This window comes from Opisthorchis viverrini (assembly GCF_000715545.1).
Source record: "Opisthorchis viverrini unplaced genomic scaffold opera_v5_12, whole genome shotgun sequence".
NCBI classification, from domain to species: Eukaryota; Metazoa; Platyhelminthes; class Trematoda; order Opisthorchiida; family Opisthorchiidae; genus Opisthorchis; species Opisthorchis viverrini.
This window is the reverse complement of record NW_008751668.1, coordinates 3,577,108-3,649,196: the sequence shown is the minus strand read 5'-3', so window position 1 is coordinate 3,649,196 and position 72,089 is coordinate 3,577,108. Positions and strand designations below refer to the sequence as shown.

Sequence of the window (72,089 nt, the reverse complement as noted above, 5' to 3'; positions counted from 1 at the left end):
GCGGTCATATTGTTATTGCTAGCAAACGCGTAATCGATTTGAGGGTACGGTAAGCTGGGGAAATTCACAATGCTGGTATTGGCAGCGAAGCAGAAAGTCCACCGTAAATAAGTTATAAAATAGTGGCTAGGAAGTGAGCAAATTCATTCAATTGTGTAACCGGAATACTACTGATGGGCTCTATTAAGGGCGAAACTCGAGTCAAGTGCTTCTCCCTTTGGTGCACCGTAAATAAGTTATAAAATAGTGGCTAGGAAGTGAGCAAATTCATTCAATTGTGTAACCGGAATACTACTGATGGGCTCTATTAAGGGCGAAACTCGAGTCAAGTGCTTCTTCCCTTTGGTGTGGACTCACCAGGATGATTGCGCGTGGACAGGAGGACGATTATTCAAACGACAGTCGTGTAAGTACGTATCCTACAAAATCCCGCAACCACCAATGCCCAACAATATATATTCCTTTCCTTTGGAATAGCTTAGTGGAACAATAAAAATCGAATTGTCTTTGACATTCTGATTCTCATGACCCAATTATTTATTTCTTGCCGCTCGGCATCTCTGGAGACAGACGTTGCATGATATAATGTTTCAAATGAACCGATCAAACTTTGTGACTCATTATGAAGAATGTCCGTTGTTCTATCAGGCGCATGGATCTTTTCCATAATTGTAGCTTTGACTTGTCGCAGTTTGAAGCATGCACTGTGTGTTTGCTTCGGTGGCTCCTGGATCCCATTCAAAGAACAGTTGACCCTCTTTAAGTCTAAATGTTGTTCACAATTGAGGAATTTTGTATATCATGTACCATGTCTGAGTTCAGAAGGTGTAGGAAGCTCAAGCAGTTCAACCTCGTTGCTTTATAAGTACTAAGTCGTACCAACTACCGTGGCTGAAGTTACTCATCCGCAAGGACGAAGCAAAATCACCAACACCATTAGGGCCATTTTAGCCTGGCAACTTCTACATCACCGGGGTAAAACTACACTTTTCCACGAGGCTAGCAAAGCCGCCCGCACCTTGTTGCTTATCGCTAAAGCGTAGGAAATACTATCGTTTTGAGGTAGATGATTGTACGAGAGTTGAGGAGGATGAAGGATTCTTAGGCTCTCTTTTGGGGACGAACTCAAGTGTGTTTATTTTTTCATCCAAGATATCACTAAACTAAGGTTCTAGGTTTTTCTTGTTTTATCTGGTTGAACAAAGTGTCCTTTTCATGATTAATGAGTTAAACAGCTGATTCTCACAAAGTAAAATTGTTGTCGAATTAAAACGTTTCACAACTGTTTGTAAGCTATGTATAACGTTTCATTGTTATATCTCATAAACATATTTGCGGCACAAATGCCAATATTTGTCCAAGATTTTCTGCGGCTTTCTCAAATTTACTTTGCAGTCAGGAAAAGAAGAAGAACCAGCCCTCAAGCAAGTGGATTTAGAAATGGTTAGGATTATTGAGGAACGTTATCCAAGCCTGAAATCATGTCTTCTGTCCTGGCCTTACGCACTGATCATGTTGTATTCTTCAGCTGGAAATTTACGGTTCTCATACTACAACAGTGGACTTAGCAGACAAGTCAATGAATCCTTCAGTAATGATCAAGAATTGGTGAATGAGCTACTTGAAACATTTTCAGCAGCAGCTTTGTGTGCCTTCCTTGTTTCACCTCTTAATTGGTTGATTATAGACCTGTCTAGGAGATATTACAAACAAAAGCTATCGCGCGAACTTGAAGACATTCCAGAAATTCCTTCAGATGAAGAGATCTATTGGACGAACATGCGGGCATTGCTTCCAACTCTGATGATTCTACCAACTCTGACTCTCTTGATAACCATTACCCAGCTGATACCTGGCCACCGTTGGCTGTTCTATTTTCAGTTTGTTGCTGATATCTCTTTCCACACCATGTTGGCTAGGGTAACGTCGACGAACGTGATACTCGGATTCCCGGCGGAGCACTTTAGCACCCTGATGGGTCTTGCTCTCATGGGTGGTGGGTTGACGGCTTTATTACAATACGCCTTACTGCAAACACCGATCCAAGTAGGAAACAGTGTCATGTTGCTCATTAGCATCTCGCTCTACGTTCCACCTTTATTTTACCTTATTAAAAGAAGGTGACATCTCATACTGTATTTCTTTGCGTACACATCAGTTTCTTTCAACTAAACGTCGTCTCCTTATGACTTACACATGAATCGAGTTCCAAAATTGTTTCTTTTGTACTCTTTGACTTCAGATCAGTACAGACTTTATAGACTTGATACAGTCTTTCACAGATTCGAGTAAAATTTGAAGTAATATTGTTGTTGTCACCCTTACTGTTCGCAGGCGATTGTACTCAGAATGAATGTTCTACTCATCAACAAGTTGTTCCAAACAATCAGGCTACATACGATCCTGCTAATGATAATAAACCAAAAAGAAGGACAAAAAATCTAAGTTCCTTGGGGATGAAGTCAAAATTGATGAAAAGACCAGCAGCTGAAATCACCGGGCCCTAGCAGTAAGCGACCATAAGTGTGCAGCGTATCCCAATCAGCAAACAGCACGGCAGCCAGTGACGACATATTTACCAGAGGGGTCTTCCTTAAACCCTGTTGATACACAAAACTTGCCGTGTGACGTTCTTCATCTGGGCAACGGTTTGTTTCAGTTCTCAAGGTTCATACTGCACGAATGTGCACCATCTTATATTCCGGACAGAATACTTGGCTTTTGGTTATCTCCCTAATGGTTTGGCACCACACCTTGTCAAAAATGATCTTGACAGTTTCGGTCTTAAAAGAATTTTCAGCTCCTTCTTGGACGTTCACCAGAAAATCTCTCTTTTGTGTCAGCATAATAGTTGAGGGCATGTCTATAACGGCAGAACATTGTTTAATACGTCCGGTGAATCCTTGAAAGTTACATTCTCAAATGCAAAAGTGTTTTGGATGATGAGCATCTACTAAACTGCTAAGAGACACACAACTCGGGTACAGGTGTAACGGTGATACTACTGATCAGGAGGCACGCGAGTAGTACGTGTTGTTCGTAGAATTTCGCTTTGCGTCGACTGGAAAAGGGAATTCTGTTGCGGAATTCGTGGGGCCACTTTGTAACATTTGCTTGGATTTGACCGACGAATGAGTGGAGACAACGAATCCATAGGAAGACTTGTTCGGGAGAAGATCTGTGTCCAGTTTTTGTAACTAAGATACAGATTAGACTTTTGCTTCCCTGTTCAATGTTCTGTAACCGGTCAGTTGGCATTTCCGAAGAAATAACTCCGCAGCGAAGGCCTTCTTCCTTTCACAGGTAGCCCTGGTGAAAACGGCTCCACGAACACAAAACCGGATGAATCAACTCTCCGGAAAGTCCCAATAGGCCACCTGTGCCATATTATCCCTTCCACTCTAGCTGCTAACAGTCGTTGGGACCTAAATGCCATGACTGAAATGGCGAGCAGTGCCATGGAGAACGGACAAACCTCGGTATTATTAAATCCTGCTACTGAATACTGCTTCCATACGATTGATAAATATATGGTATCTCCGTCGCCAACTTTACTATGCGTCCCTCGGTGGGGCGGGCAGGTTTTGGGGGAGCTCGGGTAAAGTTCAAAAGTGCTCGTTCCATTAGCAGTGCAAATGTAGTATCCAGCATACCCAAAATTGCACTAAGTCGAAAACTGCCATAGTCGACTTTGACTCATGGAACCTACGACACAAATAATAACTGTGACTACACGGGGTCGGCCAACCACACACTAGCCGCTTGTTTCGTAAGAGCAAGGAGGAGAGTGAACAACACTGGCGAAGGTTGATATAATGCATCCAGATAAATTAATTACTCGATCCATGCGGGTGCAGGCCGAACTCGGCCAGCTAAACGACCATCCGCGCGTACAGTATGAAATCCTTAACCGTCGAACACAAGGCCTCCTAATTCTGCCGACGAAACGTCATCTCCGTGGATGTTCCTATGCTAATCACTGACGTTATTTTACCCGTGCTTTTCGGCCTTTTGTCAAGTTCCTGCTGACGTCGTTCAACGGCGAGAAGCGCGTGGTTCTGCAGTCGCGAATCTGGCCATCTGCCTTTTAGTACCGTCAGCCTATCCTAATGGCCGATCACACCAACAGCCGTCCGGCAGTCTTCACCATCCGAAGTGATCCTGGTAGTTTATGCCTTGTGCCACAACAATGGTAATACAATCTAGCCTCATAAAAGATAATCCAATATTGGAACCGCCTGAGAGCTTTGCGCGGCCATAATTCAAGTAGGTCAGCTTATGGAGACTGGATTCATCCCCCCGACAACCCGTGAGCTTTGTCCATGCATATGGTTCCCAGGGACGAACACCAAAATGTGGCGCTCGTGGGAGGGCCATAGGGTGGTTGATTGGGTCACGTTCCTGAGCGTTACTTGATCAGGCAGATACACGACCTTACTGGACCCGTGGTACAGTCAGTGACGTATGCAAGTTGGAGATGCTGAATGGTTATCATCAGACATCAGTCGCACCTCAAGATTGTGAGAAGACATTTATCTCCACTTGACTTCTAGCTCATGCGGATCTCGTTTGGTTGCGTCGATACTCCGTAGAGCTGGTGACGCCTGATCGACCCTTCGAAGAATATCTTCCGTCCAGCTATATATCAATGGTCTTTCCTTTGTTATGGCCAAACACTCGATCACACGGAAATTTTAGCCCGGTGCTCTGACATTTCTGAATTGCTCAGCCTCATGGCAATGGAGGAATTACTAGCCATTCCTCACCCCAGGTATGGTTTGACTTTGCGAACGACTACCCCTTGCAAGAACGTCGACTAAGGCGTTAGTCTGCAGGTTCACACTCAAATGACGGGCGAATCCCTCGAGTCTAATGGACATGCTTACCATTTTGCGTACCCTCATGATCGCCTTATTCGTGTACACATAAATATAATTAACCCTCACTAATGTCGAAATCGAAAGTTTAACTGTTGCCTTGCGTTGATGGCTCTACTCGTTACCCGAGGTTTCCACCATCACGATCGTCTTGACGTAAACTCCGACCACTTTACACGGCAGTTGCGTGGAAATATGTATGTGTTCCGATAACCATAACCTATTTGCGGTCAATGTTGTATCTGTGCATCGTTGCTTAGTTTCTACCAGTAGTTTAGAATCTATCGCCCTGCCCTAAATTCTTGAAATGTTGGAGTTCTGTGGGGGTGGCGGGTAGACTAATTCAACTGATTACGCTTGGCGACAAAAAACGTGACCTGGTCGGCAGCTCTTCCGGATTATTCAGTGGCAATAGGGTACCGTTAGCAACGCCTACGTCATTTGGACACTTCCAGAGAATGTCCATGGGGGGGCGCCCAAAATGCGCTTAGTGGGATGTGAACTGTCGGTGGCAGTTCAACTGGCCGAAAAAGCCCCGGGCGATGTTGCTGTCGTCGTGATGGGCGATCCACAGCCACTTCAGCTTTGACTTCCACTCCTTTTGTAACAAGGCCAACAGATGGCTCTCAAATTTAAATCCATTCTCGGTCACGATGAGATATTTTTGCTTAGATGATCGAAAAATCATAAATCTACACAGGATGGCGCCCATGGTTAAACATTGAAAAATGTGTTGTCTAAATATGGACGGGCATAAAACAGTCCACGGGTATCCTAGCCAACGAAGCTTTGATTTGTTGGGGCAGGCAATCTCTGGCCAGATTATGCCCGAAGAAATCCATATGAGATAGACGGTGTGGCGGCTGTCTTTTCAGTATTGTAAGGCTCAACGGCCTCCTTATGATAGATGTCCACTGGGCCGACCTCACTGTAAACCGATACCATTTCTAAACGTTCAGTAAGGTAGGGAGAATATCGGAAAAGGAACCACTAAGAAGTTAGCCCAGTAGTTTTCCGGTGAATGCTGAAAGGTTAAAGACCACATGTTTTGCTAAAGGTGGATGAGAGATATCCGCCTCAAAAACCTGTTTGAATTCTCCCCTAGACCCACGAATACCTAGGGGACTAAAGGTTGTACAAAAATACGTGGGTTTTTTATTTCTGGAAAGCGCCCCACGTCTTCGGTTATATAATGTGCTTCCCGTAGAGGCCTTGTAAAGCGACGGCACCCGTTGCGCGATCCTAATATTTGTTGAAACCTGAAAGAATTTTGTCAGTTTTAGAGAGAGACTACATAGCGTGTGCTAGAAGCTCAATGCATGGCCTAATTAGGATCCTCTCGACAAAGAATGTTTAAATACGCTTGTTCTAAAAGGCGACACTGCTTTTTACGGCGAACAAGTTGATGTAAATCAGGAGCCGGTTAATAAATACCTCAATACTGACGCAAGACCAGAGGCTGCAGATAGTTGTTCGACACACGTTCGAACGTGCCACATTTTGGTTTGTTTTATAATCCTTACACCATATTTTCTCAGCAGATCTCGTAAAAAGGACAACATTACTTGCATGAAGACAAAACTCATGCTTTCTACAGGCACTCAACGAACCAATCAGATTGAACTAACTGAGGCCACAAGGAAAGTGAGACTATAAACTGACCGATTGAATCACGCTAAAGTCACCCCGTGATCAACCAGTCATTTAGGAGCCTTTTATCACTGCTTAAGAACTACAAAAGATGGGTTAGAGTGGAGAATTAACGGCCCAAACAAACGATGATGACGTATTTGTGGCTAGGTGAGAGTTTGCATCCCAAACATCAGGCTCAGGAAACGTTCCAACAACCGTGTCGCGACCCGGGTTAGTGGTTCTCCTCAGCAACGCTACCTCAATTCAGTCACTATTCTGCATTCCGCATGAAAATAACATCTTCCTCGTATGAAGTACGACTTTTTTCGTGAGATAAGGTATCAAAAACTAGCACGCTTAGCGTGGTGGTAAGTGCTCATTATATTTTTTCATACAACTGCACGTCTTTTAGATTTAGCTGCATAAAAAATTGATAAACTTTTCCACACAGTGATCTCATACACACCAATCAGAGATCCTCTGTTATTGAGGCACAAACTAACTTGTCAAACCTTATCGCTTCGAAATGCTTAGCATATTTCCCGGGGGGTCTTCTCTGCTTTTTGCTTTTGACGCTTGTTTAATGGGGGGACCGGCAAGCTGAAGGATTCAAGTCGGTTACAATGCGACATCTTGTCTTCACCAAAGGGTCCTCTTAAGCTATCTCTCGAACTTATTTTTGACAAGCCGTCGCACTATTGGCATAGACCTCCCACTGACCCACTGGGCACGCGACTTCACAAGGGACTTAGTTTCCTTTCCACAGAATCCCAAAAAAATACCAACCGCTGCTCCCTATCGGCTGATGAGTTCGTAACTAATCGGAATCCTTTCATCCGTTCCACACTGATAGAAGATTTCAGTCTTAGGTACTTTTAACGTTCAGCTTTTCTCACCAGTTTTATTCCAGGTGGCCCCAGCACGTAGGCACAGCTTTTTAATATTGCGCTCCTTCTACCTTGAAGACGCAATGGTCACAGTTTCTAGGCCATGCTTGAGATCAATCATTGAATTATGTCCAGTATTATCTTTCCCTTATACTCAAACTTGTGGACTAGCGCCGAAGAACGTGAAACGCTTGTTCATGTAGAGGTTGTTCTCACAGTCCGACCCTCCCTCCCACCGCTCCCGCTGTCAATGTTAGGGCTTGAACCACTATGAATTAGATGGTTTACACTAAATTTAACCCTCTGACACCGCCTGCTACTCAAAGATGCTTTCATACAGAGGCTAGGCAAAACTGTGCCACAAGTCCTCAACATAAATTCCTTAACTCCGGCAAACTTCAAGTGTGCCTCTTTAGCTCGTGATAACCTGCACCACTACTTCTTTCTAGTTTATTGTGCTTGTAACTCGAACAGTCTTCCTGAGCAGCTGCAGAACAATATGCATCATTATACCTCTGTGGAACTGCCGTTGTCTTCCTTAATACCCATCTCCCTTCGATTTTCTTTTTGACCCAGTTTGAGTGCCCATTTGAGTTTGGCAACAATACATTTGGCGTGCAAGTAAAAGATCCCCTGGTCCGATTCAAGCCACTGTAAACTTTTTCTTGCCTAATTGATCCGAATGTGTTGGTACTGGCCTGGTTGTTTTCTCCCCGTTTATTTATACCTTGTTCTAGCGAAGTCCTTACCCTGGATTACTTTAAGAGCTCTGGCTAATGATCAGTGTTCTGTTTAGCCCAGTTAATATCAGCAGAAAACAAATCACCCAGCCGTTTTTCCAATAAAAGGGCAAACACTACACTAATATATATGTATATATTTATTCCATCCGATAATGTGTTCCACAGCCCATTAAACAGCCACATCCAACGTAACTGTACGCCTATGTTAAACAGTGTATCTCACACCAATGCTCAGTCCCTGTTTGGCCATGGCGCACGCGTTCTGAACGTCAGCATTCTATTCCCATCGTTCTACTGGTAGCTGTAACATCACTTATCCTATCTGCGACCAGGCTTCGACAGCGTCTAACTGCTGTTTGCATGTCCCAATTGACTGGGCTGGCTTACTTGCGCTGCTTTTCCCCTGACCGGAAAAAATATAGGGTAGCTGAAGTACCTGAATAATGCACAAGCCGCTTCGTGGTTTCGCCCTTACGAATGTGGTAGTCTGCACGAGAGACGCAGGCCTCTTTTGGTGGTTGAGTACGCCCTGCAATGATGGTCGCCCTGTTACGCTGCACTATAAAGCGTTTGTACACCCACCATTTCTCCAGTAGCACGAGCGCGATGCTTTAGCACCTGATGGATAGTTGATGCTCAGCCTTGCGGTGCTTAAAGTCAGATCCTTGCTGACACATTGGCCTGATAACTGGAAAATCACTGTCTAACTCAAAACGAATTCATATGTGATTTTCGTGCATTCACAATAGTACACAGCGAACCAGGACGTGTTTTTGTATGGGCTTATCTAGCATGATTTTCTCAGTGAAGGGAAAGGCGTTCCCCAGCGCAACTTTTAACCCCCACAGCAGGTTTTAACAGATCCGCCTAATTCTAAGACAGAACTAATACTAGCCAAAATGTTACGCGAACTCCTTGAAGTCAATATAGCGCATTCTCTTTTTTTTGATTATTAGCTTCTTCGGAGGTTAACCTTTTAGCACTATTCACGAAAACTCTTTTAACCCATAACTTATATGTGTGAGCATTTAACCCGCGTTAACCTCTAACCCCCAAGGGACCTTCCTTATTTTACAAATTTTGATATTTTCATCGATAACGCGATGTCCGTTTTGCCAAACTAGAAGAACATAAAGGATGTTCTGCGATATATTTACTGTCTCACGCAAAAACCAATCCACCAAGAACCATGTCTCATTAACAACGCAAACCATAGCTTATATATCTCATTGTACTAATGAATAAAAAGGTAGATTACCTCCCTCCTTGTCGAACAAACAGCTATTCACCCTCCTCGTTGGAATATATAAGTAGAATCTACCTTCTCTGCTCACGTTTGAAATAATGCCTTTGCGCTTTCACCGCACTCGGTCACCAAAGGTTGATTTCAAAGTTTGTCCGCTAGGTGTCTGCATTACGCCATGCGACAGCTTACAAAAGTTCCACAGAAAGCTGGTGACTTTCAGTGGGACTTTTGCTTAAGATTCTCTGCGCCTTAAAGATACTGAATAAGCGCATGCTGTGTAGTTAAGTTCTACAACTCATCACCGAGATCTGTAGCAGTTTTGTTCTTCGTATTACCGCTTGAATGTTAGGAAGCAATTCCCGATCATGGTGCTTGTGTTGCCCAATTCGTGCTTTGTTTATGATCACTCGCACCACATCAGGAATGAAAGTTGAAGAATTTGAAAGAAATAACGTTTCCGGAATTGAAACCGGCAGATATGGTTTCCCTTATCAATTGTGACGTCTCGAAAGCGCATTAGGTGACAGGCAGAGATTTTGGCTCCCCGAGCACACTTATACAGTTAGAAGATCGTCGGAATGAGCAATTTTGTGATCATTGTACTCAAATCCCGATGGTAATGAAAGCAGAGTAATTTTTTATCACGTCACATAAACAGAAAACTTGAACTAACAACTAGAGCGTACGTTCAACGTGGAATAAATGGAAGCTGTTTACACTAGGCAAGTAGTGTAGCTGAAAGTTAGGGTGACCTATGACCGAAAGCCCACGTATTTGGAAACAGCACAGGAATATTATCAGCTACTCTTGCCTTGGAAAGATGAACTGCCATGTTTTCTGCAAACAGAGGCTTAGCACTGAGGGGATATTTGTTCTGAAGTGTCGTCTTGAGCGTACTTTATCTTTAAGAAACTTCACTAAGAAAGGTCAGAGTCATGCAAGTAAAATCTACGCAGGAGTCGTCTCTAATAGTGAACAAAGTGGGGTTGGCACGAGCGTACGTTACCTACCACACCATTATATGTTCAAAGAAGGAGGAGAATGCGAAATTCGAGTTGTGCAACAAAAACGTTAAATACCTTTTTAAACTTGCAGCTGCAAACTGGTCCAGATCGGTTGAATAGTTTATGTAGCGTCCTTCTAAGATTTTGGGAGCACATTTGCGTGTTGATCGCAGGTATTTGGTCGATATTCCATCAAGCTAAACTTACACAATCCGATCGGAATTCACTACGCTTTCCCTTGTAGACCAAAGATGAGCTTTCTAATCGACCAGTTTCCTACCGCATGACTGCTCATCCGTTTGGAGCAACATCGTCGGCCTGTCGCGCTAGTCTATCCCTAAAGCAGACAATTAAAACTTTCGTGACACCCCACGGAGACCGGCCGGTAAAATTAGCCAGGAGACCCCTCCACGTCGGTGATTGCCCGAGCGGTTTGCCCACGAAGTGAGCTGAAAAGGCTCCGGCCTTGCAATCCAAGGAGGCCCTAGCTTATGGTGGATCTAATCTTATAAGTCTTCGGTTAAAATTGAAGATACACCGGCGGTGATATCCAATACTATGCCACATCCTATAGATCGTCAACTTGACTACGTGAGGAGAACGTTGGGCGTATCGTGGGAAAATACTTCTGATCGTTTCTGTTGCAAAGTTGAAATCCGGGACGTTAGCCCTACTCGTCCTGCAATACCGCCCTACGTAGCTTCCCTGTTTTATCCTATTGGTTTGGTCGAGCCAGTTCTACTGCCAGCAGTGTCCGCTTTAGGATCTCTGTCAAAGTGAGGCTTTCTGGGACGATATTATCCCTGGCAACGAAACGCTGGAATAGAAGAACTGGTTATCGAATTTACAAAATTTAGAAAGAATCCGCAAACCACTATGTATCCGAACCAAATCATTTACCTCAGACTGCAAGCTTAGACAGACGCATTTTTGGTGCTTTAGAGACCAGGTATGGCGCTGTGATGTATGTTCGATTGATCGATTCACTAAGAATACCTCACTGTCCATTATTGATAGGAGAGTCCTGAGTTACCCCCATCAAGTGCACCAGCATACCGGGATTAAAGGTCAACTCTGCGGTATTATCTGTTAAGCTGACTACTTTTGTAAGAGAAGTGCTGTTTATTGATATAGTTCCCTCCTTTTTGGGGGCAGATTCTATGATTGTGCTACAAATCATATGCAACCTGACTACATGCTGAGACCTTCGTGGCTATCCGACTAGCGTCCATTCTTGATTACTCGAAACCTGAAAATTGGATGAAATTTGAAAGTGAGCACAATCCTGCAGGCAGCTTTCATGATGTATAATCAGACACATCCAAGCCGTACATGTGATTATCTAGCCCTGAGTTTTTGATAGAATACTGAAACAAGTGGCTTTGTCAACAGGCTGGCTATCCCATCATTGTTATGCGTGCTAAGCCAAAAGAACCTGAGGTGGGACATGCGATTTCCAGTTGTGTATCCTGAATCGATCGTTTGGAACATCTTCCCAGTTGGAGCCTGCCAACGAGACTAGTAGCATGGCTGCGACGTTTCTATCAATGGATGAAACTCAGATACACGCTTACCGGAGTTAAGTTATAGATTTACAAGAACAGATTTCGTGAAGGCGGAATGCCCGTTCTTATGCTGGTAGAAACAGATCGTTTCGAAAATGAAATGAAACTATAGAAATCCACAGCATCTTCTAACGCTTGAAGGGTCCAAAGATTGCCGGATCAACTACGACGACTCCTCTAAATTATCCAACAAGACATTTACGTGTAGCAGGACGCCTACAATGGGCTCCAGTGCCTAGTAATTCTGCCAAGCCATCCTTTTGCATAAAATATCCTCACGCGGCATACTTATATACCAAACAGCCATGCTGGAACTTTGTATATCTTTAGTTCTCTGCGTGAGAAATATTAAGTCATCAAAGGCCAAGCACTCGTCGATGGTGTCCTACATTCTTGTTTTCACTGCAAGCGCCAGCACTCTCAACCCGAGGCACAAGTAATAGCTCAAATTCCCGAGGATAGAACGTTAGATTATGTAGCATTCTTCGCGGCGGTTAGTGCTCTTTTGGACCTTTAGGAGCAAAGCAAGGTCTTAAAAGTGAGGAACTTCACAGATATATCTTTCCTTGCTTCACAATATGTGCTGCGCATGTTGAGGTGGTTCGTTCTCTCGAAACGGACTCTTGTGCGTTTTTCCAGGCTTGCTACCAGGCGAAGATGTCTAGTTCGTATCTTTATTGATATTGTTGGCGGTTTTTGCGATGTTGGAGCCGATCTCAAACAGAACCCTCAAAAGTTGAACCGGAAGAGTGTCCAAAACTCTACTACAACGCGGATGTGATTGTGTCTTTACTCCAGGAAAGGTAGTATACAAAGGAAGCATCTTAGAAAGAATGATACGTTCTATCAGGAGGATACTGAGATTGCTACCTGGTTATCAGATGGTAACTGATGAAGTCCCTACAACAGTGCTAACCGAAGCAGAAAGTTAATAACGATCGACCCTTGGCGAAGTTATCAGATGATCCGCTGCGTCTTTGGGCACGCATTCCTCGCGATATCCCAGTACTCCACGATAACCTGTCGGTCGAAAACTCATCTGGATCGAACATGAAGCCAGCTCAAAGATAGCGCTAGGCGCAACAATTTGCAGGTGCATTTCGGGTCTTATAGTAAAAGAACAACTGCTTACGCTGCACCAGAGTCATAAGTGGGCGGGAAATGCCCGTGATCTTAAGGTGGCTGACTTAGATTTCTCAGCCGTACATCCGTATCCAAGGGTTCCGGGCTTAAGAGTGTTGTAACAAAGCTTACGACAGGAAGGGATGGACAGGTGTTCGACGTCTGGTTTAAACGGCAAATGGATTCTTGAGAACAGATGTTCCTTAATTGTGTTTTCCGGAACAAACGATTGAAGATGATCAAATTCCACCCGTGATCCCGGAGGAGTGTCGATTACGTGACGTAATTATTTATTTTCCATATTCCTTATCTTTCTGGTGACTTCTCAAGTGTCAAAATAGATCTTTTCTATTTTATACTAAGTAAGCTCTATATCAACCGCTTTTTATATTTGATTTATTCACATTCATTCCTGGGTTTGTTGTTGAACATTTTGTCCTACTTTGAACCGAAAGTTTTTTCCGTTTGATTTGTCCGATATCATGCTGGCCTTTTTGTGCCATCCTGTATTGCTAGCTGCCCAAGGTTTATTCCAGGCATAAGCTGTCCTTTAGTTTTGCTCATTATTTACTGTTAATTTCTTATAGCACCGCGGTCTACTGTCTGCCCACGTCTAATTCAATATATTGTTTGCTGCCGTATTGCGACTGCTGAACAGACGCAGGTAAAGTTCGTAGGATTTGGGTTTTGCCACAGTTATTACTGACCGTCTGTTACTTAATTAGACTACACTTTAAATGTCAGATAGGACACAGATCGTGCGTCTAGGCCAGTTAACCAGTTCCTTGCGCTGAGATTACTGCCTTAGCACAAGATCGTACAGCTATGTATTCTTAATTGAGCCACGATTTTTTTTAACATAATTTCCCTCCGCCCCTTTTTGAGGATTGGGATATCGGAAGGGGGTCTCTATTCAACTAGTATTCTACCTTTGTTTTACACCTTTAGAACTATGGTAGCCGAGTTGTTCACTAGTACTCCCCAACATCCCTGATGTGTGTGTGCAGATAAAGACCATCAGTGTCAGATGCCTTATCACGTTCGGCGATTAATATCTCACACTGTATTTCTGCTGGTAATGGAGGGCTAGCTCTGATAGTTCATTCAGGCCTACTGGGTTCTTCCAAGAGTTGTACTGATTGAGACCAGGTGATTTGTTCTTTGAAGTGCCCATCCCGTCACACAAGATGGGGATATTGTGAGGGAATTGTAGTTCCGCCATTTTGCATATCGTTCTGCTGTTTCTCCTGTTGGGACAGTCGGTCAAATTGGCTGAGATGGGGCGTCACCGCTGTTTGCAACAAAACCCCCCTTCTTTTCTTCCGCCTTCGAAAACCAGCAGCGTTCCTTGTCGTCATTCAAACTGCCAATTGTCCGGTGTTCCTAGGATCTGCGCGAGCCGTCACTGTCGGTGGTTGTTGGAATGGCCGTCCTGGTAGTAATACATTCTACTGACCCTGACGGTACCAGCTTTTCATTCAATCTAGTCAAGTAGCTTCTACAAACAATTCTGAAAGATGATGTCATATCTCCTTGAAAGGGTTTCTAATCGGCCAACAAGCATGCTCCATGATACACTTGCGAATCATAGCTGCGCGTTTGCAGTAGCGCAAATATCACACTCAAAACAAATCAAGCAATAAGGTAATGAAATTCACAACGCTCTATGACGAGCATTTAAAGCTGGCGCACGTAGGTTCTCCTGAGTTTCACTTGTTTGTAAAACTTGCTAAGCGTGCTCTGAGGGCTGGGCGTCCATACCCTTACCTTTACTATCTTCCCGAAATTATGGTACTGTTTAGGGCATTCATCAAATGCCAAAGAATCTGTTTCTTGTTGATCATATCGGACGTCCCGTTTCAATCAGTCTTTATGTGTCCCCTGTCACTTATCACACCGTAGCTCTTTAAAATGCAGTCGTTCCTACTGAATTTTAACAGGGATAGAGGCTTCCACAGCTACCTGCCCAGTTAATCATGTAGTTGTCCTTGCTAACCAAACCGACAGCTATCACCTTGCTCGTTGCCACACCGGCTAACTTCCCAACCTACTAGGAAGTCTTGCAAAATAAATCCTTGCCCTGGCCTTACGCATGCAAGCTGACTAATGCTTGGCGCTTGAAGCAGGAAGCACCTGTTTTCCACCAATTCAGGCCTCTTGCATCACTATTCGGGTGAGCTGCTAAATCATTGAACAGAAGCTTACTGGTGTTGTCTTTCATGTAACTATTATACATATATATATGTATACATATACATATATGTGTACATACATACATGTTATATAAACATATTATACATATTATATTGGCAAGCTAGCAGGTCCCTATCCTTGCAAGCTTAATCACTTACCGTAACCAGCATACCTGCGAAAACTTTGGGTTATCTTACATTAATGGACAACATGCTATCTGGTGTCTCTCCGCACGCACTAGCACTTGCGGAGCTCATCCGGTTGCCCTATTCTTGAGCTTAGATGTTTGGGGACCTCTATAGATGTCCTCTACCGAAATCCCAATGCTCACAGTTTCGGACGTCCTTGGTCAGATTATTTCAGAAATGATTTCCCTCAAGGCCATCGAGAAACCGAATTATGTCAGTGCAATGGTGGCGCGACACTGCCATACTAATTCTAGCGTCAGACACGCAACCATTCTCCCCACATTATGGACTGCTAAACTTGTCTAGCCAAAACCCCAGCCTCACATACAGACAAAATGCTTGCTTGGCTCCGGCCGCATTGTGGAAGGAAAGCAATTTAATCCACCGAACACTTTCCCCGAATTTAACCATATCGTTGCACTTTTGGATTGCCCAGCTCACAACGTCGATTATTTTATTCACAATTCACATTCAGTTTTGTGCGCCCTCTTACTGAAGGAACAGCGACGCCAACGCGTTTGTGCAGTTTCGCTGCACACCGTGATTCTAAAAGAAAAATCACAATTTATCCGTATTGTGTATCTCTGACATCAGTCATCCACATTGACGCTTTACATGAGATCTGCTATTAAGTCGACTGTTCAGATCCACGCAGCTGCAGCAATGGTTTCCATTTCTAGTTCACATAGGACGACAGGATCAATGAAAAGCTGCTAATTCTCTGGGTTTGTTGTTCCGAAATCTTATTTTGCGCAATTCACACTTTCTTACCACGTGGCAGCGTGGAGCCCATATTGTTGCCACCCACCTGTTTAGTTGTTATCCACCATCTTCAAACCGTAACTGTCTTGCTTTATGCTGATATGTTCGTTAAGATCAAAATCCTATTAAATGTTCCCTTGACCTCAATGTTTACCCCATTTTGGTGGCGTCATTCTGGGCTTGACCATAGTTGCCTCTTAGAAGGCCCTACTATTTGTATGACCGCCAGCTTCCGCGCAAACATGGGCCATTGCAACTGATATCAGCTAGAAATATACGTTGTTATTTTTGGATGTGAAAGTTCAGTGCGGGCGCGCGCCACGCGTGCAAAAGCGGCCATTAAATATTTACCGTGGAAATGTTAAATGCTTGCCTAACAGGAGGTCGACGTGCAAATGACGGGGGCCAGTAATTTTCGCAGGTGACCTCGCACTTGGTGTGCTAAATCGATTCAAATACTCAACCAGAAAATGACCTCAGCAACGTCTAGTGCTACTCTATTTCTATTACAAATTGATCACATCCGCCGGAGAGGGCAATTTTGTAGGAACGGTTGAGAGGAAGCAGTAAGGTTAGCAAATTTCCCAGGCGTCACTGGAACCCAAAATACACCTGGCAACTGGTTGCTACTGTCCTGAAAGTCCGATCCATGGAGTGCTAGATCTCAAACCGATCGCACTAATTGGGCCACTTCAGGCTGCTGCAGCTACACAGAGACCAATTAGCAGGGAACTAGCATAGTCCACGAAAATAAGATTATATAGAGGCGAATAGGTGTTCGTCTCACTAACCGATTTACACGTCTCAAGTTGCCAGCGCACAGAAAGGACGGACCAAGAGGGTGCTGGTGTGGTGTTTTGTAACTTTATATTACTTCCATTATAACACTACGTATTCATCAATTTGCATAGTCGTTTTTTGTTTGAATACAAAAAACTTCGACTCTCTCTTCTGATTTCGCTCGCGCTTGCCGCGATCATTCGCGAGTCTCATGTACTAACTCCGGTGCCAAAACATTTCAGACATCTTCGGAATCTATTATATGTGGGAACTATTCAGAAGAAGACCTCTGGACCAACATAAGTGGATTAATGTTCATTCGCTGACCTGGGCCAACGATGAACTATTTTGAAGAGAACAAAATTTAGTGAGTCTATTCCATCTGACTTCTTTATTTTTGTATACCCAACCTAGCGTAATTATTTTTATTTCTTTGCCACACACTCCTAGTAAACTAACTTATTGGGTAGCCAGACCACTACACTGGCTAGCCTTAGGAAGAAGCTGTGATGGATATGGAATTTAAAAAGGGTCTAGAAAACATCAAACCATGGGATGGACCATGGGAGAGAGACACACAGAGATGGATGCGCTAACATGGAGAGACTCGCAGGAAATAATCCACGTCAATGCGAGCCGCAAAGCAATAAACAAGACAAGCCAAATGTGTGCCATGATGCGCGCCGACCTGACTGAGAAGAACGTTTCTCCGGTACACTTTCTACGAATTCCGTAACAGTAACCAAGACATCGGAGTTCCCTGATTGGTATACTGGTGCGAAATAAACTGGTTCATCAAAAGGATCGGCAGTTTATCGACAATCCAGATGACCTTGCGGCCACTTGATGGAGAGATCACACTCTCAAAAGTAACGCACCTACCAGCCACTGGTGCAAATGCTAACAGACCTGTCGAAAAAATTTCTGGTTGGACAACCAGCCGCTAACATGGGTAGAAAACAATTGCATCAAGTAGCACAGATCACCCCTGTGCTCACAACCAGTACTGCACGGCTAAGCTGCACTCCAGTCCTTGTGGTTGCCTCCACGATGAAATGTTCGCGGTCAACTTGCTCAGGTTAGCAAACAGTCAAACGACCACGCCGTTTTATGCACGAAGATATATTCTCCATGACTGCACACCAACTGCACCCTTAACACCGGTCTGGAGGAGAGAGGTTGAATTAAAAACTAAAGGGTGAGGATAATCAATCCTTTTCCATGTAGTAGAAACTGCATGGGTCATAGCGGTCAACCTTCCTAACGTTAGTAAACATCAAGAATGTATAGTAGTTTCAAAAGCGCCTAATGCCTTCCATGCACACACCAAATGAGTAGTACGGCCCAGCGTGAGTTCAGGAATGGAAGGTCTTGGAAAAAACCTGTTGACAGTTTGCAAAAGTCACCGAGAAACGAAGAATCGTAACAAGAGAATTGGCTATACTCGGATTCATACCGCATATGTCGTAATGTTTTGATTTTCAGATGAGTTAAAATTACAGTTGTGCGTATATTTGACTGAAAATGCGCCTAATCCATGGGGGAGTTGAACGGATGCGAGCTGGTATTGAAAATGCTCTGAAGAATTCCGGGGTGTCGACGCTGGGCCCTGCACGCGGAACCTTGGAAGAAAATTCCAAGTGGTGCAGCTGGCATGACGTATGGAGTTGCTGGCGAGGGTCTTCACCGACAGACCGCGCTAGTGTGGACGGGTGCGCCGGAAGAAAGCTGGATACTCATTAGTATGTCACATGATTGACTAAGGTAGTGAGCCTGCTATATTCAAAATTTGCCCAACCATCAAAGGTGTACGATATCTTACGGGAGAGTACCGCTTATCACCCACCGGTAAAAGTAAAATGCGTAAGGATCAAAATGGCCGAGCAATATGAGGAATGTTCCGCAAGCAATAGTGCCAAACTAAGTAAGCTCGTATATACGTGGATCAGAGACAATCTGCAGTTCTTGCGTGGAGTCTTTGGAAGAAGTGATCGCACCCAGCACGTTTCCGTGAATACCACACAAAACAAGGCAAACTAGAAGTGAAGAGGGTACGCCATATTTCAATAGATTTTCAGAAAGAATGCCCGGGATATGGAGCACAGTTCTGACACAGATATTCATGGCTATGACAGCAAATCAGTTCAAATATGTATGTCGTAGTTGCAAAAGGCAAATCCACTGCGATCATGAGTGCTCGGAATCTTGGAAATCATCACTACCGGATGCAAGAAATCGAGGATAAAGACGATGGCTGTAGTTTATGATCTCCAGTATATAGGGACTAGCAACTAGTAACTAAAGCTAATGTGGAACGATGCCTGTGTCAAAAAGAGCGATGAGGATATTTATATCAGGCTATGTCGGGTGGAACGGTTATGGCGTACCACTTTTCCAATTCATGGGGTAGGAACACTTAATTTTGGGCTAATGGGAGTGAGAAGTTAACTGTGGCTGATTTCGCGCCAGGTGTACGCGTTGTATCACGGCCGAACAAGTTTTCCAACAACGCAGTCACAATAACAATGCTATCAGGAAAGTTCAGGAAGGGGCTGATTGTAGTCTTCTTCAAAGAGTAAATGGATGTGGTTCACACTTCACACTCCGGAAGCCCACTACTGAATCGTAGGTTGTCACTCCACCGGGGGGTTTGGGAAATCGTTTGCTGAAGAATTTCCGTCTATGATCACGATAGATTCTGTGGCTCAAGACATTGAGTGGTCTGTGTATAATGAAGTTTTACAGTAGGCAGTACTTAAAGGGGACGAGGTTAGGGCCGACTAGTCATTTTCAGTACCAGGTTCACCGAACTGCACTAACGGTTTTTGGGGCAGAACGTCGAATTCTTGCCAATGTTTCACTGCTCCTGAGCCATCGCATCTACATTTGACTGTGGTACTGCAGTGGGATCTGGGACTTGAAATGTAACAGCTATACATCAGTCAGTACCACTGTTAGATTGATTTCAATGACGGCGAAGATAATCGTGAAGGCAAGGCAATCATACCGACAACTTTGCGAAGGAACTAGGACGTGAATGAGAAGAAGAGGTCTCTGAAATCCGAGACACCATGCACGTGTAATGAGGAGAGGTCAGTCACAAGCAGGAAGTACAGGCGGGTTAGGGTTAGGGTTGAAGAAAGCATGGTGTTAGACACCGTGAGCCAATGACGCGAACAGAAATTCACCAGCCACAATAATGCTAATTTTGAGAAAGGCCGAAAAAGAATCATGATAGTCAAAGTCGGAGTCACTTTCAGGGTCATATGTCGAACTAGAATAAATGGTTTTCGGATTTAAATGATCCAGTAGACCAGGTGCAACGACCTTGAATAAACATCCTAAAACGCGGACGCACGATATACTGCAATAACGCTTAATTGCAGTGGCGAAACTCTTTCAGTAAATGGGAATTTGTACGTCTCTCTTACTTAGTCGTTTTCCACTATATTAGCATATTTTTAGGTACCTACGCGTATGTCAGCAACTAGAACCCGATGGTTATTGCGGTTGGGTTTGAAAAACAATATTGACACACCGTTTCGAATTTTAAGTTTTGTGATGTCTGAAGGGTTCATGAAAGACTTCGTAAGATTCAAGAAGACAACGTTATTTTATTTTGGTTTGAGGGCACTGAAACGGTTTCCCACGGTTACACTCAGAATTTCACTAAAGTATGTTTTAACCAATAAGTTATCCCCACGGACGTACCCGGTTACTCCATGCACTCATTGAGACTGTCCTCAGCACAGACAGGTTAAAACTGAAGTGCCATTCAGTGAACATGTATAACTTCACGGTGGTAAATATCATTTTCGTTGTGCTGTGGCAGGGAATAAAACGGAATTTATTACTCGTCAGTATTCATGCTTATAGAGTCAGGTGCTCGTTCCAATGTACCAAGTTTCTTATTTATATTCATGTACATGTTTACGCAACGGTATCCTATTTAAGGACAGTAAAAATTTAGAAAACAAAACACGTCCAGTTTTTAGGTGACATGGTTCATAATAGAGTGCAAGAATGTCTAGTATATCCAAAGGATACTAAACACAGTGACAAAAAACACAAACAAACAGACACGGCTAATTTCACCAGTACTGTAACCAGTATGTGAAAACAAATGCGGCGCAGATGATTGTTGTTAATAATGGTGAACAATGTTGCGGCTGAAAAGCAAAAATCAAAAATCATTTTAGATAAATTTGCGCCTGCTCCTACCGCAATCGCTTACTGAATAAACATTCCACTCTGGCAAAAGTCCACAGACCGAAAGGACTAAGCTTTTTCAGCAGAAAAGTGCGTGTTTGTACGACTGTGAATGAAATCATCATCTGGCGAATTGTCGGACTGAATTTCAAGTGTGACAGCGGAACTTTCACAAGTATCGTTTGCTAAATCAAATGGCGTTGTTTTCACTTTCTACGGTTTTGCAATCCACTTCCGGACCTTTGGCGTCATAATGACTGCTGAAGCTTGCACATTAGATCCGGCAGGCTAAAGGATTTGTCAAAGGAGTCTTAGTGATAGTGATTTTGTCACTACAGTGAAATGAGTTCTAAAGCGATTAGAAGTTTCCCGCTATTTCATCCAATTAAACACGGCATGAATAATTTATTCGCGCTCACATGACTCTCATTTGAGCTGTTGTATTTTAGTCCTGGCTCAGCTTTTCTGAGAGTCCATAATAAATATAGAGCCTACGGGCCTCGAGTGTCACTGTTGTTAGAACACATTAGCGGTGCATACCCTTGGATGTGCTTTGGTCTGAACTCCGAAAATCTGACATGTGAGGCGAACGTGCTACCACTATTCCAACGGCACAGACTTGAGGCCTTTCTAAGCTTTTTCACTCAGATAACAGTCCGGTAATATTTTTCAAACTTAGTTCATTAAAGGATGTATTCACTAGCCTGGACAGACTGCCAGTACAACAATGCACTGAAGCAAAACTCTATGTGCATATTTTGTGCAACCAAGCATTTTCCACTTAATTATCGTATCCATTTACGAAGCAATAATTGGGAAGAAATTGTAGATAGCTTTAATATGAATTGTAAGAAAATACTAGAGAATTGGCCGGTCAGAATATATTTAACAAATAGTTTATCCAAACAAACGGTGCTTAAACCGTAAAAAGCCAGGTGTGTACTGTCATACTGGAAAACCTCAATTTTGTGAAGTAGATAGTAATGACAAAGTGGTGGAGCGCTCATTTAAACTGGAGGTCAAGGATGATAAGGGTGAATTAATGCGAAGCTTTGCCGGAAACAAATATTCATTTCATCTGCGTTTGTCGCCTAGTTGGGTTGTGTGGGATTAGAGATTGCTTTGGACTTTACCACTAATCGAGGCCTATTCTACATCTCCATTCCTTCTAAATCCTGTGTAGATGTCTTCGTACCTTGCCCTCTGTATTGTGATAGTGTGCGACGGCGAGATGTTTGCCAAGAGTAATGTGAAGACATCACTGTGATGTTTTTCTAGCTTTTTGCAACACCTCCACGTGTTCGAAATGACGAAGATATGTTACGAATTTACGTAGGCTATATCTCGAAATTTCAAAAACTCAAGATAACTTGATATCCTTTGAGAAGTAAGAATTTCAAGTTTAGAGGTTCTCCAATTATAAAAACCCCAGCGTTGACAAGGAAACTTTCATGTTTCAAAGTATTTGGCCGCTTTGTATGCTGTCCACCATTTCCATTATTGTGGCCTAGGTTCAAGTTGCGAGTTTTCCTTTTCACCATTTAGAACATTGGTCCGTGCGGAGGAAGCCATTTTTAGGGTCAAACGGCAAACATGATGAGCCTTTTACAAGTTTCTGAAAAATAGCTGCATTGCGTACATAAAAGCCGTTGTTTACTTGTGTACAATATAGATGCTTGGAGAAAGCCTGCGCAAGAATAAAACACGAGTCCAAGCCGGGAAAATGGATGTAATTGCGCTCAATCTGTCAGATGGCTTTACAATTTCATCTATAAACCGGACAATTTGTCTTGTTTCAACTAGATCAATTGCCCCAGTTTGAAGCGTGATGTTTCTGGATTTCCGGCATTTGTTATTGCGGAATACTGTACTATCTTCTGCCGCCTAGAAAATTTCCCTATATTTCGCGTACCCAAGGTATATTTTCCTGGGGTTTTTGCGAATTTCCGTGAGTTGCTTGAAAACGTAAGCACAAATTCGTCTTCAAATTTATTCGCATATTAATTGCTTTTTCTTTAGCAGATTTCTCAATTACTCAATAACTGCAGACTCAGCAAACAACACTAAAATGCTTCTAACATTTTGCTTGTTTTCCACACTGGGCAGCTTTATCTTCATTTGTATATGACAATCAATTAAAACTCATTCCTTTGCGTTGCCGGCACATAAAAAAACACAACAAACATTAGGAAAATGAATTAAGGTAGATTATTATTGTGCAGTTTTTCCTTTGAACCAAAGGAGTTCCTTGTGGCAAAACAACTGAGGGTTTAAGCGAATATATACAAACTGGCAAGCGAATTTGGTTGACGGAAACTCGATGACTGCGCCTACTTGATGAGCCCCAAAGGGCAAAAGGCTGTCGATGAATTTTCAGCAACCCTATGAGTAGTAAATTACAAATACATAACTGCGGGTTTTCAGTTTCTGATTTAAAACTTTATTGTTGCAACCATCAAACAAAGATGAAATCTGACTCATCCGCATGTACATAGCATGACTAATTTATTCGTGCTCACATGACTCGCATTTGAGCCGTTGTATTTTAGTCCTGGCTGAGTTGTTCCGGTGAGTGCACATCATAGTTATGGGAGAACTGGACCTGAGGTTTTCTCTCACCAGAGGGTATCAACATGTGCCGAGTTAGTTGCCGAGGTTAGCCATGGGCCTGTCGAATTAGCCTACCAATAAGACTTTGCGAATGCGCGTTTCGGTCGCATTTTACGCAGGTCAAATTGCATCGATTGAGTTTTCAACGAGAGTTGCTGCAGTAGTTTCAACGTGTCCATCTAACACATCAAATGTTACCAGTTCATGCCTCAAAATCTTCAAAAGTGCAAAGCTCAAATCCAGTGCTTCCTCATTTTGGTGTAGACTCACCAGAGTAGTTCTGTCGAGACGGAAAAATGGCTTTACAAATGCGTTAGTAGTGAATTAGAATGAAAATTTTTTCAGATGTATTTGGCATCTCTGACCAGATTAATGTGTAGTACTCTCTTTTTCGTGGCCGTTTTTGAGTAGGTGTGCTGTTTTGTTTCAGTTAACTACAAGTGACTGGTGGTTTAGATATCCTACTTTAAATAGACATGTTTCGTTGTCTTGTTTAGTCCGTTTGCATTTGTTTTTTCCCTGGGTTCCGATCGGCATTTTCCCATTATATTGGTCAGTCAGGCGCTGTGTGTTCTAGATATGTTGTTTGCTTTAGCTATTTATTCACAAAACCCGTTGTTTGAAGTGTAGTTTTATGAATGCCAGACCCACTGGAGCTTTTTGATCATGAACGATTTCCTTCTATTTGGTTTGCGCCGTATGATTTTCTGAATCTTCCAGCTCTGTCCACACTATGTGTCTCACCCAAGTGTGCGTTCCAATGATAATTTCTTCTGCTTTATTGAGCATTTCTGGGACTAATTGTTTCGAAGAGCTCTTGCTTCTGGCAAACGGGATGGATTACCGCCTGTTTTTCATGTACTTCCAGACTGAGAATCAGGGTTACGCTTTGGCTCTTCTCCTTTGTTTGAGCTGGTTGATGGGTTAGCCTAATAAATATCGGCACGCGAAGAAAATCCAAGATCATCAAAACAAAAAACGCACGAGAACCCTAAGAAGAAACCAGGGGACGTACAAATGTACGGCAAGCCAGAATGCGAAAACTCGTTTATTCGCAAGAAAGGCTGAAATCTAGAGAGTAAATCAGCACAAACTAGTGGAAAAGGAAGTGTGCATAACCAAAATGACCACATTGTGCAGCTATACCTAATAAAATCAAGTCATAAATAAATGTAATCTGAAAACAGGCCATACATGTGAAAGAAAAAGAAAAACTGCTAAAAATAGAATGTTGGATCGTAATCAGTGGTTTAAAGAGGTGTCAAGTCACAAGGCGCGGTGAACGGAAACGGGCCAATGAGAACAAAAATGGGAAAGACTGCTACGTTGCTGATGTTTATTTAGCCAATCTATTGGGTTTAACCGAGTTAGAACACAATACTCACTTGGAAACTTAGGTCAAATAACATATTTCCAAACAACTGGATAAGATCTATGAGATAATAGAGCTCCGGTGGTTCTGAAAGGATTATATATTTGAACAAGCACCGAGAAGGACTTTCGAATTGAGGTAAAAATTCTGTGAACTATTTGTCAGGCTGCACAAACAGAACGCGTGTTTTCTGATCGGTAATCAAGTAAACTGCATACGTACCTAACCACGGAGTTGTCAAATTCCACCTTTGTATTCAGTTTTTATTTTGCTTCTTGTAGAGGGATCCATTTATTTGGCGCCACCTGGCTTTACCGTAAGACCAATGGGCGAATTCAAAACCTCAGAATGGGCGCCAAACTTTTAACAATTCACGTCCCACTGCCCTCAAGTAAACGCCATGCGTTTTTTGGAAACAGTTGGGGCACGCATTTTTCGAAATTCTCTGCTTAATGCCTAGGTTTGGCAAGGTGGGATGGTTAAAATATGTTTTTGCCCATGTTCCTTAGTTGGCGCATTATTTATTCTTACCAGTGAGTTCAAAAGGGGAACTTTTCATAGTAAGTAATAATTCCATTTATCGTTGGTATTGGAAACACTATAAGACATACAACAAACCTTGAAGCTTTCACCCGGCCAAAGCTGCGCGCTATTCTTAGGGTTACCAGTTAAGTCGAATGATAAACTCTTCCGCGTGCGGCCATTTATCCTAAAGACGAAGGCGATTTTCAGTTTAAAAGCAAAAAATTCGCTTTTGTTTAACTGAAAGGGCCAAAGAGCTTATAAGAATGCAAACAACGACTGAAAGTGGAGGGGTTGCATCCTGCTTAAAAAACGAGTCAAACCACTGAAACTTTTCCCTGATGGTTTCAGTCTCTAGATGTTTTGCTTTACCATCGTCACATTTTTGAATCAGATCTGTGAATGTGAATTTGGTTTTTAATTTTTGAATGTAAAACTAGTCTTGTTTTCTCACGAAATGTCTTTGCACGACTAAGCCTACGTATATCCCTTGCATAAAATACTATCAATATATCTTTTGAGGCGGATGCAAGTTTGGCGAAACCACAAGATTTCGGTAATCCAGGCTAGATTTGGACAGTTACAAATATCGATAGCGCAATTAATTTTAATTTGTAACAAAATTTAGACTGCCTTTTGTTGAACTGTTATTAGTTACATTGATTTAACTCAAGAATCTATACTTTAAACCTGGATTAACAAGGAAGCTGCACTTCCAATAGTATTGTTCTTTATCTGGGCAGCGGAAGTGAGAAAAAACAAGATATGAAAATTGAAATAGAGCAGAACTCGCGGTTCAGCTGATTTACTTTATAAAACGCTTAAGGCGGGTTATGCGTTGAGAACTCTGCCGCCAGCTCAGTTATATTGTTTGTCATGCTCAGGCGATGACTTGAACGGGATTAATTATCAAGTACTTATATATTTAACAGCTTACCTATTGTACGGGTTCAACATAAAACTCAGTATGTCGTATAAAAAGGCTGAACATATAATTGCTGTTCTCTTGTCATATGAAGATCAGTCCGATAAACAGACTTTATATGGTCGACGTGTGTTTATCATACAAATTTTTAATATTTCAGGCAGGTTTTTCAACAGCCTGGATTGGGGAGCATCTTCCTATTTGTAGAGAAATTAGTTACTATCAGTTCACTTTGTAAAACATATTAATCCGACTGCTGTGCATTAGGCTTTTTTGCTGGAGTATCGTTGGACTTGTAACATACTCCAATTGGTGGTGTCACAGAACCGTTAAAGTCAAGAAAGTAAGGTTATTCTATAGCTGGGCCTTTAGTATCGGATCAACTCCACTGGCAGTGAAAAACAACACGAATAACAAGGACCTATAATCTGCAAAGTAGATGAGCAAGCAGGTGAAAAAATGAAAAAAAGAGGGATTGTTATATACTGCCAACAAAACGGTAAAATATGCCATTATCCTAAACCGAATGTAAGCGAAATAATTATACAATTTGGATATTAACTTCTTGATTACTAGTGTTTCAAGCTCATTTACAGGGCGCTAAGATCCATTCCTCTACCACGTTCACGACAATTTTAGTGCATTTTGGACCTGTCTACTTTAATAAATTTTCATAACTTGCTATCCTCTCCATCGAGGAGGAATAGCCCTATCAAACATAAACCCACTAGCCTCAGTATGCAACCAGATGTACACGAAACTTCAAACATTGCCTGCGGTATTCGGTTTACACTGTTCGTTTGAACTTTTGCCTTTACCACGTACGTTTTTTCACCCCTCTACACAATAGTACACCTGCATGCATGGACAGTTGATCAACAGACCAAGATTCACACTACAACCATCACCGCATACTTATATCCACCCCGTTTATCCAACAAGATTAAACTCTTACACGGATAGTTGCATATGCTGCGTTTTCTATGGGAAATTTTGTTTGCTTTTTTCCTCAGTAACGAACAGTTTGCATTCTTCTGTGAGTCTGGGACTTTGGCAACAATTTTTGGTAGCTCTCCTCAGCAGATAATGCTGTTTTATTCAGCCATTTTCTTCATCTCAATGCTTGAGATCTTCTTTAATCATACCTGGATCTTATTCAAACAATCACATGTTCTTTTTTGTGCATGCCACTCAATATTGATCAATAAAACATGGTGCAAACATCCAGTTGAGTGTCACACGGATTTTAACGCGCTCTAACTTGCCTGATTATGGAGGGTGACAAGTGACCGGTGGCAAGACGTGAATGATGAAGTGTGGAACTCAAGTGTCAGACAGCCATTACCGTCACAGCCAAGATCGTCATCGGTGGCTCAACAACAGTATATAGCATTGCTATTAGACTGCAGTACAACCACTCATTCATTGGAAGTCTTGTTGAGGAGAAAAGAGTGGGTTGGAGGGGAACTCACTGCTAAACTAGAACAGTCGTCCCAAGATGCTTACACCGCCAGACACTTACTCAGGCAGTTTATATGGAAACTGAGAACAAGAACGTTGGAAAAATTGACTAGAAGCGATATATTGTAGTGTCTTTGATTGTATAAACGACAGATGACGTAAACACAGCCCTAGAGGCTGAATTGCGCCGACAATACATAGACGTTTTGTAGTCGCTTTCATAACCCTCTCTCAAGTCAAATGTTGACCTGATCTCTGAATCCGATAGGAAAAACAGTTTTTTTTGGCAAAAGTTGACCCAGCATGAACACAGTACCACATCATTTGGTGTTTGGCATTCTTCAGTTGAGAAATATGACGCATAACCTTCAACAGCAACGTCTTAGCATCTTAACAGCAGTAAGACAATGGGGACCTAATGCAAAAATATCCGAAGCCCTTGGATAAAAATCCCGCACAATTTAAATATACGTTTAAACAATACATATATATGTTTGACTGTTTTGCTGGAGTAAGATGATGTTGGCAAGACTGAGTTGGTGTTTTTTACGAACACGCTTTTACACAAATCCTGTACACAATGAGAGCCAGCCTTTGGACTGGGGTTCCAACAACAGAGTTAGTGTGTGCTGACGTCTTGGACAGATTGTGCGCCATGTTCTGTGAGGTTCAAGTCCACTGCGACCTGCTGAGGGCCCAGCCAGAAAAGCTGAAAAATTAGGCAGACTACATCCTACAAGATCTGGCGTTGATAAGTGAATACTTGTTTCCTTGCTGCTCAAAATCACAGACCGTTTTAAATGATAATTAACGGTGGCTTTCCTTGTGTTTTGGTAAGCCTACTAAACACCTCAATTGACTTGATTTAATATATCTGATTTGTTATTCTACCATTTCGCATTAAATATCAAGTACAGATTTTCTCACCACTCATCGCTACAACAGACATCGAGAGTCGAAAGTTTTGAGGCCAACCAGTAGCGAATATCCTTTAAATCACGGTGTATTAGAAAAAATAGAGGATTTTATACCAAACTCTCGGCAGAATTCCAGTCCTTAAAGGTTTTTCGACATAAATAAGAAATAACCAAACCTGAGATGAAAATCAATTCTTGGCTAAAATCCATTTTTGGAAAAAGCTCCTGTGTGTTCCTGCAAGAAAGTGCGGGGCGTCATCATATACTTATCTATATGCTTGTACTGGTCTTTATTAGGATGTTGATGTTATTTGATGACATTCGATCTGAAAACAAATTGAGGTAACATTCTTTTGAAAAACGAAACTAAGACATAGACTAACTATTGTTAACAAAGGCATTGTAGGCCATCAAGTGCCACGTAATTTTTGGTGAATCTATAATAGAAAATCATGAAAAATCAATGTGAAATTCAATCAGGAGGCAAGATTGTTGAGTAAGTTAGAAAAAAGAAACGGGCAATCGAAAGAAAAGGCTTTCCCTTTTGTCTTGTACATCATGTATGATCTGATTAGGACGCTTTCATGCACACTTCCAACGGCAGCGTATCACCGACGCACCTAGTGTAGATCGGCTACACAGCTCGCTTTGTCGATGTCGGCCCAAACACAAGGACAGTTGTCACGTCATGGTAAAATTTTATTGTTTAAACCCGTTCCTCCCTCAAACTTCAAAATTCTTACACTAAATATAGTTATATCTTCCGGTGTACACTCAGACTACGTATTATCCTCATAGAAAAAGTAGTTCGATTTTTCTTTGATCTTAACCGACTACATGAATCAATATCCGTCGAGGTTCAACTTAGTGGCTGAACAACAAGAGTGTCCTAAATCCCAAGTTGCTCTCATGCTGATCTTTGTTGTGTCATCTGTGTTGGATGCTCCAAATTTCCTCTGCACTCCACAACATTTACTCCACATTTTCCAGGGGAATTCCACGCGATGTTATGGACGATATAGGGCGTATGTGAGGTAGTTAGCATAGTAAACTAAGGTTTCAACCTGACATTTCCCGGAAGGTTCCAAATACGATTTTTTAATAGTCACACTTTATCGATCATATCGGAAAATAAGTAGACTGAGCTTGGTTGAAGACACAGAGTTATGTTAGTTGAATATTGCTCATTAACGCAACGAATGGAAGATGAACCTTTAGAAAAGTATTTGGGTTCTTTTGCCCGATCGAGCTATCGGTAGGACGGTGATACTACTGATGGGGAGGCATGCGAGTTGTATGTGTTATTCGTGAAATTTCGCTCCGCGTCTTTTGAAAAGGGGAGATCTGTTGCCGGATTCTTGGAGTCGCCTTGTAACATTTGCTTGGATTTGAGCGAGGAATGATTGTAGTCGATGAATCTCCAGGATAATTAAAGAAGACGCGTTCAGGAGAAGATGGATGTCCAGTTTTTGTAAATAAGATGCAAATTGGAGATTTGCTTCCCTGTTCAATGGTCTGTAACCGGTCAGTTGGCATTTCCTAATAAACAACTCCGCAGCGTAGGCCTTCTTCCTTCCACCGGTAGTTGAGTTCCAACGCCTCGGTAAAGGAGTCCAGTTAAGCAGAGAGTAGACGGAGCCAAAATGGCCGCATAGTTTCATCGTAATCAATTTTGACGCATTTGGGGAGTGTTTTGAACCTGTATTATATCCTGAGATGTGTTGTTGTTATCTTGGCTTATTTCAGGGTATGCTTGTTCCCGAAGTTCGAAACGCTGATGGTGTAGCCTATCGCAAGAGAAGAATGATTATCTCCTTGTATGTGAACCCACACGTTACCTATACAGTTTACACAATTGGTCTAAATTAGGAAACTTTTTTAATCGCCTTATCTGTGCCATTATCCTGAGAGAGATACTTGGAACAACATTATTTTCATCTCGAGCCTAACCGGCTTCAACCCGGAATGCATGGGGAAATTCATGAATGCTAACGTTCATCTGAAATTGTACAAAACAGACCCATAACATTTACCGTAAATTATTGAAGAATTGAGAATGAAGAAAGGCACATGTCTTAAAAAATCGGGTAACCTCAGCGTATGACGGAACCTTAGTTTAAGTTGGTCTGATACACCAACGTTTCACCGAAATGTGCGGCTAAATAGTTCCTGGCTTCTTTTCTATGTAAGAGACAGATTAGCACACCAATGTCAAAGTGATATTTATGTGAAATGCATCATGACGTAAAGCTCTCCTAATCAGCGGTAGAAAAAGCGCCGTGTTTCGCGTGCACATGCGCTGCTTTCTTAGACAACACCGAGGAACTATGATATTTGCGGAAACAAATTTTCGTTGTCAAAAGTCTTTAGGGTAAAAGTTTGGGGGTTGATTCTTGGTCTGTTTAAATGATAATTTATCCAGAAGGCCTGACGACAAGCAACCTGACAGATCTTTATTCAAAAGCTCACCCAAACCTGTCGACAGCCTGGTAGTGAACAAGACTTAGATCTAGAAATCAACCAACCCTGAGGAACCCAGCGAAATAAGATCTCTTTCCAGTAATTTTAAGGTGTAGCTAGACCGGTTAATGTGGAATCACCACATTTGTTAGCGAAATCCACTCATTTGGAAACTAATTTGGTTTCGTTGGAGACTCACCTTCAAACCCAGCTGAATCTCTCGGTTTTGATGTTTCCAGACAACTGAATGTGCTGAACCAGGCCACCTCATGTTTTAGTCGCTACGATATTCGAGATATCGCGACACATACGTGTTTTTGTAATGCACTACTCATAAGGTCGAGGAGTTTTCAGCAACCTTATGAATATTGCATTACAAAATAGTACCTTTGTTTTTCCAATTTGTTAAGTTCACTTGATCATTGACCCTCAAACTGCTGATGAACACTAGACTGACTGTATACACATTGCCGTGGGTTCATTTACGTATTTTGCGGTGATACCAGTAGACTGATAAGATATGTTTGTTGACAGACGATCATCAACTACTATTTGGCCTAATTAATTCATTGACGTTCAGTAAACCAAAATTTTAGGCTTCTGAATGGATTGATATAATGGGTAAGCATTTGAAAAATTGCCATTTTTAAGCCCGTGGCGAAACGCTTGAACGTCAACTAACTTAAATGAATTTAATTACCAAAATTTTTAAATTTAATCTGCTTTCAGTATTGATTCTTTAATCGAGAATTATGTCTCATTTGGAGGTTAGTGTAGTGAGGCCATAATCAATGAAAAGTGTTTGATGAAATTAGACATAATTTTGGGCTAATCAATAGAACAAATACACTGAGCAACTTCCTGGTTTCCACACTTGTAAAACCCGCAGTATTGTTGCTACAGTTGCCATTTGCAATGCATAAAAGCAAAAACCAACAGGAAGGTGAGGAGGTATAGGCGTGTAATGGACTATTAACTTCCAAGTCTTCATTGGTTAGAAGTTGGAAAAAGTGATCTTGTTATGTACGTCACTACTTCGCATACCACTGTCTTTGCCTAACATGTTTGACTTACAATACAAATTACAATGTGCCTTTGCCGCTGAATAAGTGAAACTAACCCACCTGATTTCTCGTAGAACGCCTCTCCATCTCCCACAAGTTAATCAGTGGTTATCCTCCGCCCCATATATCTTGTAAGAAAAAAATTAAACTCCCATCAGTCACAGTCATTTCGATAAAGAAACAACACCTGTTGAAGGTCATTAAATAAACACACGGGGACCCGGTTCGCGTGAGAGTGGATTATCAAACAGTACTTGCAGACGCTGTTTGAGACGGTACGTTGAGAATGACGACAATGGTCGACAAAAGCACGCCATGTTTATATCATTCAACAATTGTACATTTATCAACAGCACTCAGAAGTTCAATATACCTGGTGTTGAAATTAAGATGCATTGCATACATGTGGTCAACTGGTTACTTGCAAAAGCCAATTTCGGCTGATTTTTAAAGATGGCGGACAACGTTTAGTTTAAGATATCCAAACTATTGTTTTTAACCTAGCTGTTCTGTATATTAATTTAAACCAGGAGTCACCCAAGACCGCTGTAACAATCATGTGACAGAAGAGCTTATGGGATTAGAGGATTTCGTTATATTCCGTGTGGATTACAAAAGCATCTGTTATGAGCACATTGCATTCATAAATGTTTTTTAACCCAAATGTCATTTTTTTCGGAAACTAAACGGCTCCAATGCGAACATATTTAGTGGGAGTTGTGGCTGACAAGTGACAGTCTTTGGAAGCAAACCATGAAGTGTTCCAGTGTGCGGTTTTGTTTGTTTTCGCAATCAGCAACTTAATGGCAAAAGCGTTTTTCATTACAGTTACGGATGTTTAACTAATTGTCTCCACTTACTGTTAAAAACATAGGCTTCACGTCATTCTGAAAGGACATCCTTATAAAAAGATGTCAGCGCGTGTCGACTGATTGTACGCAACTGTGCTTTATGGTTCGTTTTGTTTGCCCATGTATGCATCACGTCATGGATGCACAAAGCATGACTTGGTCACTTACTGTCCCGTATTGGAGATGTCTTTTTACTTTACCCTCAGGGGATTTGTGGAACAATAATTTGGAAGATCTTGGAAGTTTTATGGTTATCTAGTCTTGGGTTGCAGCATTTGAACATTTGAAGGCTTAGTAAATAACAAGCAAATTCATTCGTGCAGCTGGGGCAAAACTGAGTGACTTCTGTTATGTGTCGGGTGCGGAAAAATACATGGTGCAATTGATCGCCTTATTGTTAAATAAAATCACGATACACATAGAAATCACACTGACACTAAGGTCTCCTGCTAGCGTTAGCCCAGGAACTCTGAAACGAAAACGGTTTACAGATATATGAAAAACGAATGTGTCATACATTATGATGCTTTTGTTTCTCTGGTTTGGGCAACGATCATGTCATATCCCTTTTTATAACAACAGAGGCACTGATGACCTTCCGGCGCGCAACTGTCTACTAACCCTATTAATGGCTCATTTTGGTAATACAGCGTTCGATGACAGATGATGCTGTTTTAGATCCCGAACCACAGAGTGATAAGAATCTTTCTTCATTCTGCAGCATTTAAGTTTCTAAATCTGGAAAGTTTGACAGCAGTATTTTCAAGCAAGTAATGACATCGAACAGTTTGTCTGTAATTGCACTCAAGCATTTCCGTCCATTAAATTGTGGGCACCCAACATAGGTTGTTTTTATGCGTTTACGTCACATCATGGTCTAAATGGCTGGAGCCACGATGTACAACCAAACTTTGGGCGTAGCATTTAAATGACCACTTTACGCTGAGTACTATTTTTGGATTACTCAAGCTGTTCCAGACGGAAAAATCACCTTAACGTGGTCGACTTCAATCAGTGCTACTGTTTGTCATCTTCACTGTGATGCTAGAATTCTGATGTTGGCCAGAAACCATTCATCTATAACGCAATGAAATCGTAAATGTTGCTTCTACACTCTCATCCTAGTAGGAGTCAGCACAAAGGAAATGTCAAGTTGATGACTAGCTATCGCGCGCCCACCAGACGACGAAATTGGTTTGGAGGAGAGGAAAAGAAAAGAGCTCTCAACTCACAAAGGCAACGACATACTTGCACATTTTACACAGATCACTGCGTTCCGGTGGTTGAGCACAGCGATTTAGTTGGGGACCCTTTTTGCACTTTTGTCGATCTTTGTGTGTCTCGGCATCTGCATGTCGTTACGTTGTCCCACTGGTTTAAACGCACTGCTTGCCGCGTACGAAAAGACAGGTAATCGAAATGCTGCCACTTATGATGTATCATACAATCTCTTCTACTCAGTCTGAGAACTAATAATCTGCAGGAAACTTATGTATGAGGACCTGTTACTGATTTCTACCGACATGGAAATGACGCAATCTGTCCCCAAAAGGCTGATGTAAACAAATTATTGATCCCTCAGCGAGCTCATCATTTCTGCGTAAAATAGTTAATTGTGCGGCTCTCTGCTGAGATTTGATGATTACATACCCTCCAAAGATTTTGCACGTATAATTGAATAAACTAAAGCCCGGTCGTTGAATTATTCATCCCATGGCTCAGTCAGGCAGTCATGCTACTGATGAACCCCGGATTACAAATCATGCGACGGGGAATAAGGGTTCTTGATTCATTAGTCTTTTGGTTTGATGCACTATTAGCTTGAGGCTTCTGGTCAAAACTAAACAACTCTCGTTCCATTTGAAGTCAACTCGCTAAGGAAAAAATAAGCCATGGGTAATCATAAAGCCAATGTCTTATGTATCTTTCTCAAATACGTGTGATGGATTTAAAATCTCGAGTTCTAATTAGGATGTCTACGTAGCACCGATTTCACCAATATCTACAAATAAACTTTTGAATTTCGCTTTCGACAGATTTGATAGAATTAACTCGGTTTTCTGTATCATTTAAATTCTGGTTCGTTTGCATCGCAAGTCTACTAAACTTTAGAAGTTGGGTTCCGAATTCCAGGGTTCTGAATAGTGAAGATTGCTAAAACCTCATCTCTGGTGCATTTAGAGGCATGAACTCACAAGTATATTTAAAACCACTTGGTGCACTGGTTCCATTCTTTCCAGCAAAGTCAGCTGGCACTTCCGGGTAATGACGTCAGTGATTTCAGTCATCAATCCCACAACTGCTTTTCCGGACGCAACTTTAGCAAACGTCCAAAATGTACGTGGCTTACCGGTAACGATAAGTGTGATTTTTTCTAGACAATCAGCTTCGCCAGTCACGCTGATTGGGGACACTGTTTTATCACAAGTTTTCCAATGAGCGCGCGCAAGCACTTCTACAAGTCCAGATTTCTTTCGGGCTACTGGTTTGATAAGTTTGTTGCAAGTCAACTGAGAGTAATCTGCATGATGGCACACCTGTATTTAAGACTGTTGATTGAGATATTTCACTTGCGTTTGTTTTCTTCTATGTTCCTGAAACGAACTTGTTAGTTCTCCAGTTTACTTGTCCCTCCAAACGGGTTTTTCCCTCTGGCCTCCCAGAACGCACTTCAATTGATGAAAGTACTTTTGAGGTAGCAGAAACCCTGTATGTTACACAGTTCAGTTCCACATCTGAGTGATTTGGTTACCTCGGGAAAAACTCTTTGAAATCGGGCACATTATTTAGATATAAATGAGGTTCTTGGGTAAATATTCTGTTGTTCAAGGCCAAACTCTTACATGGAAGTTTGGGATTTTGCTTTTGGTTGGATGAGAGGAATTTTACGATACATAGGAGATCTTTTGCCTGACAACGGATAGGCACAGCATGTTCAAGTTGGTAATCCTTTCATGCATAATTCAATCGATCAATCATGTGTAGATCGAATTACCTTGAAACGAAAAATTAACACAACAGAGAGAACGGAAAACATGCTTTATAAAGTGAGATAACTGTTAATCTGTTTACTGAGTCAAAGAGTTTTTGAGGCCACCGAACAAAGAAGGCATTGGCTTCTTTTGATTGCAACGTTTTTTGTATCTGCTTTCAACAGGATGCCAAACCAAAAGGCATCTGTCTACTCCGGAATCCACATTGGGTCCCTTTATTGTTTTATGGCAAATTCCATTCAGTAAACAAGGATTCTCGCCAGATAGGGCTAACATTCAGGTTCATGTTTGCCGTTGATTGCCTCATAACCCTCTGAATGATAGCTGCCTACAATGCTTGATCGTTTCAACGGAAATTCGGTCATTTTTTGAGTGTCTTCGGTTCCGCACTTTCAGAAGGGTTAACTTTGTCAAAATAATAATGTAGGTTTGGCTGTTTCCTTCATATTGCGATAGCGTGATCATGTTTGACGTATGACGACTGTTCAAACAGTGTAAGAATGTTCATCCATATAGCTAAACGTTTTGCGATTTGGTGGGACTTTGGCAAGTTCGGATGCCAGGGCAGCTGATACAACCGCGTTTCAAGTTCATATGTGGTCCCAACTGTTGCGATCCGCGAACTAGGGACGTTCTTCACCCAGTTTCATTCGAAGTCATTACTCAGTTAGAGTGAATTTAGATGAACTGGATTCCAATGAGAGGAAATTCTTAGAAGAATGTCTATGAACAGATCATCACTGGCCTGTGTTGATTTGACAACCTTTAACAGAGGCGTGCGGACCATGCTCTCATCCTCGCCAGCCTGACACACAAAGTCGCTCACGAGCGACGGACAACAACTCTGCTCCATTTGAGTTCGGATCGTTTTGATTTTTTGTTAATCGACAAGCTTCTCATGCGAGTACAGCATTAAAGGGCTTCACATTCCTCGTTTCCCCCCCAAAATAAACGAAAATGAGAAGAGCATACTGTTCGGATTCCTCACCAAAAACTGCTAGGCATTACGGACGCTTGTCCAATCAGAGAGAGGATTTTTTCGAGAGGTGCAAATGAAATGTAATAAAATCAATAATGAGGAATGATGCTCTGGCAAAATTTCCACCAAGATGACTCATACTATTCCATGGGACTAATGAAAACTGTTTCGAAAATGTAAAGTCCCATTGAGATACACAGTACGAAAATCGATTGCACGGGCAAAAACAACGAATGTCTCTAAACAGTGTGATGTCGTATTTTCTGTTAAGAGATTTGCGTGCAGTGATCAACGTTCACAACGTTAGTATAACTGGTTCACCGGGAAGAAGTAAGTACTGCTTGAGGTGGCTTTTAAACCACGTTTATTAGTCAGATTCTACAGGCTTCACCGATCCCAACATCCGATCTGGACGAAAATGTTTTTTGTAAACTAACTAACCATCACGAAACGTTTTGTGACTTATGCGCATGGGTTTGGGGGCTTTTAGTTGCCCGTGGATGTAAAGTTCATCAGTCTTTCTCGTGCGAGTGACCCAAGTGGTCAAAAGACTTGACTTCCTCTGATTATTCTTCTTCTGAGGAGTTGACCGGACAACACTATCTAATTGCCGTCAATCCGAACTGCGGATTCGTGTGCGAGCTTGTCGTGAGAATAGTTGTTCCTGCTGCGGTGCCTGACAACCACTAAAGGTGGAAGATTTGATGGGTCGCGAGTCATGAGGTTCTTAAGCTGTATGTTCCCTAAACACGTGGTTGGCCGGTATACGAAGGACTCAAAAGTGAAATATGAAAGATCATGTACTGATCTCATCAACAGTCTTTTCGTAATGTCCATTCAGTAAGCCTGAGGTAGGTTCATCTCTAAGATCCTGACGTGCGTTTCCTTAGGAAACACGAGAGTTATTCCTCCAATAGGATACACTTATCCTGGTTTGTGCACCACTTATTGAAGTCAAGATAATTTTAGCCTTCTTATGTCAACCAATTGCAATTTTTCGTAAGCAGTTTCGAAAGTGACCCACCATCAGATTTGCTAAAAGTAATAAAAGTAATGACCAGGCACATTTCTTTGTGTTCATCAGGCGTTCCAAGACCTCAAACTGCTTTACGATTCCCAAATTAGAGACCATTGGACCACTCAAGGATATTACTCCATTCCACATTTTTTCTAACCCCTCACTTTCTGAGAGGCTGTAAGACAATTCCACGTTGACGAATGATGATTTCTTCTACCTGTTCTTGAGGAGACAGGCTTTATTTCCGTTTCCAAGGGGGTTGGTAGGAAAACACAATAGTCTCCAGCAGCTGGAAGCCACAAACCTATGAAAATACTATCTTGACATTTTAGACACCATGTCAAACCACTGACAATGTTCAGATGTCTGTACTTCACCAAGATATATGAAATCCTGAGTTTGGTGAAGACGGCTTTCCGGTTCTTGGACTATTTTTTGCTCGCTTGTGATTTATCTTTGTATGCTGAATCGTTGACGCTTTGAAATCTGGGGCAATGTGCTCAATGCTAGTAGTAAGCGCGACACGACATTTCTTCAAAAATGAGAATTCTGTGAGACCAGAGGAACTTCACTTCGCTCTGAGTGTGCTAATATTACCGATATGTCATTCTTCATTTCTTCGCTGAGATGACATTTCACATTGGACATACATCCAATATGAGCCGAAAAGTCTCCATCCAAAGGTAATATTCAGTTATCTGTTTAAAATTTTCGTTAGCTTGCTTTGAAACTGAGCGTCTATTATAAGACCATAAGGCAATGAAACGAATAATCTTAATAGGTCAAAATAAATAACAAGCTGACAGTGGTGGGATTGCAGAGTGAGAGCAAGATGTTTGCGCGCCACATCTACACCCTCACCAGAGCTGTCACCTGCCTGGTGCAGTACACTCAGACACTCAGAATAAACGAATGTGGCTTTTCTGTAGGGTAGCTTGTTTACTTAATTGACCGACGGTTTTTACTACTGATCCGTATCTTAGCGCAGCTGTCTTCTGATCGCTGTTCTATTAAGTTTATTCGTAATGCATTCGCTGCCAGTTCTAGGCCTTCATACTTAGCTGGTTGATTAGTTTATCCACGCCCGACCTACCCACTATTCCCAGTTATACTTACATGTTTGTCCCGAACTTTGTTCCCCGATACGCAACACCGATTAAATGGGAATTCAAAGTGACTGCTGAGGTTTCCGGAGACGTTGTTTACAAACCGGTACAAACGGCATCGTAGGTGGCCGTTGGCTTGTTCGCTGCCCAGCTCAACTGATTCAAACTTGACTAAAAGTTTTGACGGCAAATAGTATCAACACCTTTTATTTGAGAAAGTATATCATTGTCCCATAGAACTGGGAAGGATCATACCGATATAAGAACTCCTTGTTTAGACAGCATCATCTAAGTGCATTTAGGTGACGACATTCGGTATAAAAGTGCTAACCAGAAAGTTCGGAGATGTTTAGGAGGCACCTTTAATATTAAGGGCACCCCTTAAACTCTCTTTAATTTTTGGTTTTCTCCACCTCATTGACATTTGGTAGAGGTATCGGTAATGACCTCTCAAAACTTACCTGCTGGTTCAATTAGATTTTATCGATAAGATGCATCAAGGCTTAGTATGTGAACGTACTATCAACCCATGTATTAAATATATCATGTATGTGTCTGCAACATTGACAGCAAGTTTCACTGGAGATTACTTGTTCCCAGCAATCCTTTGTGTTGTGACTGTCAAAATACAAAATATGCATTGTCATAATCCTTTCTCATCGTTCATCTGAGTGGCCATCCACCACGGTTTGTATAGAGAGCCCTGTAGTGGGGTGGGTTCCACAAAACTAGCTGGACAAGGCTTGGCAAAAGGCGAACTTTTGTCCCACATAGGCGTTTGTTTTTTGCATTCATTGTTTCGAATCGTATGGTTTCGTTTCAAGAAAAATAAATGGTTATTTCTTTCGGCCATTTTAATTTTTGTTGAATCTATTTTTTACGACCAGCAGACAGCGTGACTCAGAGCTGATATGTGACATCAAAAGAATCGAGTCTATTACACGGTCGGATAAATGCTTGCTAGCTGATCTGTGCATTCGGCTGATAAGGGGATAGTGGACAGGACGGAATGCTGCGCGAACGCATGTTCCATATTGTTCGGTATTCAATATACTTCTAGAAATTATATGAGGGCCAAATTTTTCTGCAGAGTGCAGAGAGCAGAATACGAATTCCAAAAGAATTATGCTGCAATGATCTTGACATAATTTGCATCCACATTAGAACCTGAGTGAATCTGTCGTCACTTCGCACGGAGTATTTAATTTTCGTTTATATTATTTCGGACGTTTGCATTCCAAAATTTAAACCTGTTTCAACTCGCCGCAACTTGGCGCATACGTTAAGGTCTCTGTGTCTGAAATGTACAGTGAAAGAAAGTGAGACTCTCCTTATCGGAAAAATGCTACTGGCTGAACGGTGATACTACTGATGGGGGAGACAAGCGAGTAGTATGCTTCTCGTGAAATCTTCAAAAGTGGGATCTCTTGCGGAATTTATGGAGTCGCTTTGTAGCATTTGTTTGGATTTGAGTAACGGTCAATGAATATCCAGAAAAGTTCAGGAAGACGCATTCAAAGAGAGGATGGATATTCAGTTTTTGTAAACAAGCTGCATATCAGAGTTTTTCTTTACTGTTCAACGGTCTGTGACTGTTCAGTTGACATTTTCTAATAATTAACTCCTCAAGGAGGGCCTACTTTCTGTCACTAGGAGGGGAATTAATCTAAATTACCGCCGTCGTAAGCATTTTATACGATACGTGTTTCGTTATTAGGGAAGATATGGAATACGCCTTCATTATTGTTACTTTTACGATGTCATTCATCGAAAACCTTTTCTCGCAATTCTTCCTTTTTCAATCTATATCTAAGGTTTGTTCTTCCTCATAGCCACAGATAAATTGTCGCCATATCGACACACTAATATATTTGAATATTATAATTTGTCGTCTTTTCACTGCAGTGCAAACCTCCCTTTTTTAACACCTAAGAGTTCCAAATTATGCCTTCTTGATTTGAATTTGTTAAGCTTCTTCGTGTTGTATCAACCCTAACGCGATGGACCGGTTCTCATTAGACCTAACGATTATCCGGGTTTCCGAGTAATTGAAAAACAACATCTGTGCAAAAGACTCGAACTAAATAAGACAAAATTTTTAGAAAGGAATCTAATCACAAGGTTACTGAAAACAATAGCCCACGAGCAAAAGACTCGAACTAAATAAGACAAAATTTTTAGAAAGGAATCTAATCACAAGGTTACTGAAAACACTTCGATAGCCCACGACCGGTTTCGCCCTTCTTGGGGCTCATCAGGTAGGCGCAGTCCCCGAGTTTCCGTCAACCTTATGTTCTATTTGAACCCAAATTGGACTGTCTTTGAGAAATACACTCATTTGCAAATCAGTATGGTTGTTTAGAGTATAAGTAAGCCTGTTTCTTCTTCAGGTTTGGGCAGCCAATACCTGGGATCGAGTATACAACCGAGTATACAATGGTCGTCGGAACCGATTCCTATATTCAGTGGACCTGAACACATACCTGTTTTTCGAACAAGCAATCTGCACGGATGCAGCAAACACTTATATTTAGACAGCACAAGCACCATTTAGATGTACCTTTTGGGTGCAAATTTATTCAGTTACCACGTGTAGTTACTCAGGAATGAATCTACTTCCTGGAATAAGACTTGCTGTTCCATTTTTGTATGAAAGGTGTCACTTCAACTTCAACTACTGATCGTTTTTCATTAAAATTTCTCCACGCGTGAGAAGTTTTCCCCAAACAACAGCGTCCTAGATCGAGGGAAGTTTTAGGCTATCTTGTGCAACGCAGATAATGAACAAATAGTACTTGAAGCTTGACCTTCGCTTGGCGCAAGCTGCCTTTAAACAATGGCGATTTGTTATCCGATCTCTAAGTTCTATTTCCATACTCAGTCAGATGGACCGACAATGTAGGGAATTAGGTGGTTAGAGTGAATGATATTAGAAGAACGGTGCAATGTTCCACTTGAAAATTTCGTCTTGATAGTCGGTCACGGTTTACCATAGCCAATCCATGGTCTGTTCATTCTCTAAACACGCTCAAATTGTCAGTGTATTATTTTGGGATGTGGAAAGATATTGTCGAGTTTCCTCAACGCCCCCCGACAATGGTACATAAGTTACAAAACAGCACCATGTGTTTATAAACGCACAAACTTTAGTGACAAACCAAAGAGATGCCCAGATTTATTTTGACAAAATGTATGATAGGGATACTAAATGCTGAAGACCGTGGCAGGACTCGATGTGCGTTAATAAAAAAAGGCGTTGTCCGACGTATATACTCATTAGCATATCCATTTGGTTTTGACTCAGACTCACCCACAACGCAGCTGAATATTTCGCTCATAATATTCTTAAGCAACTTAGTGTGCTGAATGAAGATGTCTTAGGATTCAAATTGATAACCGGCTATTCTTCGAGTCCCAACATTCATTGGAATATTTCACTCGCTGGATGCTGACCCATATATTCTCCTCTAGTGTACCCAGAGAATTTGAAAGATCCTCCATTCGCAGCTTTGGTGGATTGATCCAGTATCTGTAACTTTGGCACCTGTTTCGCTGCAATTCCTGTTTCGCCAGAAAAATGTTACACATCCAAGAGATACCCTGGGGTTGTTTTTGGAAATTCCGTAATGCCATCAGGAACCTTCATGTTTATTGCCAACAAAATTAGAAGTGTTGAACAAAGGTCCACATTGTGGGACGCGGAAAATTCCATTTTTGTATTTTTGCATTAATCTTGGGAACAAACTTGGCTGAGTATAAACGGAACCAAGTTGTGTTGGTTAAAACATTGTCGGTGGATTTGTAGGGCCCAAAATTCCAAGTCCATCCATGCCAAGTCTGTCAGTACTAGGTGACCGAATGTTGCATTTGATATGGTAGTAAAACAGACAGTTCCAGCAGCGATATCACAGTCTACGAACTTCTAGTGATGGAACAAGCGACTGCCGTGCAAGTGTTTGATGTTTCTTAATCATAACGAATTCATGGAACAGATTGCTTAAAACTCTTCGATAGCCCACGACCGGTTTTTCCCTCTTTCGGATCATCAGGTAAGCAAAGTCCAAAAGTTTCCTCCAACCTTATGTTTTGCACGAACTGAAATAGCGCAAGCGTCAGTGAATACGTACCAATACGCATGCATAATAATTCAGTTTTTACGGACGTCTCCTTCATGGCATCCTGGAAGATTGTTGACTGTTGTTTTAGTTGGTACGACAAGCGAGATATCGTCCTATAGTTTCAGGGAGAAAATACAAAGTTGCTGCAGACCCTCCGGCAAACAACATCCATTCAGCTCTTCTTGGGACTTCTCAGATGGACGCAGTCCTCAAATTCTTGTCAATCTTATGTTCTGCTTGAATATCATGAGCGACAAATTCGGCTGGATTCTAAGTGCATCTTCCGTAAAAAAGGCACTGGTATGCAAGTGTTTGTGCTCGTGGAACTTGGATGGATTGCTATAAAAGTGCTTAGATTTTTTTGAGGAAAAGTTAGCACAAGTAATCCAGAAGCTTTAAACCAATTCAATGGTGGCTTCATTAATTGAGTGAATTTTGATGTGGAGTGTGTGTAGCCGTTTCCGCGGTTCAGTTGTAGAGTGACGAAGCGAATCACGTTGAAACAACAGTACAACGATCTTTTGGACAGGAACCAGGGAAAATAAGGTTTTCAATAAGTTAACAAGCTCGGTGTGCTGATACAATCAATAAGATATTCTACTCCAAAAAACTAGAAACACGGACAATATTTATCTCTTGTTTGAATACTGCTTAGGCAGTGGTAGGTTGATTGGTTGTAGTCACGTGTTTTTTGTTAAGGAAACGCCGTTTTGCGCAATTGCCTTGTACATTTTTAACATTCCAGGAACACAACAAGGTGGTACGAGCATTCACCATTTTTAGCTGCTTAAGTAATAGTCATGAAGGAATGTCACCACAGATTAAGCACACCGTTTTTCCATCCTTGTACAAGCTGTACGAGCTTTTGTGAGCAATGGCAGTGGTTCACAATCTTCATGCGACCTTGATTAAGGATGAGGAAAAACTTCCCGAAAAATGGTGCGTATGTTTTTGGGAAGAACTTTTTCCTCAGTTTTTATGAAATTACTCTACAAATAACACTCCAAAGTAGACTGATTGTTTGATCGATAAGCTGAGTGATTGTTTTACCAAGTTTCGGTTTTATTACCATTTTCACGATAGCCTCTAAGTAATCTTCGTTCAATTCCATTTCTATCCATGCACAACTTTTGTTAGTCAATGATATTGCACTCAAAGAATGGCGAAGACACAAATCCTTGCATAGTTGGACTAAATAAAGTTTTGAAAAATGGCTTTTCTTATTCTGTCTGTTATTTGTTTTGGTATACTTAGTTCTGTGACCCCTTTTTCTCAATAAAACTTTAACTAAAAATTTCAGTTGCACCAGTACGAGTAGCATCCCATGTTAACTTTTGCATGCAGTGGAAAATTGGAGCTTCACAAAAAATCTACCAACCTTTAAACAGCCCAAACTGTATGTTGTTCTTGATCTGAAAGCTGCCTCCGACTCTGTCGACCATCTCGGAATTTATGACTGCGTTTGGCAAACAGAAGTGTTCTTTCTTAGTTCATTTCCCTTGTGAGGGCACCATTTGTAAACTTAATTATATGGGAAAATTTTGCTTGAGTTCTTCAACTCCATTGATATAGGACGAGGTTACCTTCTCCGTGCCTTTTCATCTTTGTCGCTTGAATTCTCTCTGACTGTCCCCGAAACTTCGGGGTGCAAACGCTTTCAGGAATTTTTCTTACAATCAATAGGTATGCAGGAGATATTGCTCTTCTAGATAAAGGATCCTTTGACGATACATTCATCTCAAATAGCCTTAATACTTAAGCGGTAATGTTGAGTGTGCAATTCTTACGTGCAACAAGTAAAGTACTGCAACAAGATTGGGTGAAAATTGGACGTCATGCTTATAGAAGTTGTACAAAAACATGTTTAGTTTCGTTATATTTGTCTGTATAATGTTCGGTAGGCGCGCTGGAGACGGGATTACTCCTCGTATAGGGAAAGGCAGGGCATTTGCTAGCCTTCGGCACATATGTTTTCAGCGTAACGTCATTTTGTCCCTCAAGGGTAGATTATTCACTCCAAAGGTGTGAGTCATTCTACTTTGTGATCAAAAACGTGTGATCTCGGCACTTGACAGCTGATGTCTCTGTGTCTTTTACCCCGACCTGTTGGCAACGTGATTCATGGGTTACTTTGATTAGGAAATGTATCTCATATGTCTGGAGATGGTTTACCTTGCAGAGCTCTTCTTAGTAGCTGCGAAATTCACCGGAATGTGGACGGCCTATTACCTGGCAACAACGTATGAAAACGCCGACCACTAGACGCTGTCTGGTTGGCAACTGTTGCCATCCTGATTGGGGACCCCAAGACCCAACACACCAATGGTTAATAACAATGGTGAATAGGACTCACTCACGCAATCAGTAGTGCTCTTGCATCAAAGCTATTTTCCTCAGTGCGAAACTACCCAGTTTCTCGGGACAAATGATCAAGTTACCACTTTCAGTGCACAGCTGTATGTTACGATGCTGAGTTACGGGCCAGTTGCAACAATTTGGTACTATGTTTAAGATATACTGGGTACATACGTCCCATTGGTAAGGACCAGAACAGTATTTACGTGAAGAAATAAAACTCAACTAAATAGTGTGTTCGTATATTGATAGCCTCTGAAGATGTTGATGCAGCGACAACTAGCAGACCGTAAACTGTGAGTTCGAGGTCTTTTGTGCTGGCAACAAAAGTATTCTCCCAGTGTAAGCCAAAATATCTACTGTGTAGTATCACGACATTTTTAAGATCGTCCTACAAGAGTGAAGCCTTCAAATTGTACACTTTTGTGCGTTTTCATTTACAACTAGTTCCTGTACGAAAAGACACGCTTTACTTGTTTGTACAATGTGGCTGAACGAACCAGTAAAATAAATTTGAAGCACTGATACCGGGACAAAAATATCACCTGGTTATTTAGACCAAGGTATTGTGGTTATCAAGGTCATCCTGAGGCTTGCTCGTTAGTTTGTGGCTGCGCATGACGTAATCAAAGGAATGTTTTTGCTGCGGATGGATCATAAATTTTTGTGTTTGTATGCTGTGGCAAAAAAGACCTTGGTGGCTGCTCCGAACCTTTTCTGCATAGTGGTGATATGATCGGGTAATACCCCAGGTTCCTCTGTACTTAAGTGCCCGATTCTTCGGATGTATAAAGAACCAAACACTTACTGCAAATCAATCATTAGGTAACTGTTCAATAGGTGATCACATTCACGCTGCATCATTCGGCCGGTATGAGTTAGCACAAAGGATGGCGTACATGTGTTGGTAAAAAGCATCAAATATATGCTTTCTACGCGAATGAAACTTTCGGAATTCAATATGCGTAAACATTTGTGCACCACTAAATCGGTTAACTCCAGAGGGCTTGAAACACTGACCCCGTGAAAATGACGCGTGTCTGACTACGGGCATTTCTTCGTACCGTGTTCTTCTGAGAACAACCTAAAGGATGCTAAACATGAACAGAAAGAGATATTAAAGTGCATTCCGACGAAGAACTTTGAGTGGTCTGTTGCAAACGTTTTTCAACGCCTTATGGATTATAATTACAGTTCAGTGTTTTAAACGTTGCTTGGTTTGTTTTAATTGGTCTCTTCTTGAGGCGGAGATTTTCCCAAGAGAAACACCAAAAAAATCGTCCCTCAAAAGTACACGTAGATTGCAAACCAGTAACATTCACACTGAAGTAGTGAAAGTTCAGTTACTATTGGCTTTTTTCTTACCCGACTAAATTAGAGCGAGGACATTTTTATGACTCATGTCAGAAAATATGTGTTTATGAATCGCAGTCCACATCAAGTTAGACCCAACGTTCACTTCAGTTGACAGTTCCAACCAATGCGTTTTCTCACCACGCCAGCAAAATTTACTTTTCTATTTGACGCCACAAGCTGCAAACCAAAATACTGACAACTTTTGAATCGAAGTTTCTGTTCCTTCTAGCTAAATCATAAAATGGACCCAGAAATTTCAAAACTTGGACCGGTTGTGAAGTTACACCGAATTGCCAAAAACACAAGCAGTAGATTAACTGATTCCAGAGGAAGTCGAATGAGAAAATCAATCGCTGAAATCACTCTGATATATTAAGTATACTAACTGGACAATCATTTCGATAAACTGACGGTAAAATCCACCTTGAGGCCTGCAAATTCTGCATAAAATTGCCGAAACCAAAATTCGAGAGAATTTTTCTTGCAAAGCATACTCTTACGTCCTGACTTCTCTTTTCATGATAATATCATGATTATCGATAGAATTATCGACAAAAATAGGATGTAAAAGAAACCCATGTGGTTGAATATTTTCTTACCAATTTCACACTTGACGGTTGACCTAATATTTAAATTCCGGATGAAGTCTTCGCATGTCATCTGCAAGATCGTTTCACGATACATACAGGATGATATTACATAGCCTCTAGTTTTGTGGATATAAACTTTAAAAAAAACATATCGCAACAGATGCATCCATTTGCATAGCAATTCTATTTTGATGGGAGACTCACCTTGAACCCAAATGAATTTTTCTTCTGCGATATTCTTAAGCGTTTTCAGCAACTTTGTGAGTAGTGCGGCTTTCCCAGTTATTTCACTTTGTAGTTTGATATAACACAGGAAACCATTTATTGAACAATTAGGGAGTTAGTAAGAGTTCATGGGAACTGCAAGACGATTGGAAAATGGTCACCCAGCTTGCTATAGCAGTTGTAACTAATAACAGGGAGAATAGCACAATATTGATGCAACCGGGGTTCAAACCGATCCCCGTAGAACCCTTTTATTATTTTCGCACTAAACAGACTATTTTGCATGTCTTGGCATTCGTTACAGCAGTGGGGTAAAGTGTTTGATTACACGAAGCGGAATAATATATTTTGATATCGTTGATGTACGTCTGTTCAACTTATATGAGATGGCTTGTGAAAAATTATCATTGTAAGACAGCGCTTCACAGCCATTTCCCTGTTGATTACCCTGGGTTAAAACTGGTCACTAAGTTTCCCCATTTGTCAGAGTAAGACCTGAAAATTTCGCTCCTACGGGAGCTATAATCCGTTGTGCTTTCAGCTGAAGTTCAGCGTCTCTGTGCTTAGAAATGCATGTTGGTTCAGTAATTCTCCAAGTCATTTAGCTACAAAGGCAAGCGTAAAAGCGGCTTTCCTGAAAAAAGTCTTTATCCACTGATGTATGTCGATTTGATCATCATTTACTGACAAACGGTTATGCTCGGTTTTCCATGTTGATCCACGTATACAACCCTCCCCTCCTCACCCCGCAAAACCTCTCCCATAAAATGCAAATTGTTCAGCTTCAGTTTTCAGAAGTCTTTGTAGTTAAATAAACCCTATCTTGTCTAGAGATATAATTTAAAAGGAGATATTTATACTAATTTGTCTGGGGTTCTCTCGTTATATATATATATACATATATATATATATATGTAGACAGCTGTGTACCATAGGCATTTATGTCGTCTATGAGACCGTTGACATCCAGTCAGGATTACTGTTGTATCTAAGGGAAGTATTTTGTAAACCACATTAGTCGTTACTTTGATCATTTTCATATGCCCCGAAACTTAGAGTGTTCCCGGATCGGGATCTTGTCAGGTTCTATTCTAAGTGTGTAAACTTCGTGTGCTCGTTCGGTTGACACGTCCCACGCATTATCTTTGTCTATTGTCCTGAAGTTTTTGAACTGACTGATATGACTGTCAAAGTTTTAATTCAGTCTAATTAAAGATCTCTGCTGTGATTTACTTTGGAAGAATCAATCAATGACTATGCTGGCGTTTTTGAAACTCATATGTGGGTTCGTGCGCACATCACACTCCATGTCAGTAGCAATACTATTGCTGATACCCACCGCAGTTACAATAAACTGCATTCATTCCATTTTTTTTTGGTGAGTTTTACCAGTTCAGTAGGATCTATTAGCTGATTGACAGGGCAAAAATGACAACACCTTGCGCATTCGGTAGTTGCACTACCTCAGAGAGGCGCTATCAGGACTAAACGGCAGATGGCCTACAGACACCGTGAGTGAAGCACGAAAAATGCATTATGCTGAACGGCGCCGACGCCGCCAAAAGGTTTGTATGTGTGACAGTTAACATCAAAGATACTGACGAAATCTACAAAGGCTGTATAATGTCTACGTTATTTGCATGATAACATGAGAGACACTAAACCACTAGTTGGGCCAATAAAGTTCTACGAAATAGTGACACATCTATACGGGCTCACATTGGCGTACTCATAGAACGGGTAGAAGACTTCAAGTCAAACTGTCCTCACAGTAATTGACCATTCAACGGATCTTCGAAAAACAGGTAGCAATGCTAAATAAATCTCTCTTTGCGCCGGTCACTGGTAGATCAACTGAAGATAGCAAAACAGAAAAAACGAACGATTAAGGTTTTCCAGCTTCCAACAGTATAAAAACGGCTTGTTTGCGTGCAGGTTTTAAACTGTGGAAATGCGTTAGTGATCGGAGACCCTAATGAGAATAGTGAGATCTATGACTAAGTGTTACGGAAAATTCCATCGAGTAGACCAAGGGCTATGACATTTAACATAGGAAAATTTGAATAACTGCGTGCCCTGAAAAAGGCATTGACAGAGTCAAGTGAGCTCGAAGTTGTTCATCCACAATCGTCTTTCCCTTTAGTCTGCGTCTCCATGAGCCTTGCTGTGTTAAGCCTAGAAGTCCAGCCAGAATTCTCAGATTAGTAATGCTTGTTGTAAGTTAGCCATCCGGGTGACTTCTGTTAGACAGTTTTTGGGACCGTATGGTAATGTGGGATTTCAGATTACAACTGTAGTTGAAAAAAATAGATGTGATTCTGCGCCCCCCCCCAAAAAAAATCCATATTCTCGCTGGGTTGTGTACCATAGGCATTTATGTCGTCTATGAGACCGTTGACATCCAGTCAGGATTACTGTTGTATCTAAGGGAAGTATTTTGTAAACCACATTAGTCGTTACTTTGATCATTTTCATATGCCCCGAAACTTAGAGTGTTCCCGGATCGGGATCTTGTCAGGTTCTATTCTAAGTGTGTAAACTTCGTGTGCTCGTTCGGTTGACACGTCCCACGCATTATCTTTGTCTATTGTCCTGAAGTTTTTGAACTGACTGATATGACTGTCAAAGTTTTAATTCAGTCTAATTAAAGATCTCTGCTGTGATTTACTTTGGAAGAATCAATCAATGACTATGCTGGCGTTTTTGAAACTCATATGTGGGTTCGTGCGCACATCACACTCCATGTCAGTAGCAATACTATTGCTGATACCCACCGCAGTTACAATAAACTGCATTCATTCCATTTTTTTTTGGTGAGTTTTACCAGTTCAGTAGGATCTATTAGCTGATTGACAGGGCAAAAATGACAACACCTTGCGCATTCGGTAGTTGCACTACCTCAGAGAGGCGCTATCAGGACTAAACGGCAGATGGCCTACAGACACCGTGAGTGAAGCACGAAAAATGCATTATGCTGAACGGCGCCGACGCCGCCAAAAGGTTTGTATGTGTGACAGTTAACATCAAAGATACTGACGAAATCTACAAAGGCTGTATAATGTCTACGTTATTTGCATGATAACATGAGAGACACTAAACCACTAGTTGGGCCAATAAAGTTCTACGAAATAGTGACACATCTATACGGGCTCACATTGGCGTACTCATAGAACGGGTAGAAGACTTCAAGTCAAACTGTCCTCACAGTAATTGACCATTCAACGGATCTTCGAAAAACAGGTAGCAATGCTAAATAAATCTCTCTTTGCGCCGGTCACTGGTAGATCAACTGAAGATAGCAAAACAGAAAAAACGAACGATTAAGGTTTTCCAGCTTCCAACAGTATAAAAACGGCTTGTTTGCGTGCAGGTTTTAAACTGTGGAAATGCGTTAGTGATCGGAGACCCTAATGAGAATAGTGAGATCTATGACTAAGTGTTACGGAAAATTCCATCGAGTAGACCAAGGGCTATGACATTTAACATAGGAAAATTTGAATAACTGCGTGCCCTGAAAAAGGCATTGACAGAGTCAAGTGAGCTCGAAGTTGTTCATCCACAATCGTCTTTCCCTTTAGTCTGCGTCTCCATGAGCCTTGCTGTGTTAAGCCTAGAAGTCCAGCCAGAATTCTCAGATTAGTAATGCTTGTTGTAAGTTAGCCATCCGGGTGACTTCTGTTAGACAGTTTTTGGGACCGTATGGTAATGTGGGATTTCAGATTACAACTGTAGTTGAAAAAAATAGATGTGTTTTTGCGGCCCCCCCCCAAAAAAAATCCATATTCTCGCTGTTCAGATTACAGTTCCTCAAGGTATTGTCACTTCTGATGACCGCGTGCTGCATGCATCGTCCACTGGCACCAACGATATGTTAGGATTGCTACTCACCTCAGGAGACTGCAGAGCTGTCTTTCGCAAATTAAAATGAATTCACTCCGAGATAGGCGATTACTTTTACAAAAAGCTAGGTACAGATAGATTTGTTCATTATTCTCTTCTAAGCCAATGTAGGTCGATTTCCGTTACGTTTACCTAACTGACAAGCGAAACAGTCAGTGTCGGTTACATCATCATGCAATCAGGATAATGGTGCGACCTTGAAGTCAATCATGTCACATGATTGAAATCGCTATTTTCCGGTTGATATGGCAACCAAGGACAAGCAATCCATTTCCGACATTAGGGAGGTCTAAAAGATAAACTTGTTTCTTGGTGAAAATGGTGATGTTTAAACTATAAATGAAGCTGTAGCACTCCTTCGGTGCCTAGCAACCAAGCTAACGGAAGGAGGCACTAGGGCTAGGTACCCTAGCCCAGACAGGAACAGCCGAAATGCTGAGGTTGGGCATGAACCACGGATCTTCCGGTCTGTAAGCTGGCGCTTTAACCACTGAGCTATCTGGACTGCTGATTTTCAGGTAAACATTGTATTTAACAAGCTAACCATTGGGAACTGGTCAGGTGGTCAAATCGTCAATGTTTACGTCACCAACTAACCTCTCAACTGTATATGGCAAGCGTCTACGTGCCCTCCGTAGTGCAGTAAACAGTCCTGGGTTTACATCTAGCCAGTGCAGTTTTGGGGTTTTGCAGGTTAGGTATTTTCTTTAGAGCCACACCACTAGCGTTTGAACGTTCGTCCTCCTATTCTGGCGTAATTATTCCGGTGAGTGTCTTGGCCTGTTCAGACGTGAAAATTCAGATGCGTCCAACGTGCGTTGGTGGACTAGTGGTCACATTCTCGCATCGCATATCGGATGTCCGCGGTTCAAATCCCGGGGCAGCCATTGGATATGAGTTGCTGATAGGCTCTAATAAGAGCGAAACTCGAGTCCAGTGCGTCCCTTTGGTGTGGACTCACCGGAACAATTACGCCAGAACAGGAGGACGATCGTTCAAACGCTAGTGGTGTGGCTATGAATAAAGAGGGAATGCTTCTTGCAGATCACCTTGAACGATCCTTTCAACTATGGATACGCTGGACAACAATGTTCTCCAACGTGATTACAGGAGTAACGTCGAATACCTCTTCAATCATTGCTGTCTCTTTTTAATGAGTAGACCGTTCTGTATAGGTAGCACTAGTCAATCCAATCTGCGGTGGGAATAAGCGGACGTTAATGCTTGTACAATCGCTAAAAGCAATCATATACACATTTTATTTTCAGGACGATATTGCAACATCTGATTACCGAATCATTCATAAATTTTTCTGTTACTCTGAAGTACGCAGTGGTGTTAGTTTTACCTGAATTTTTCCCGGTTGTTCATTGCATGGTAACATCAGGTGGACGTCGTTTCGTCTATGCTAGTTAATGTTCATCCAAACACAAGTTCTTCAACTAAGATCAGCTGATTGTTCATTTAGTATAGTATAGATAATCAACGAAGCCAAATTGATACACACTTAGTAAGGTGCCCAGAAGGTGGTGGTTGGCTGGACTAGTGTAAAATATCAGACATTTTGATCTGGGGTAGCGGTGTCCTTTTAGAAAAAATAAATGAGTTACGGGAGAAGGATAATGGCTGACACACACAAGCCGTTTTCTTTCCACGATAAAATGCGTCAAATCTAGCACTTTACATAACAATAAAAATAAAATGACGGATTTCATAGAATATTCACTAAAACACTGAACAACACAATATCAAGACAATCAATTTCTAAATTGTTTTGGCACAGTCAGTTTCCATGTCTGAAACTGTAATCAACCTTTCGTATAAGCTAAGAAAGCCGCATCCCAGTGGAAGTCACCGCCTCATAGGGAGAATCCACGAACTGGCTACAGAGGGAAGGGTGTTTTTGCTTTCTTGTTACCCTCCTCCAAAAATGACACTTTCGGGACTACTTCCTTTGCTAAATTTCATGGTTTTTACTTGTTTTCTGCAGGTCAGTCAGACCAACCTGTGGCTAGATTGATGTTTTTTTTCAACTTGATGTAGTCATATTTTTTTAAAAAAAAACTGCAACAATCACCACACGATCGTTGGCTTGATTGACTTACAAGCAGCTGTATTTTGTTGATCCTTATTTACCATGGATAAAACCTGAACTTTTGTTCTCAATATTTAACCATGTCCTGCTTCCAGTTGAATGGTTTCCTGCTGAGAAGGCAGCTGAAGAGAGTGGAACCAACAATTTTGTTGGAAGAGTGAACAAATTCTCTGGGATCGATTTTCTGAGACAGCCTACTTCTCAAATTACATTCATCCAATCGGAGAATGTTGGCTATCTTTGATACGGCAGTCAGAGAGTTTGTCACAACTAATAGGGATTTCCTGTGCTCACCGTGCTTTGTATCGTGAATGCAGTCGGTTACGTGAAGTCACTAGTTTCCGAGGACCTCGAAAACACATCCTACTCTGTTAGCGCCCAAGTGAATATGCGTTCCACTAACGTGTTTTTGGTTTTAGTTATACATCTTTAGTGGCGGATGTCCGAAAGAGATGTCAGATAATGACGAAAGTAACTTTTGATTTATAATTCTGTCAGTCACCTCATCTCTAGGTTTAATTCCGCTCTGTCTACACATGGAGGATTTGGAAGTAATGAGGTTTACATCACTTGCCAACAATAGGCAGGTGCAAGTGATTACCTCTCACTGGTTTGTAACAAGCCTGGACATCAATGAGTTCTTTCATTGTTTTCAATCCTGAGGTTGTGACTATGAGCTCAGGATCCTTGTTTATTCTACATGACCTGCACCGTTTGGTTTGGTAAGCTGTACATTGAGAGCCACCAAGGTCTTCTTGGCTCATCCTGCTGCCATAAGATTTGGCTTCTTTCAGGCCAAGGCTGATGAGTTCCTAGTCCCTGAAGCGCCATCGAATACTTCGTTTACGTTTTTTCGGTTCAAGTGTGACTAGGACATCCTTAATTGACAACTTTACCTTCGCTGTGATGTTTTACTCCCATAAATCTCATGCGTAGAACAAGGCTCCTTGAGACGTGGTGATGTTGATGGAGTATCCGAAAAGAAAGTACATTATGATCCTTACGTCTCCGGAATTGAGAACTTAGTTTGAAAGCACAAAGAGACCAGTGGTATGCAATAGACAGTCTTTGAATCCATAGGCAACTCTTTTGAGAAAATGTGTTAGCAACTGACTGTTACTGACTTGTTCACGTTTTGGTTCTTACTGATGCATCTTTGAATAAGACTGGTAGAGACAGTGATTGTTAGACAGGATGACAAAAATGAGCCTGTCTACAACCACGAATTAGACTAAAATTTGTGCTGTTGGCCAATCCTATGTTGAAGCTCACATTTGTCATACATAAGTGCCCATAGATGTTCAATCATTTACGTACATGTGGAGGCGGACTGGAGTTGTATATGGAGGCTTCATTCGGTTCCCTACATCTAGCTTGACAGCCTCAGGAGTTTGCAACCAATCAACGAGTGACCACGTGATGTATATGCCGTAATTCAAGTATGAATGGAGATGCATTCTGTCTGAGATTGAGTTACTGATAACTCGTGTACTGCCCACAGTTAATAACCCACACTGAACGCGAACGGCTTCAAAATGCTTTTAGACTCTTCTGTATAGATCTGCGTCACTTGCGGGAAAGAATCGCAACTGAGAACTCCCAAATCTCCTCACCATTCTGGCATTATATGCGTAGAAAGATAAGTTACGAGCTTTACATTCATGAATGTCCTCTGCTATGTTCTTGACACTAGACAACATTGGACGTCATGACACTTCGCGTGTAGCAGTCAATCCGAGGAATCTATCTATCAATTCGAGATCCAAAATATTGTGTTATTCCTATCGTTTAAACTTAATTAGAAATTTTTCACTTATGAAAAACGGCAAACCAATTCGCTTCAAAATAAAAGCGACAGAATAATCAATCCAGCTATTAGTATCTCCTTAATCGTGTGGATTGTTATCTCGTGGTATGGAAGAATCCCAAGTGGGTTCAGCGCGGAAGTAATCTGATGAGCTGGACTAGTCTAAATCGGTTCACTGTACTTTTGTGCACCAAATTTTTCGGCCTAGATTAACGACTATTGGCATGACATAAATGGATAAAGAGATTGATAAAAGGTTGAATTTTGGACTATCATAGATTTCAATCAACAAAATTTCTGTAATAATTCGGTCATCAGTTAAGAAAGCTAATGTCAACGTTTGTGCACAAAAACGAACGTGAGACATAGGAACGACATCATCCTAGCTGGGGGGTATCTAACTGAGGTAGGCAATGTCCGTTTCTTCAAATGAACAATGATATCCTGAGTAATCACAGCTCTAAGCCTCACTAGCATCTTGCGGAGAATAGACCCGTGATGACCGCATTTTTTGCTCTACCGCTAACTCATCTATTTGGCTGATGCTAGCAGATCCGCAACACATTTCCTCACTGGAAGGAAACTCCCACACTCACAAAAGTCGTCATCTCTTCCGGGGAATACTGTCTGAAAAGTGTCACCAGTTTATGAACAAAAATCAGTCAACGGAGCACACCAAGTGCTCCCGGCTGGGCAATATTTCACATCCCACCTTTTATATTTGTTAAGCCGAAAGCTTATTGAAAAGTGACAAGTGGACAAATGTACTGGTCACCTCAGTAGCGTCAGTATTGGTTGCCATGGCTAACCTACCGCGCAACTCATTGACTACCAACAAGTGGTAAATTACTATTGTCTGAAACCCTGAGAAAATTTGTTTCTGAGAGAGGAGCTGAATATGCTTGCACTAAACCAAAAAACCAAGACAGACTGCATTTTTACCACATTCGTGTGAATCGCATGCTCATGAATAGGCGAATAAGGAGAATAATTAGCGATAAACACACGTGGTTTGTGAGTTTCAATCAGACGCGGCTACTTTATCAGGTAGTGTCGTTCCTTGCAGTGAAGTGACCTGACACTTTATACGTAAAAGTCGTCCTCCAAACGCAATGCACCTGACTCCGATCAGTCAAAACGGTTACTTACATCAACTGTCTACGTTGACGGGAGTACGGATAGAACAACTTCCAAGTTCTCTCTGTTTGGCTTTTAACTTCGTACATTTCCAGCCGCACAATTTGCCAGTCATGGTACAAATTATGGCACAAGCACTTATCCGTCCACACTTTTTCTCGGAACAACACATTTAGATAGCTCCATTCGCGAAACGTACGAGTGTTTTTTTTTTCAGATGGAATCGACGATACCAAACATTGTGCTTTCAGAAAGTCACAAGTAAGATAAAGTCAAATGAGAAATCTGCTGATTTTCATATATCGAGACGTAGAATTGAGATTTCTTGCGCAGCGCATTCTCTCAAGACAATGATGCGCGACGTTTGAATGTTTTCGGAGTTACAGGAAAGCTTGTCGAATTGCCGAGGAGCTTTTGCAAGCTCTGGTTCATGTCAAAAAATTTAACATGCCAGCTTGCTCAAGGGAAAATAAACTAAAAACTTTCAGGGCTCCAAGCAAAAATAATAAAGCCTCTAGATATTTTTATTTTGTCTTTGGTTTATTGTCATCTGCCGGACAGCGCCTTGGTGACCTCACTGTATTGCATCAATTTCGCAAACAATAGATAAGTCAATCTGACAAACGCTTTGCTCTTAGCTTACATAGTTTTCGAGCCTTCAGTTAATTTTCAATCCGTCGTCATATCGGTTTAAGAGTTTTTAAATTATTTTTTTATCTTCAGTAACATGTTTTGTCGCATTTAGCCACCTATTCCATTATTGCACGCACACTAACCAAATCGGAATTTCGGAAACCTTAATCACTGCTTCGAGCGAGAGAGAGTAGGTATCCACTAAAGATTCAGTGGTCCATTGTGCAAAATGCATTAAGACCTCAGTCAAACAACATTACTTTAGGAATTAAGTGAACAAGTGGGGTTCTGGGATTACTTATCGGCGGTTATTTTTGTGATTAGAATAACATGGCTACATGCACAACATAAAGTCATAGTCTCCCCTCTTGAAATTGCAATTAACGCTTCCACCTAAGAAATGATCACTCGAATAGCCAGTAAACAACTGCTCACCTGATGTGGTTCTCTTCATTGTGGGATTGGCGACGCTATATCTTGTCCAACTGCAATCTAATCACTAGATTATCGGCTACTATTGTCCAAACATACATTCAAACAACTATTATCGTTTGATTTGAAAAGCACAAGGTCATAAACATAGAAAGTGAGTGCAGACGATGGGTCTGGAAGCGTGACAGGATAATATTAGATGAAAACAGAGAAGTGTGCCATTCGGAGTCATCCCACCAACAATTACAGTCAGACAAGATTAATCCCAATGTATGTAGGAATGTGCGGTATGAAAACAAGCGTGTAGTGACCAACAACCGAGGAAGGGACAAACAACGCTGAATACTATTCAAGGTGCGGCAAGCGCTAGCAAACTCAAGACGCCCACATCAGGCACAAAGTTCCATCATACTGTGTCTGGTGTGAGAGTCGACGGCAAGAGTGCACCACACATAAAAGTGTCGTAAGTACGGAGAGAGCCCATAAAGATGAGCAAACACAAGTCGCTGACTGTGACAATCAGCCTTGGCTGATTGAAGAAAGCAGGTCTCTCAATAAGAAACGATCATCAACTGGTGGAATGAAAAGTCATGATCACAACCGATTGCACGTAGGGCTGAGACTATTGCGAGGGAATATTCATCAGCACCATACTTCTGCTTCTTCTCATTCTACACAGTCACTCAGCGCCCATCCGAGATTATGATGACGTCTATCTGAGTCGCTCGGCGTTCCCGAAGTGCGGTTAGGTCAGACTTGATGAAAAACGTCGAAGTACGCACTCTCAATCCCCAAAGACTGTGTATCCCAGACGATAGGAGACGTTTCACGAGTCCCTACCATTATGTATGATCCAGCAGGACTGCAAAATCTGCACCTCATGGCACCGGTTGATCACAGCCTCCACTACAGAACATCGTCTGGCCACTATGAACGCTTCTAAACTTCGTCCTAAGCAGGTTGCATCGGAGCTGGATACGGCGGATAAATAGCTGAGGAAACATTCGTTCTGGAAATGAGGGAGGCGAAATGACTGTGACCGTCAATGTTGTTGTGCAGACTACCACCCGAAGCAGCCAGCAGCTCTTCCTTGGTGTTTACAAATGCATCATGGACTCGGATCGGAAGGCTGAGATCTCGAACAATCTTGCCAAATGCGAAATCATTGACCACATTGCTTAGTACCCGGTACTGTGTAAAAAGGAGCTTTTTCATACGCGCTCCCCGCTGCATCGGGATTGTTGCACTCAGGCCAGGGACACCAAGTCCTCCATGTTGTTTACCGACTTGGATGTAGCTGATCGGGATGTCCTTTGGTAGACGTAGTCAGCACGAATAGACGACACCAAGTCCTCCATGTTGTTTACCGACTTGGATGTAGCTGATCGGGATGTCCTTTGGTAGACGTAGTCAGCCACGAATAGACTGCTTGATGTAATTGTCCAACCATTTGAACGTGTTTCGGTGGCCTTGGCAGAGCACGAGCGAATATGTCAGCATCAGTATCAGGTAGTTCCTAGTTTTCTCCATTCTTTGAGGCGGCTTCAACGGGGCCCGGGTAATCAACTCGAGCAGTTTGAGTAGGTTCTGCCGGTGGTCGGTCTTACAGACGGTACAAAAATGATTACATTCTTTAGATTGGCACCCGATTTTGAGACAGGTTAGCTTACATTACAGAAGAAATCTCGATTGCGAATTCTCACGCACTCCCGCACTGCCAACTAATTTCTTATAAACGAAACTATGATCGCCGACACCATAGCGTTTAATCTTTGGACTAGGTTTAATACAATCCATTTTGTAAGGGATATACTGGGCTCCTGAATACAGAAAACATCCATTTTGAGACTGAATGTTCATAGAATGATGTGACGATATTGCTCGCCGCCTTCAGTAGTAAAAACTCCAGAATGGAACGAGCGAAGTAGAGTCCTCAAGAAAAAAGGCAACCTCAACAATTCCCAGTTTAATTAGCCCAGCTTTATGGTTTGACCTCGTAATCTAGGTCTGTTCCCTACCCAATCGCCTATGTGAAACATCTTCAAGCTTTGCAACATTTTATTCTGGGTTGTGCTTGCCGTAACATATCAGTGGACAGGCAGACACGCATACTGCAATTATAAACACATTTAAAACCGTTCCGTCGCAATCCTGAGTGATCACGTCCAAAAAGTTAGACGTACCTTGATTTGAAGCTCCAAGACAGCGTTCCAGCCGTGTTTTCAAAGCTAGCATCGAAGTGAAGTCAGTGACGGGCTGTCGGGTTGTATTAAGCAACCTTGGGATTGGTGTGTCATGCCAAGATCAAATGCTGCCAGATCTGGAATACTGTGCCAAAAAAAGCAAGAGTTGTCTTTTTGATTTCCGATTGACGAACATAATTAACGAGAGATCGAACTGAGTGTCTCGTTAACACCATAGGCATATGCAAACGGATACAATTTGCTATTAGGATTTGGGAACTCGGGATAAGCTAAACAAGCCAGTGCGTGGCCTTTTCGTATCCGGATCGCACTTTTGTCAGAAGAGTTGTAGTACCTCAAATCCCCAGAAAGCCGCTTTGACAACAAAATTAGCAGTAGTGACTCGAGTAACTCAATGTTCTCTTTTGACATCATATATATTTCTTAGATTTATCGTAAGCAGTGATTTGGGAATACTGCAATTGTTCTTCCCTATCGACTGCACAAAATACTGAATCCAAAACTCCCAAAGTAACAAAGCAAATTTCATTGTAAATGTTGCACATATTTTTGGTATTAACCATAAGTGGAACAATTCCAATTTGGTTTTTTAATCCAGCGTGTTTGGACCCTGAACTCTGAAAGTTTTGTCTAAGAAAGACACCGTTAAACACCGGGACACCCATTTACCACACATCATAGGTTATAATCACATAAAAGAGCCAGCCTCATCATAAAAGAGGATAAACATGTCTTAGGTAAACGGTGGTATCAAAGCCAAATTCTTCTCTGTTGCATAATCGTTGCAAACCAATTGTTCGGAACTACTATGGTGTTGGCACAAAGCACGGCTAGCTAGCTGAGCTGGTCGCTAACTGGCGGACAAACAGATGACCGCTAACCTTGAGCTTCCTGACTTCTTTCGGTGGTTTTGTCCTGGCGTTGCCATATTTTCTCGTGTTGCCGCCACACATGTCCGTCCGACAGCCATTTCCACTCAAACTGGCGGCACTTGGGTTGGAAAGGTGCATTGGTTAAGTCCGTTTCTAGATGGCACTTTACTAAGTTGCTAACAGTGACCCCAGGGTCTTTTCTTCTGGTTTTATATTTTGGATTGGCTCCGTTTTCGTCTAGAAATATTGAAACCAAGGATATTGGGCCGTTTTTCCAGATATATCTATTGTGTTAATCCATCCATGTATAGATTTACTCCTGGTTGCCCGATACGGTATTTAGTGCTCACACATTCTTACTTAAGACCTTTGAGCGCCACTGAATCTATCAGTCTTTGTAATAAACATAAATGCAAAACGATCGAAGTTTAACCTTTCCCTCCTCTCAACTTGCAGGTCAACGCCTGGACACTTTTTGGACCGGCAGTGAGAAGAAATGGATAGGAGTGGTCGCTTCTCTGATTGAAATCTTCTTCTTTGGAGCATTTTTCTACGGGATAAACAGTTTGATACCTGCGTACACGGATATTGGAGTTTTTGAGCAGTTTTGTAATGGCACCGACTGTAGTCGACAAAATGTCATGTTCTCTTATGCATATATCCTGGGCCTTTTTTGTCAGATGTTCTTCTCTCCCTTGACCGGACTATTAATGGACCGAATAGGGCTGCGAGTTGCAAAATTAGTTGCCGTCTCCATTTACACCACCGGATCGTTGATGTTTGCCTTCACGAATGGGAATACCTCATTTTTGCTCTTTCCAGCAGTCGTCTTTGTTGCCATAGGTTCCCTTGCCAATTTGTTTTGTAATTTCTTCATTAGTAACTGGTTTCCAAAGCAGAATGGACTGCTTCTTTCTCTGCAGAACGGTGCCTTTGATTCGAGTGCAGCCATTGCGTTTTTCATATCACAGACAGTTCCTCAGATTTCGTTACAAACGTCTTTTATTCTGATTGGAGTGATCAGTGCCGTCTATGGTACGTTGATGGGTTTGCTGTTTCTCAAACAATATGGAAGTGACATGGACCTACCACCACCGGAAATAGTGGAGGAATCGTTGGTCGAAGATGAGGTACACGTTTTTTTCGGCTAATTTCCGTAAACTTTCTCTCATTCCATGAAAAACTTATCCTGCAGTTGATGATACCATCCAGATAACACATGTTATGCACCCACCCTAAAACACATATGTCGATTTTGATAATATCCGCAGTTGGCTTACATCAAATTCGAAGTGAAACAATTACGAAAATGTAGAACGAATGGTCTCTGGTTAGAATTATTCTGACTCAAGTTCGCTGTGGATCAATTGATATATTGGTGAGGTATTTTGGACAGATAACAGCAGGCGCTGTATCACAGCCATGGATGATCCAAACTATTCAAGACTAACAAAAACTGCTGGTAATGTGTTAGAATATTGGTAGCTCCAGTGAACTTACTGGGTGTTGATCAGGTCGGTGGCTGTCAATCTGTTCGCCGAGCTTGCCAACTGGCTTGCAAACGTTTCGTCACCATACGAGGAGAGATCATCAGTGTACGCACGGATACCCACCCACTGAAGATGTCTCCTCGTATGTTGGCAAAACGTTTGCAAACCATTTGTCAAGCCCAGCGAACAGAACAACAGCCACCTGATCAACAACCGAAAAATGGGTGCTCAACTAGTAGTGCACACAAGCGTGTAAGTCGGTTGTTTGAGAGTGGCCATAGGCCTGAAGCTAACCGGTTAATATACGTTCATTCTTGCGCTAAGGTTTTTCGCTTTCTTTTCGTGATCCTTGATGCGTGTCAGAGCGTTTTCTGTAGGTACTCCAACCGATATATCATCCCTTCAGCATCCAGTAAACCTTTGAATCTGGGGCATGCATTATCGAGCTTGACATGTTCATTCATTAGTACTTCACTTGAAGCTACCGAAGTGTCCCTGTTATGGAGGAACGCGACATATCTATGTTACTGTACTAAGGAAATGTATTTCGACTCAATCTGCTTGGAGATCACGCGTAGCTGAATCTACACACGTCACCTAACCGAAACGTCCGTTGCAAAAACACACCAGCCGCCAGTACGGATATAAATAACATGATACTCGTCACAAAAACCAATTTTTCGAACTTTATGTAGATTTTCAGGTACTGATTTGAACGGTAAAACAATATTCACCCAGATTAATGGAAGGAATTATCAAGAAGAATCACTTGCGAGTAAATGCACTGGTAGAATTTATCCAGATTTAAGAAGGCAGCTCAACAATGTGTCTAATTTTGATGCCCATTTTGCGTCGTTCTAGCATGCTAATAACTCGCATATTAGAAATATAACGCTTTGTTGGCTGGTAGCAATGCGTCATCAAGCGAAAGAAGGTGTTTACCTGTTGCCGGAACAATCTATTTGCATCCATAGGGTAGTATGAAAGGCAGGCATCTGGCCGTTCAAGATAGCCTAGGAGAAGTTAAATGAAATCTACGGCCCAATAGCTGCTATGCATATTCCACAGTGCTTCAACCACACATTTTAGCTACGAAGAAGTACGACTTTTGCTATCGTATGTAGCCTTTTGGTCATAGCGTTCCATATTTTATTCTAAGGTTTGGATGACTTTCGACGGAAACAGCAATATTTGGTGTTGGTTTGTGCCTCAAGAGCCCCCTCCCCGGGATGTATAACCAGATAGGGTGAAATACAACAGAATATGCCATAAATTTCCTGGTGAATTCTGCAATCATTTAATAAACGGGTGGCAGCTAACAGCAGAAATCTGCTAATAGGTTTTGCCCTGGACCCTGTGTGCTTGGTAAACATACCCTCATTACTCGTCTGGTGTAATAATCACAGCCGTACACCAAAAAATCTGGCATTCTTTGAATTTTGTTTGCGTATCCGAATTAATGTATGATCGCCCTCTTTCATTTTGAGATAAAAGGGCAGGTTATTTGCGATTCCTGTAGACCGGTTCTGGTGTCTTTTCGGTCTTGTGTATCTTCAATATGGGTTACAAATTCGAAACTCGTTGGTCTCTGAGTTCCTTCTTATTAACTGCATACATTATAAAGCTTAATGATTAAAATTTCAGCTTTTTTTCCAGGCTACTAACATAACCTTAAGCTTAGCTGCATTTCCAAAGTACGGTTGCTGATTTTGATTACCGCATACTATGTTGATCTGAGTGAGTGCGCTGTCATCTGTAAAAGTGCTCTGCTGTGAGTAAGCCGTTGGTTCACTTTGCTAAACCTTGGGTTTTGTGCAAAAAATACACCTCTCTGCTAAGGAAGTAGAACAACCAATAGACGTGGTGTATCAGAGAGTCGCTTACGAAAGCAATGATAACCTGATATGGGTGAATAACTTTCGCTAAAAGAGTATGACTCCAACAGATGCGTTACTTCTCAGAGTGCTCTTTTTTAGGTTTCATGGATAACAGGCCTGTTCTAATTTCTCCATGGGAAATAAGATGCAATCTATCAGTTGCTGAGGCGTTCAGGGAAACGTGGACAAGAATAGGATCTCAATCGGCTATTGTACATAGTCCCGACTCCAATTGCACTCCGAACCATCGCTGTACAGTTGTCTCGGTTAATCTCAACATGCGCACAGACTTTAAGCCACGTTCTGTGAGCAAAAGATTCATCTTAATTGTGGAACTCAGCAGCCTGATTCAAAGTGACCTTAGGAGAACTGTATTTGCTGTTTTTAGCATGATTTTCCTTTTGAATCGTTGACATTTTACCATCACTAAATGATAACTGGTCACTGCCATTTTCCCTGTCTAAATTAACGTATTTTTGTCTTTTTATCAGATAAAAGAAAATGGAACGCTGGCCATAGAAAACGTGGATATGGAAGTGACTAGAGTTATTAGGAGACGTTATCCAAACTTGAAATCTTGCTTTTTGTCATCACCGTACGCTCTGATAATGTTCTATTCACCCGCTGGAAATCTGCGTTACTCTTACTACAATAGCAGTCTGAGTAAACAGCTAAATCGGTCTTTTGGGAACGACAAGCAAACTGTGGATGAGCTGTTGGAGGCATTTTCCGCTGTGGCCCTATTCGCCTTCTTTGTTGCCCCCGTCAATGGGCTTATTTTTGATGCATCTAGGAAGTACTTTCAAAGAAAGTTGGCACGTCAACTGCAGGATTCCAAACAAAAGCCACCCGATGAAGAAATCTATTGGACTCATATGCGAGCCATGTATCCTGTTCTACTGATCACAGCAACGCTTACTCTATTGATGACCATCACACAATTTTTCCCCGGACATCGAGCTCTATTTTACATACAATTTGTTATTGGCATCTCATTTCAAACAATGTCGGCCAGTTTGAAGGCCACAAATGTGATGCTCGGTTTCCCAGTCGAACACTTTGGCACACTAATGGGTGTTTCATGCCTGTGCTCAGCATTTATGGCCCTGATCCAGATAGGATTATTACAGGCACCACTTAATGTGGCCGATGGAATAATGCTACTCATTAGTGTCATGCTTTACATTCCCCCATTATTTTACATATTTAAAAAAAGATAATGTACCACAAAGCAAGTTTAGGATTCAGTCTCTGTTCATCACCATCCTCTTGTGTGTTCAATGCATGAAATAATCAAGGTCATCTCCATAAGCATTGGGTACCCGATTTTTTCTTCCTCAGAAAATAATCTTAGGTCCATAATCGCTACTCTTGCCCGTTGAGACAACCATTTTTCGTGTGCGCAATTTACCTCTCTCTCTCTTTTTCACTGACTTTTATGTACGACGAAGCAAACATTTAAGGAGAACAATTTTTTACAGTCACCAGTTTCTTTTTGGCGAACAGTGATGTCATCGAAAGGGTCGCATTCACTGGCATTTTCAGCTGTACATGTTATAGATTGATCCTAGCAATCTGTTGGACCACGTCGAGTTAGGCTAGAAACCCCAAAAGCCAAATCTACAAATGCGGTACTATAAGTACAATAATAAAATGATAAAACGTTACAAACCTCGAATCGTGGGACTATGTCGGTTTCAATACAGCGGTTTAGGAACTGCTAATTCCTAACGGGTCTCAAAGTCCACGCCGACTCGGAGCCACTTGTTTACAAGCTAGCGAAACCATGTGGGAACTTAAACAACACGTCCAATGACAAGGTCAAAGAACGGTTTATGTTCAGGTCAAAAACAAGAAGGTTGGCAAAGGCGCGAACCAAAATAACAAAAAAAGGGGGAATCGCGTTGTACAATAAAAAAAATAGAAGAAAGGATTCAACACACGTGAATGATCCAGAATGAATTACAGAAGATTCCTTTACATCTCTAGGTTTGTCTATCATCCGGAGCAGCACCACTCCGTAAGTTTACGAAGAGTGCTACTGAATAAAATTGGAGAGTCTTTCTTAACGGCATTCAGGATGTCCACTTAATGGGAACACGGCACTGACACAGCATTTGACATTAAAATTCTACCACATAATCTACAGAACTGCACGTAGGATAATGTCAGGGTGTCGATGAATTGGAAACCACCCCACACCACTGTTTGTTTCGTAATGAATTGCACTAAATTCGTCTTGGCCTGTAGAAAATCTTATGCAACAACATACTGTTGACAATCCCCGCAACAGCTATTGGCAGATGTCCGGCACTCCATTCTTGCGACCCAGACTCCACTGTTTCGACGTTCACACAGGCCGAGCAATCCCAATTCAGGTAATTGTTTTTGGAATTAATGATGTAATGGTCCTTCTACAATTTCACACAGTTTTCACTCTAAGTTAGATTTTTTGAACGACATTATTAAATATTGGCCGACCAGGTTCACTTTTACTGCACCTACCAGATCCGGTAAAAGTGTAGGGTTTATTCAATAATCTATACTTGTCGTGCTCATCATATACAGATGATTTTTGTCACAAGTCCCGAAGGATCGATTTTCTTGGTCCGGACTGAATGGATAGTTCGACCATTCCAAACGAAGTCCGTGACAGCCTCTATAGATTACACGATCTGTCACAGGCATCTGTCGAACAGTCAGCTACAGTAATTTGAATGAACCTTAGTGAATCCCTCTAATACACGTCATTGAGAGCTTTATGCAGGCTTGTTAGGCCCCCAGTCTATTCCAATACTTGGTACAACTTCATGATTTAGATAACTCTGTGTCGCCCAGTACCAAAGCTACGGCGGGTCGCCATGGAACAGCTTGCTATGCGTGTTACACATTTCAAAATCCCTACACTAATTAGCCAGACTGAGCAGTATGTTTCCCCGGCTCAAAGAGATTACCACTTACTCTGTCTGCTCTACGAAAAGACAGGGTAACTCACTTCATCACTGTTGACCCGGAGACACTTTTACAAAAGGCAAAAGCACCTTTCGCTTCACCTTGCTGTGTGTCAGCAATAACATGAATATTCCCCATCACTACGACGCTTTTTGTTGAGTTGTATGCAGCCAGGCTACACGGGAATCAATAAAGTGATTTCTTGTCTCTGCCAGTTATGTTAGTAGCGGATATTTAGGGATTTGATAATGTCATGAATGCATCCGCAAGATTCGTCCCAAGCCTACAAGTTGAATCTCATAGCCAGAAGTTGTACACCTATGGTAAGATTCTAATCCTGACTACTGCAGTTTATTTATAAAAGACATTTGTGCACTGGTTATAAGTGATTCCTACTTCAAACAGCCGGAGGTTTGTATGGCAGAATCGGTGTTGAACGAGTTCACGTTTCAGCAGCAGAGAGATTCCTGGGTAACCGACGAACATGTATTATTTGTTCCACTCTGGTTACATTTAGATGGCTGTCGTTTTCTAGGAAAAGCGATTCTTACAGTACCTTCAACGCGCTACGCTGAACGAGTCAAAATAATCAATACACTAAAAAAGCCATTCGTTTGTAATTTCGCTCAATCAGTTCCGAATTACTTGCAAATTATTCATAAGGTTGCTGAAAATTCGTCGACAGCCCACGACCGCGATATCTCGAATATCGTAGCAACTGAAACACGAGGCGGCCTGGTGCAGTGCACTCAGTTGCCTGGAAACATTACAAAAGAGAGATTCAGCTGGATTCCAGTTGAGTCTCTTGCAAAACCAAATCAGTTTGCAAACGAATGTATTTCGCTTCTTGCAAAATACTCTCCACCAGGCGTATTTTGCGAATAATGTACAGTTCGGGCCAAAAAATAACATGAGGTTGATGGAAATCCGGAGAATGTGCCTACCTGATAAGTCTTAAGAAAGATAAAACAGATTGTGGGTTGTCAAAGAACTTTCAGTAACATTACGAATGGTATTTCTTTAATGATGTAGTTGAGGTTGTTTCTTTTGTAATCCTAACATACTGCAATCTCTGTTGTCTGGGTCTACATATGCCTATCCGTTTTCCGTCAAGTCTATTGCCGTGCGCAAAGAAATTCAAACAGTGCAGAGAATATTAATTCTCTGGGTTCCTTCAAGGTGTGTTTTGCATCGCCGTCCGAATTTATTGTACCCGGCTGGTTATCTAAGTGATTCTGTTCCATAGATTTGTTCAGTTGCCTCATTTGTTCCATTTTTCATTCCAGCTAGCCAGGTGGATAGCTGATTGACCGCCTGGCTTCATAGACGTACTGATCTGATTTGGTAGATCGGTTCGTGATAATACTAATAATAATACTAATAATGAGTTCATTTCCCAACTTGTAGGGAACACGCCGGTTGGACGTTTTCAGGGCTAGCAGCTTCATGGTTCCCGATGGAAAAGAACAATGAAGCATTTTGCACAATTGTCGGGGGATGTAATTACACCACTCAGGTACCCTTTGAAACCTGATGGCCTGAAAGAAAAACTGCAGATGACCAATCTCCAGCTTTATTCCTCCTGAAAATATCACACCACATTTATCATGAAATGCAAGTCAGAAAATGTCTTAATGTGTTTGAGGAAATTGTCTGCCAGATATCCTAAACTTCCAACATTTTTGCACTTCGCATGGCTGTACGGGATCCCTAACACAGATGCATTTTTATATCACTTCTGACGCTTGATTGAACTGCTTTGAGCTTTCACTTCGGGTTTTTGCAAGGATGAAGAGCTAAGGGAGTGACACCGTGCTTAGATAAGTTCGAGTATACATAAGATTTACATGAAACCACCCATATAGAGTACTTTTTAGCAATAAGTAGCATTACTAGATGATTTCTCACAAAGAAGACTGGGAAGGTGGTCTTGACCATTTTGATTCATACAGCAGTGAATAAGCCCTGTAAGGATCAGGTGATATTAGCATTATATGCACCTGAAAAAGGCGCTCCGTCATCGCTTCACCATGGTTCAAACGCTTTTTGTTGAGTTGTATGCAACCAGGCTACACGGGAATCAATAAAGTGATTTCTTGTCTCTGCCAGTTATGTTAGTAGCGGATATTTAGGGATTTGATAATGTCATGAATGCATCCGCAAGATTCGTCCCAAGCCTACAAGTTGAATCTCATAGCCAGAAGTTGTACACCTACGGTAAGATTCTAATCCTGACTACTGCAGTTTATTTATAAAAGACATTTGTGCACTGGTTATAAGTGATTCCTACTTCAAACAGCGGGAGGTTTGTATGGCAGAATCGGTGTTGAACGAGTTCACGTTTCAGCAGCAGAGAGATTCCTGGGTAACCGACGAACATGTTTATTTGTTCCCACTCTGGTTACATTTAGATGGCTGTCGTTTTCTAGGAAAAGCGATTCTTACAGTACCTTCAACGCGCTACGCTGAACGAGTCAAAATAATCAATACACTAAAAAAGCCATTCGTTTGTAATTTCGCTCAATCAGTTCCGAATTACTTGCAAATTATTCATAAGGTTGCTGAAAATTCGTCGACAGCCCACGACCGCGATATCTCGAATATCGTAGCAACTGAAACACGAGGCGGCCTGGTGCAGTGCACTCAGTTGCCTGGAAACATTACAAAAGAGAGATTCAGCTGGATTCCAGTTGAGTCTCTTGCAAAACCAAATAAGTTTGCAAACGAATGTATTTCGCTTCTTGCAAAATACTCTCCACCAGGCGTATTTTGCGAATAATGTACAGTTCGGGCCAAAAAATAACATGAGGTTGATGGAAATCCGGAGAATGTGCCTACCTGATAAGTCTTAAGAAAGATAAAACAGATTGTGGGTTGTCAAAGAACTTTCAGTAACATTACGAATGGTATTTCTTTAATGATGTAGTTGAGGTTGTTTCTTTTGTAATCCTAACATACTGCAATCTCTGTTGTCTGGGTCTACATATGCCTATCCGTTTTCCGTCAAGTCTATTGCCGTGCGCAAAGAAATTCAAACAGTGCAGAGAATAAAACTGTCCACCAGACCCACCCAGTCACAACGCTACAAACTAGCCTTGTCTGCCCGATGTCTCTCGACATTTCAAGTGATCCATTCTTTGTAATCACTGCGCTTATATGTAATGAATGGTTCCTAGCTTCCCCTCCTGTTTCAGCGTTTCCTGTTCATTATACACCTGACGTTCATCTTTGACCTGCCACCAGTGATCCACATACTGCCATTTCTGTTAAATTGTCGAAAAGTTATCATTCTACGGACAGAGGTTTCAAACCGATTGGGGATCTATAAACAGGCTTCAGCAAACTCGAGGGCTGATTCCGGGGTTGTTGTTTATCCACTTGTTTCCTTAAATCCACTGACTGTAGCTTTGAATCAAACCCGTAGACTGTACAGGGAAGATCATTGTCGCTCCTGCAACTAAATATCACGGACAATCGTTTCTTAGTCCAGAAAACAAAACGGCATAATTCTTATTCAAATATCCTCCTCTTGCATAAGAAGCTTAAGAAGCTGTATCCAGCATAGCCCGTTACCACAGCAGCTTACTCACACAGACTGAGTATTGCAGTTACAAAAAAATCATACGACAAGATTTACTACTCCAGCTATCAATCTGGCTGCATTGGTACCCGTTCTGATCTTGAAGAATCCGAGAAAGGCTTCCGTTTTACTACAAGCCGACTTAAGGCACTTACAGACACATTTGAATTTCTGCTTCGAAAGCATAGCAAAAATCAACTTATGTAAAACCAGAAAAAGATACAAAGCGAAGTTAACGGGAACCTTTATTTCTGTGTTATATATCCCGATATCTTCTTGGGAGGAAGCCGTTGCCAAACGATCCGCTAAATCTTCATTTTTGGTGAAAGCACCGAGTTCATATACAAAGAGTTGAAAATGTTAGCCTACTTGAATCCATCTTTCAGTGAGTAAATCCTTCTTTGTTGGAAGCTGTGGATAGAACCCATTGATTACGAAGTGCTGACAACATCAGAGTTCCGTTAATACAACGGGTGGGGTGAATTAATCGAATTTTGTCTGCGTTCAAAACTAGAGGGGCTGACTTCCAGGTCACCTAGCTATTTTCTTAACTAATACTTACCACTTCATACTAACGAATAAAATCAGGCTGTGCAAATTCAAACTTATATGAGTCTTATGACAGTCCCCAATCGGCCTTCCCTCCTTCAACCCACCCTGCCACACAACATTTTGATCTCCCCTCGTCTTCGGGCAGATGGCAGAGAAACCCATCTTAAAGAGTGACTCTACAAAAAGATCGCCCAGCGTTTCGGGAAAACAACAAGCACCTTACTGATAACGTGAAACAACGTAAGTTCGGTAGGCGAATTTATCTTACTTGAATGCAGTTTCACTCCTGTCTTCTGAAGTCCTGTGAACCCATTCTGTATAAGGCTGGATTATTCGTCAGGCTTCTCATTCCTGTTCATTATCTGCTCACTAAGCCAGTGTGCGCAAATTTAGAGACACTTTAAATACACTTTCTGGGTTGTTGCAGA

The 72,089-nt window shown here is 41.7% G+C and overlaps 3 protein-coding genes across 3 annotated transcripts in view; 2 read left to right on the top strand and 1 right to left on the bottom strand.

The window, feature by feature from the left end:
* Positions 1-3,523, top strand: part of T265_12738 (hypothetical protein) — a gene marked incomplete at both ends in the record, with an annotated part of 4,430 nt that extends 907 nt beyond the window's left edge. Inside the window, 2 exons of the mRNA XM_009165178.1 lie at positions 1,396-1,996; positions 3,304-3,523. Coding sequence (XP_009163442.1) covers positions 1,396-1,996; positions 3,304-3,521 — 819 coding nt within the window. The remainder of the gene's footprint in view (positions 1-1,395; positions 1,997-3,303) is intronic.
* A 49,375-nt stretch (positions 3,524-52,898) lies between these two features.
* Positions 52,899-59,016, bottom strand: T265_01184 (hypothetical protein; the record flags this gene model as incomplete). The annotated part of the gene is made up of 3 exons (XM_009165145.1): positions 52,899-53,044; positions 58,547-58,663; positions 58,917-59,016. The coding sequence occupies 3 exons, from the start codon at positions 59,014-59,016 to the stop codon at positions 52,899-52,901; spliced, it is 363 nt and encodes a 120-aa protein (XP_009163409.1).
* A 2,604-nt stretch (positions 59,017-61,620) lies between these two features.
* T265_01183 (hypothetical protein) lies at positions 61,621-65,797 on the top strand (the record flags this gene model as incomplete). Its single annotated transcript, XM_009165144.1, has 2 exons — positions 61,621-62,346; positions 65,069-65,797. The coding sequence occupies 2 exons, from the start codon at positions 61,621-61,623 to the stop codon at positions 65,795-65,797; spliced, it is 1,455 nt and encodes a 484-aa protein (XP_009163408.1).
* Positions 65,798-72,089: the final 6,292 nt, after the last annotated feature.